This window comes from Mesoplodon densirostris, chromosome 11 (assembly GCF_025265405.1).
Source record: "Mesoplodon densirostris isolate mMesDen1 chromosome 11, mMesDen1 primary haplotype, whole genome shotgun sequence".
NCBI classification, from domain to species: Eukaryota; Metazoa; Chordata; class Mammalia; order Artiodactyla; family Ziphiidae; genus Mesoplodon; species Mesoplodon densirostris.
This window is the reverse complement of record NC_082671.1, coordinates 66690240-66747810: the sequence shown is the minus strand read 5'-3', so window position 1 is coordinate 66747810 and position 57571 is coordinate 66690240. Positions and strand designations below refer to the sequence as shown.

At 52.5% G+C, this 57571-nt stretch overlaps 2 protein-coding genes, 1 long non-coding RNA gene and 1 other non-coding gene across 4 annotated transcripts; 2 read left to right on the top strand and 2 right to left on the bottom strand.

The window, feature by feature from the left end:
• Positions 1-1342: 1342 nt before the first annotated feature.
• On the bottom strand, positions 1343-24247 carry POLDIP3 (DNA polymerase delta interacting protein 3). The gene is made up of 9 exons (XM_060113254.1): positions 24098-24247; positions 13212-13602; positions 12360-12446; positions 11086-11181; positions 9151-9330; positions 8568-8645; positions 6075-6204; positions 4687-4753; positions 1343-3677 (listed from the first exon to the last, which is right to left on the bottom strand). Exons 1-9 carry the CDS (start codon positions 24154-24156, stop codon positions 3500-3502), a joined length of 1266 nt encoding a protein of 421 aa, XP_059969237.1. The 5' UTR covers positions 24157-24247; the 3' UTR covers positions 1343-3499.
• Positions 24248-24544: 297 nt separating this feature from the next.
• Positions 24545-24694, top strand: LOC132499628 (U12 minor spliceosomal RNA). Its single transcript, XR_009533867.1, has one exon. It is a non-coding gene; the product is annotated as a U12 minor spliceosomal RNA (small nuclear RNA).
• Positions 24695-27007: 2313 nt separating this feature from the next.
• On the top strand, positions 27008-36058 carry LOC132498427 (uncharacterized). Its single transcript, XR_009533767.1, has 3 exons — positions 27008-27120; positions 34231-34303; positions 35907-36058. It is a non-coding gene; the product is annotated as an uncharacterized LOC132498427 (long non-coding RNA).
• On the bottom strand, positions 29400-54540 carry LOC132498426 (NADH-cytochrome b5 reductase 3). The gene is made up of 9 exons (XM_060112028.1): positions 54434-54540; positions 45161-45292; positions 41707-41779; positions 41242-41348; positions 38935-39064; positions 38374-38457; positions 38067-38152; positions 34349-34448; positions 29400-30526 (listed from the first exon to the last, which is right to left on the bottom strand). Exons 1-9 carry the CDS (start codon positions 54452-54454, stop codon positions 30354-30356), a joined length of 906 nt encoding a protein of 301 aa, XP_059968011.1. The 5' UTR covers positions 54455-54540; the 3' UTR covers positions 29400-30353.
• Between the last annotated feature and the right edge of the window lie 3031 nt (positions 54541-57571).

Here is a 57571-nt window from a genome sequence, read left to right as displayed (position 1 = left end):
CCCCTGCAGAGATTTGGGGGTGCCCCCAGTACAGCCTAGCAAGGATTGGAAGTCTAGGACCCAACTTGGCATTTACTGGTGAAGGTGGGGCTGCAGTCCCTCCTGTGGTGTTTCACTAGAGTTTTCTTTCCATCTTGTTAAGCTAACCCCTTTCCAGTCCTCACTTGGGTTTTTTGGTTGTTGGTCTGCTTCTCCAGCACCCAGCTTGGCTTAAAAGAAGCAAAAAGAAAACCCAGGGAACTCAATGCCAGCCATTCACTGGGTCCCAAGGTCCCTAGCCAGTCTTTCTTCTCTCCACCTTCCAGTCTTATGTTTGTTTTATATAAAATATCCAGGGTTGTATTTAGTGGAAAGGATAGGGATAAGTACTTCCATCCCATCTTCCCATATAGGAATGTAAAATGGTGCAGCCACTGTGGAAATCAGAATGGTGATTCTTCAAAATATTAAAAATAGAACTGCCACATGATCCAGCATTCCACTTCTAGGTATATATCCAAAGAATTGAAAGCAGGGTCTTGAAGGTTTTGAAGAGATATTTGTACACCCATGTCCATAGTATTATTCACAACAGCTAAAACATGGAAGCAACCCAAGTGTCCAACAGATGAATGGATAAGCAAAATGTGGTATATACATACAGTGGAATATTACTCAACCTTAAAAAGGAAATTCTGACACGTGCTACAACATGGATGAACCTTAAGGACGTTATGCTAAGTGAAATTAGCCAGTCACAAGGCAACAAATACTGTATGACTCCACTTACATGAGTAGTCAAAATCATTAAGACAGAAAATAGAATAGTAGTTGCCAGGGGCAGGGGAGGATCTCAGGAGAGGAATGAGGAGCTGGTGCTTAAGGGAGAGTTTCAGCTCCTACAAGATGAAAAAGCTCTGGAGGTGGATGGTGGTGTTGGCTGTACAGCAATGTGAATGCATTTAATACACTTAAAAATAGTTAAGATGATAAATTTTGTGTGTATAATTTTTTTCTAATGCACAGTTGATCTAAGAAGTAAATTTCACCCGTAAGTGTAACTTCAAGGCAAAGGCTCCCCTGTTCCCTATGAACAGACCTAACTCTATGTTGGAGCTGACCGTGCTTAATACACAGTGAGGCATTTTAGGCCCAGAAGGTACTGAGTTCCTCTGCCAGGTGCTTCCAAGACACTGATGCTCACATTCTCTCAGCTGTGGAGACTGCAATTCAGCAAGTCCTGGGAACAACTGTCACAAGGTCACAGCTGGTGAGCCGTAAAGCAGAGGCAAATCCTCGTTTCCTTGTGCCAAATTCCATGAGGCCTCTTAGCATAATCTTTTAAGAAATGACAGCTCAAAAGTAGGAATAACAAATGTTTATTCAGAAATGGGTAACACACAGTCTCCTCCATCCCTTAATGCCTCTTCCTCTCCTTTTGAACAAAAGAGACACAGATGGGGAATGCAGGGGAGTGGGAGGCGAAGGACACAAGGATTGGCCTACCACTTTCTCGTTTCCCACGATGACATCCTGTAGAACAGGGGGGCAAACAGGCTCTGCCCTGCAATGTACCGTATGGCCAGCCAGAGGACAGGGCCCAGATGGCCAGGCGGCTGCAGGTGGGCTCACTGAAACCCTGTGATAAGCAGAGCAGCCTGGCATGGTACTGGAGGGGAGACAGGAGGATAAAGCCATGCAGTCGGGATACGTACCGTCCCTACCGAAAGCAGAGTCCACGCAGTGATCTGTCTCCAGTACCTGTGAAACCAGGTCCTAGTGTCTTATGGACATTCTCTGGGGCCAAGGAGGGGAAAGTGTAGGAGGCATGTCTTCCAACTGCTAAAGAGAACTAAGTTTGCACCCATTCAAAGGGGGAGAAGGGAACGAAAGCAGCCTTCTTTAAAGTACTGGAAAGTGGAGCACCATCAGGCAGATTCCTTGGACTTCCCAGGCCTGGGCAACCTCAGACCTGGAGGACTGAGCTCGGTTCAAACCCTGGGTCCCCCCTGCTTGACAGATTTAACTCTGTGGAAACATGAGTTTCCAGGTTTTTCTTCACTGGACTGGCCCCAAGTAGGTTATGAGAGATGCTTAGTGTCTCAGGTCCCCTTTATACTTTCTAGGCTTGTGCCTTTCATACCACCTGCTACTGACTTGTAGCCCTGCCAGAATCCCGCTCCTCAAAACACGCCAGTTCTGCTAGGCTGGCTTCCCTTTACAGTCCCAACAGACAGGCAGGAAACTGAGAATGAATGTCCCTGGAGCAATGCTGTGCTGGTATATTCTGGGGCTGCCCCAGGTTCTACAGTTTTGCCCCAAATGCCTGGAACCACACTGAGGGAACAACTCCCGGCTTGCCTGGAAAGGCTGCTTTGCTCTCTCAACTCCCTCCCCACCACCCACTGCTCCCCTACCCCGACTGCCAAGGCGGGAAAATACCATCCAGTCAGGGATGGATGGGTCCCTCACAATAGTGAAGCAGTGCCCCCTGGTGGCTGCTGGATATATGCCGCCTCTCAGCATCCCTAACTATTGTCCTGTTCGTGTACCTGAGGCCAGAAGAAAAAAGTCAACAACTCCTATTCAAATAACCCCCCAGACCCACAGAGTCACAGAACGGGAGGCAGACCCTTTGAAACACCCAACTAGCAGAGAGCTGGCATTTGCACCAAAACCAGGGTGTGACAATGCTGTACTGGGTGAGAAATGGGAGGCTAATGATGCAAACCCCTCCCAGCAGTGACACCCAGAAGGCCGAGAGAGCTGCGGTGGGGCACTCAGCACAACTCAAGGGAAGAGGGGGGTGTGAACTCAAGAATTTACTCTAGGTTGACCGAGACAGTGCAGGTCCCCCAAAGCAAGAGCCAGCGGTGCACTCTTCCTAGTGGAGCAAGTCTCACCCTGCCCTTGCCACAGGGTCCTCTCCAGACCACACTGGTCTGGAGCCAACGGCGGTGAGAGGACAAGGGGCCTGTGACCTGATCCCCACCTAGGCCACCTCCACTGACCAGGAGAGTGAGCGGCAGAGGTCTTGAGCTGACCTGGTTCCTATTAGGATGGCAGGGGCCTCAATTCCCCACTTTGAAAAGCTTAAAAAAGAGAAACGGGAGTCAAACCCTCACCCCTGAAGAAAGAGCAGTGTCCTTCAAACAGCCCCTGCCCTGCATTCCATTGGGCCTCAGGAAGGCCACCCAGAGAATTCACGGCACCATTTCCAGATTAAAAAAAAACAATTTAGGGCTGAGTTTAGGGGGAGACACTCTGAGCAACACAAGCTTACCTTGGTGACGAGGTGGAGAGAGAAGAAACGTACTACAGGAAATGTTAACATAGAGAAGAGCACAGGGTAGAACACAACACAGAAAGGCGGGTACCATCCAGTGAGGAAGCTCTCTACCCCCGGCGACCCTTCCCATGCTCAGGGGCCTCCAGTCCAATGGCCCATAGGTCACAATCTTTGTTTTGGGAACAGAGCCACCCTCCTCTGCCCCCACTTCTGGCTGTCTCGCTCCCCCGCTCAAAGTTTGATTTTGAATTCTGTGGGCTGTGTGGTCACAGAGGCCCCTGAGGACTTGAAAAGTGCCTTCAGGATGGTGTCAGGGTCCACTTCGGCAGGAGGGTTGGATGAGGCGGTAGAATTCACCCTGCGAGGCAGCTCACTCTCCTTTTTCACTGAGGGGCTGTCGCTCAGCCGTCTGTAGAGAGCAAAGTCAAAGTCCCTGTGGGTTTCCCTTAGGTAGAGAGCGGTCCCACCGTTAGCTGAGGATCTCTCAAAAGCTGGGCACCAAACATAATGCTTTCCGTACCCTTTTACTCCATTTCTTATAGCAAACCTATCATTTTTTAAATTTGCTGATGAGAAAAGTGAGATGCAGTCTGCTATGATCTGGGGTTTTAAGTTTAGGAAACACTGCATGTCCCTCAGGGATGGTCAAACACACATCGGCATATTACACATTCTGAGAAGTCTTGTAGATTTAACTGGGTTTAGCCCAGTGGTTCCCAAACTCACTAGGTCATAAAACGCACATTTTTCAGAATACAACTTAATGCTGGAACACAGTTTAAGAAACTTATGTAAGTCACACAACGCAATATCCAGGGTTCAAAGTGCCGTCGTTCGGTATTTCAGAGTCTATTTCAGGCCTGCCCCACACTACCCCTCCCACCTCAGCAAGGCTAACATTCTCCCTGGGTCTGTGTATCCTTGTCTACAATAGGACTTCCTTCTGAATGTCAGTCTAGACATTTTCTGCATCTCAGGCTTCAAAAAGTTCTCAGTCCTGGACCAGGCAATGTATGCCTGGATATGTAACAAAACAAGGGGTAGCATCCAGCACTGTCCCCCAGAGTCAATCATGAGGAGGCAGGGTTTTCCGCTCACCTGGACAATGCACACACAGTTGTGCAAAGAGGGACACAACTGGCCTGCTCGTCACTTTCTTCTCAGGTGTTTCTAAATTATAAGGCTGGGAACGAGGTCTTAATGTTAGCCCCTGTGGGGTCAATCCCCTGCAGAAATGATGTGACAAGCCACTTTGTACAAATTTAAGCTTCCTAATTGGCTGCCTGCTATCAGAGCAGAGGAAATGGAACGGAGCTGTGATACAGGCACTTTACCCCTCAGAACAGAGAGATGATCATGCAGAGTAAGCAAGCGGAAAAGCTCCACTTGGTCCCCAGCACCCCACCTTTGGAACTTACAGCAGGATGGGCTGGTCTGAGGTGATAACATTCCCATTCATGTGGAGGTTGCATTTCATTGGCTGCCCTGAAAAACCAAAAAAGAAAAGGCTCTGCCACGGGACTGCAGCTTCTCACACAAAGGACAGGGACTGCCATGTTCATTACCAGGAGTCAAAGCATACACCACTGGCAGCTCTGGCTGCACAGCTAGAGATGGGGCTGTCAGGTTTCGGCAAAGCCCAGAGACTAAGGAAGCCCCAGGGTTATGAGGTCCATGAAACCTTGCCAATGATGGCACCAAGAAGCCAAGTGGCAACAGAGCTAGCTCCATGCAGGAGGAGATCAGAACCAAAGTAAGGGAAAAAGTGGACTCAGCATGAAGCAAGCCAAACTTGTTTGTGAAGCAAGTAGTAAGGGAAAATGCTTACGGTATAAAATTAAGTGAAAAAAAGGTTCAAAGTGTATGTTCAGATTTCTACTTTGTCCATGAAGGATTAACCTTACAAGTATTGGATTCCCACTTTATATAGCATGTGATAAGTGTAACAATAACAGCACAAAAAAAGGAGAGGAGGGAATACAGCCCTATAGGAGTGATATTTCTAAATCTCACTGCAACTGCGTTAATACTAATCTGAGATAGATTCTGATAACCCACAATGTATACCGTAAACCCTTGAGCAACCATTAAGAAAGTGACTCAAAAAATATAGTGGAGGGCCTCCCTGGTGGCGCAAGTGGTTGAGAGTCCGCCTGCCGATGCAGGGGATGCGGGTTCGTGCCCCGGTCTGGGAGGATCCCATATGCCGCGGAGCGGCTGGGCCCGTGAGCCATGGCCGCTGAGCCTGTGCGTCCGGAGCCTGCGCGTCCGGAGCCTGTGCTCCGCAACGGGGGAGGCCACAACAGTGAGAGGCCCGCATACCGCAAAAAAAAAAAAAAAAAAAAAAAAAAAAAAAAAAAAAAAAAAATATAGTGGAAAAAAAATCACTAAAAGAACTAAAATGCTGCACTAGATTTTCATATAATGCAAAAGAAAGCCACATAAAATGTGAACGGATTAAATAATCCAATAAAAAAGCAGAGGCTGAGATAACCAACAAGGATCTACTGTATAGCACTATACTCAATATTTTGTAATGACCTATATGGGAAAACAATCTGAAAAAGAATGTGTGTGTGTGTGTGTGTATGTATCTATCTCTGGATCACTGTGCTGTACATCTGAAACTAACATTGTAAATGAACTATACTTCAATTAAAAACATAACATCTCTGCTTGCTCTTAGTACACAGGTGGCCCCGGAGGGTCTAATGCACCAGGAGGTCCACCCACCCATCTCAGATGAAGGCCTGCTGTGAGCAGTGAGGAGCAGCAAGGTGACGTAGCTGCTTTCTCCCTGACTTACCATCCAGACACCGGTTGTTATACTTCTTATATGCAGTGATGGCATCGTCCTTCTTCACAAAGACCACCTCTGCTACCCCAGGATGGACCAGCCGAGCTCGCTTCAGGGCTCCACAAACACAAAAAAGCTCCTGTGAAGAACAAGAGGGGTTAGTTAGGGTTGGGGGAGAATTTTGGGCAGTCACCCTCCCAGCCTGCCATTCACACACTCCAGACAGGGCTCTGGGTTGACTGGTGGCCACGCTCTGACTGAACATGCCCAGCAGCTAAGATCTCAGGGAGGCTCCATTTGAGGTGGTCCTGGGACATCCACAGGCCTCAACCTGGGGCCAGATGAGGGGAAAAGCTGTTCTGGCAGTGAGAACTGAGCCTGCGCTTACAAGCCTTGGAGTACCTGTGACTCCAAGTCACCCCCAAAGTCCTCCTGCCTCGGTGCCCACTTCCTCAACAAGGATAATAGTTATGGAATACAGAATTTCTGTCAAGAGTGTCTGTAATGAGAATGGACAGACATATAGGCTCATCAAAGACAGTGGCTAATATATCACCTGGGAATCAGTTAGAAACACAAATTCTGGAGTTCTATGCAGGGCGACCAATCATCCTGGTTTGGCTAGACTGAGGGGTTTCAACTGAGATCATTTTCAAGGCAGTGCTTTGTACACCTATGTCATCATCATCACTTATTCCAACTCCAATCCCTCCTCATTTCACAGACTGAGGCCAGAGAGGGAACCCAATATGGATACAGACTGCAAAGGCCGACTAGCACCCAAGCCATTTCTTCACCTGCAACTGCCTTCACAAGGTGGTTATGGGGACAAAAAGAAGATTTACGAAAAGGTCGCTGAAATGATTTGTTTCTAATGATAAAAGGGAAAATGCTACATATCAAAACCAAGATATGGAACTGAATACTAAGTGTGATTCTAACTCTATTAGTTTTTCTTTTAACATTACCTATTTGGGTAGAAAAGAGGTGAGGATGACTATTATTGGCAGTTCACTATGATTATTGGCAGTTTACTATGAGTAGTAATCATTACAGGTAATTCGTTTTTCATTCCTCTGTAATTTCAAAGATCCTGCATACAAAATGCCTGCCACACAGTAAGTATATAAATACTAATAGCTATAATTAACTCAATAAATAAAAGCTATTATTACTTTTATAATCAGGAAAAAATTTCTTTCTAATTTGTTAAGTCTTAATACAAAGTAGGCAACGATTTCCATTCTCATGTGCACTGTTCACAAAGTGATCACCCAGCACTCATGTTTCACAATTAAAACCATTAACAAACGTGGCAGCCAGTGTGGGCTGTTATAGAACCTGGGACTCAGCTGCAGGGAGAGGGTGGAGTCCAGCTGCATTCATTCTGTGATCTAACAGTTGAGTGAAAAGGGCACCTGGATTCTTTAACAGTCTTATTGGTGCCTGAATGAAAATGAGGTTGAAAAGTCCTGGCTAACTCTGGGCCACCCTTCACTAGGTACCTGAATTGGGTTTTGCCCATGACTGCCAAGGGTGGGACAGGATGGACCAGAAGGGCAATCCAGAGGGGCCAACCACCAGGTAACACCACTCCATCTCATTCCTTTTACTTTGGAGCTATCATGAAAACCCCTGAAGGAGGAAGAAATTCCAAAGACTCAGGAAAATATGAACCACTGGATCTTGCACAGTGGGACTAAATGATCCCATTCTAGCACAATTCTGTGGCCCTGAGATTTAGGTTGGGCACCTGGCTCTGTTTTCTTCGTTTTAGTTTTTTTTTTTTTTGGGGGGGGGCACACTGCATGGCTTACAGGATCTTAGTTCCCCGACCAGGGATTGAACCCAGGCCCCAGCAGTGAAAGTGCCAAGTCCTAACCACTGAACCGCCAGGGAATTCCCCTGGCTCTGGTTTAGAAGCTGTGAGGAAAAGGGTTCACATACCTGGCCTGACTGCCCTCCTTTGGAAGGTCTGCTTCCAAGGCTGGCCCTCGGCTGCCATCTGGGAACTTGGATTCTGGGAGGGCTCCCGTCACCCTAACCGATAGGAGTGGCGCACAGAGCCTAGACTGTTTGTGCCGACAATGTGGTTTATGCTAAACACTTGCTTTCCTTCTGAGTCTGGAACTTTGGTGTTAGGCAGAGGATGCCTACATGACTCGTCCCTGATAAAATCCCTGGGCACTGAGTCTCTAATGAGCTTCCCTGGTTTCACACATGTCATTACAACCAACTGCTGGGGGAATAAAGTGTATCCTGTGTGACTCCAATGGGAGAGGACTCCAGAAGTTTGAGTCTGCTTTCCTCCAGCCTTTGCCCCACGAACATTTTCCCTCTGTTGATTCTGCTTTGTATCCTGTAATGAATCTTAAGCCCTGATACAACTCTGCTAAGTCCTGTGAGTCCTCTTAGAGGATCAGCTAACCGGGGGGTGCTCTTGGGGACCCTTGAAACAGAAGTGGCTTGAGATCTGAAATTCTGGCGGGCCACAGTACTTACAACAATGTCCTCCTCGGTGACTCGAGGGTGCAGATTATTCACGGTCATCTTGGTGCCTTCCAAAGGGCTGAGGACAGGCTGTCACAGACAAAAGAACGTTACCGGAAGTCAGTGAACAGCAGAGCTCACTTCAGGCAAACGACCAGGAAGGCCCAGAGGAAACCCCCATGGAGAGCCTGTCACAACTGGGCCCCTCTAATCATGCCCCCATCACCCTATGCTAGGGAATGGAACCTCTCATCATTTCCCAAATATGCCAGGCCCTTTCAGGCCCGAGCCTCTGCCTGGAATGCCATTCATGTTTCAAGACCCGTCTGGCTCAGAGGGCACTTTCTCTTTAAAGCCTTCCCGTATCTGTCCAGTTGAATTAGATGCTCTTTCCTCAGTGCTCCTGGCAGCCCTCTGTTGTATCACCAGGCACAGTGCTGTCTGCAGCTCTGTTTTCCCTATTTGCCTTTGAGCTCTCTGAGGGCAGGGGCCCAATGAGGACCCAACGGGATGCACGCAGCACACCGCCCCCACCCAGCACAGTCCATAACTCTCAACTAGTGCGGTCACTTCCTCTCCTTCACCTTCACCTCACCTCAGCAGGCGGCAGCTCTTTGGGGGGATCCTCCTTGTTCACTAATGTCCGGGACATGCTGGTCAAGGCTTTTGTTCGAACAGAGGAGGGGAGAGCAGGAGCTGTGTATGCATCATTCTGAACCACTTTGGTGAGAGGAAGGGCCTTGGACATGGAAAGCTTGGAACTGCTCACCCCAGCCTAAACAAAGAGGAAGAGAGGAATCTGAAAAGCTAGGGACCCAGACACCCAGGGGGCTGACAACCCCCAGTATCTCAAGGCCTCCCACCTCCCAGTTCCATTATCGATCTAAAGCCAGAAAGGTGCCAGCTGCCAGGGAAGGGGCAGGAGGAGAGAAAAACGGCCTGCACGTGTGTTCACAGAAGCCACTTTCCAGTGTGGGAAGCCCTTTCCAAGAAGCTTCCACGCAGTCCTGAACAGGAGCCACAGGCTCACCCATACCATTTAGACTTTATAAAAACCCTGCAATTTGTGGAGTTAGAGGCCAAAAGCTTGGGGTCAAGTTCACTCCTAGATACGCTTCTATCACGATGGGCTGGCTGGGAATAGGAACTCACTCTTAAGAAGGCCTGGACTCCCAGCTTTTTGGTCCCTGTTCTGCACAGAGGAACCATGGGTAGCCCCGCCTCCTCAGCTCCCAGACTGTCAGGGACGTGCTGGCAGAGTCAGCATGTGCAAACCAGCAGAAACAGCTCCCTCGCTCCCTCCCCTGTTACCCCTAACTGCACATGTGATCCCTTGGAAATATAAACCAGTGAACTCCCTGGTTTTAATGTGTCTGAGGAAAAAAAATGCATGAGGCAGAAGTGGCAGGTGGCCTTGTCAATTTAGGAAAAAGGAGGAATGCAGCAGCCAGACAGGCAGATGATGGGACAGGGTCAATTCACCAGCTTCTCCCAATCCAGGTGAATCTAGATTCATGCTGCATCCCACATTTCTCAAGCTGTTTTCTGAGTCTCAAGAGCCAGTGAGTGTAGTGGTTAAACACATCGCCTGGGAGCCAGACTGCTCGGGCTTAAGTCCTCGATCCACCACTTACAAGCTGAGCAGATTTCGTTCACCTCTCTGTGCCTGATTCCTCATCCGTGAAATAGGGGTAATAACAGTACCCATCTCACAGGGTGGGGAGGAAATGAAGTCTTAAATAATATAAACACAGGGGTTTTTCCAATTAGGGTTAGCCACTAACTGAGTTAGGAAAGGCCCAGCCCCTTTGTAACAAACTGGCATCATTCAGCTTCACACATCACATTAAGAGTTTCAATGGTAACCAGGAAATTAGTCCACATATTCAGTGCAGTGACCAAAACTGAGTCTCTGGGTCTCTGAAGACCAAACAAAGGCACTTAGCTTGGGCACCCACTTGCCTCCCTATGTGTAATTTGGCCGCATGCACTGAGCTGAGCATGATGTTCAGAGGTCCCTGATATTCCGAGAAACTACTCTCTTTCCTTCTCTGCATCAGCATCCTAGTCCATCAAGCTTTCCCCGCATGCACGCTGCACCTGGTGGAGCCTTCAGGCAAGGCTCAGTTTATTCTTGCTAACACACTAACCAAGGGAATCCAGACTCAAGAATGGAGGCAGAGCTGCTGACCATGGAAGGAAGGGGACCAGGCAGAATGTCCTGCCACAAAGGAAATAAAATGTGATTCTGTCCTGTGGGATCACTCATATTTCCCCTGCAGTGACTCAGACACAGCAATTGGGAGCTGCAGCTCTACACTTCACTATCTGTGGGATCTTGAACAAGTCAGTGGACACGCTGCTGGTCTCAGCATTTATAAAAGCCAGGGGTTGAACTAGTTCTGGTTCTGATAATCTCATGACCCAAATGAAGAAATATTTCTGAATTGAAAGGCCCTACTCTCCACCACCTCTCCTGTGAACCTGATCAGACACACCCAGAGTGTAGGAAGAAAGTAAGATGTCATACCACGTGGTGGAGAAAGCTGCCTGAGGCTGCAAGTTTCATCTGTTTACTAGGAATGGGAGCTGTAACATCATCATCTTCATCCAGGTCATATAAATTCTGAAAATAAAGAAATATAAGCTAACGTGGTATGCAGGCTCTCAACAGACATCTGGAGTAAGGACAACAGGGAGCTGAGGGCTGGAGTAAGTGAGGTGGGGGGAGAAGTGGGTGCAGGGGGGGTGCCTGGGGAAACTGGTCTGGGAGACTGGGGCTCAAGTCCTGGCAGGCTGCCTCCCTGCCCCCAAGGGCCCAATGAAAGTGCTGCAATTCCAGTTACATCAGAAGTACCTTTCTACAAGTGGGTACCTTGTAGATACCTATCAAAGGCCCCTAAAATGTCTGTTTATATCCTTTGGCTTACAAAGTCTGTGCCAGGCAATCTGGCCTATAGAAATAAACCCAAACTCGAGAAAGAGCTTTTTTCCTCCAAGATGTTCATAGAAGGATTTCTAACAGTGAAAATTACAGGAAAATGGTTGAAATAAACTCGAATGTCAACTCAATGGATCAAGCAGTTATTAAAATGTTTACAGTAAATGTGAAGCAGAAAAACGCTTGAGTTATAAAGTGAAAACAAACAACATGAAACTGGATAATAACATAATCACAACTATTACTATGCATTAAATAAATAATAATCACACACACACACACACACACACACACACACACACAACACAGGAAGGAACCAGGGCAGAATTTCAACAGGGGCTGGCTATAGAGAGCCAGAGAGTGAGGACTTTTCCCCCTCCTTAACCTTCCTCTGTTTTGCAAATTTTCTGTATAAGCACATACTATTAAAAAAAAAAAAAAAAAAAAACCTTTCAATTTGCCTCTCTCTCCCTATGCATTGAAGAAATTTCTTTTTAAAACTCATACACTGCAAAAAGTGTCAAATGTAACCAATCCCTCCTCCAACTCTTCAAATTGGAACCTTGGGCCAGGCCTCAGTTAATCCACTTGGAAGGCCACATCAAAACACACAAGTGTGGGGGACTTCCCTGGCGGTCCAGTGGGTAAGACTCCATGCTCCCAATGCAGGGGGCCTGGGTTTGATCCCTGGTCAGAAAGCTAGATCCTGCATTCATGCCGCAACTAAGAAGCCCGCATGCCGCAACTAAGAAGTCCGCATGCCACAACTAAGACCCAGCACAGGCAAAATAAATAAATATTAAAAAATGTAAACAAACAAACAAAACCACACACGTGTGTATACACACACACACACAGTCCACCTGTTTGGCCTGGTGGTTATTGACGACGTTGATCTTCATTCCAGCAGGATGGGCATGAGTTGGTGCCATGGCCTTCTGCTGTGGAACCTAGAAATACCCAGTGGTCAATATTCATCCCACAGGGCCTGCATGTGTTCTCTATATGAGTAGAGGATCACTTAACTTAAAACATGGTGGGCACTCAGTTTTGGTCTGTGGTAAAAGGCCCTACAAGACCGCCTTATGCCCAAAGCAGGAAAGCGACAGGAAGACTCATCATCCCAGAGATCACATGACAACGCATTTGCAGGGCTCAATGAACCTGGCTTAATAAATGTTCACTGCTGCTGCTGTTCCTTTTACCAAAGTTGCTGAGAAGGTGAAATGATATTGTTTCCATTCCCTTTGGGACAGCGGCTGTGCAGGTGGCCAAGACCTTGCGCTAAGAGCCAGATCTGACTGGGCTTCGATCCTGGTCCGCCCTCCCACTGACCGGCTGTGTAACTGTGCACAATTACTCACATCTCTGAGACTTAGATTCTTCTTTTATAAAACTGGGGTAATAATCCATGGTTGCAGTGAGGAATAAATGTTAAGTGCCTGCCACATAGCACAAGCTCAGCCAATGTTTTGTCCTTTCCTCTCACTTCCCTCTATTACTATCTCACTTAGAAAAACACTTAATTTCTCTGGACTACCTCCACCCTTTTCTTTTACAGAAAAGTGAGATGATATCTTGCCTTCCTCATATGGTTACTATACAAACAGCTGGGGGAACTGTCATTTTGCCTAAACACTCCTGGTCCTTGGTCCCTGCCTGAAACTACAGCTGTTACTGGTTTCCAGGAATTTGTGACAGGAGCCACAACCTACCTGGATGGTTTTAGTGAGCTTCAGAGCAGGGGTCACTGTCCCGATGGGTGGGCTCAAGAAGGAAGCAGGGGAATTCCGCTTCAAGCTGATCTTCTCCCGGGCATCAGCCACCTGGTGGGGCTTCTGGGGCACCGTGCTCTGCTGCTTGCGGGAATTCAGCATCTCTCTGGCATCTTGCACTTTCCCTTTGATCCGGAACCGGGCATCTTTCTGCAAAAGCTTTTCCCGGGCATCCTTGACTCCCAGCTTGAGCCGGGCATCTGAGAGGCCAATCTTCTGCCGAGCATCAAATCTCTGCTGGAAGGTGGTTGTGCGTGCTGGCTGACCGAGAAGGCTCTGTTGGATCCCAACACGAGACCGGACACCTCCAACTCCTGGTCTGGCATTGAGCCTGCAAATAAAAACTGCAACATTAAGAGGATCTGGATATCAACAGCAGGCTGTGGAAGTAGAGCCATGGTAATACCGGAAACAAAGGAAGTCCTGGAGAAACCAGAAAGCTGCTCCCTGTCAGAGGAAACAATTAATAGAGACTTCCTTCGTAGTTTTATGACTTTTAACTCTGCATTGTAAACAAAGTTAGGAAGGAGGGCCTGCTGGTTTCTATCACTAGGTAAGACTGTTTTTGCTCCCCACACCAGGTGTTTTTAGACACTATGATAGACACCTCCAAACAATACCACATAAAATATCTCCCAGATATCAAAACCCCACACATCTGAAGAGCAACTTCAGTTTCCAAAGTGCTTCCACATCCTTGCTCTCAATCAGCACTCTCAGCGCCCTGTGAAGCGGGCAGTGTTATGCCCATTTTACAGTAGAAGAAACAGGCTTAGAGAGCTTAAGTGATTAACAAAGGGTGCCCAGCTGGCCTCTGGCAGCCTCCTGCCTCCAGGGCAGACAGATACCCGCACTGGGCTGGGACCAAGAAAGCCAACACATGGGTCTGGCTTGGAGCCAGAGGACTAACAGACTAAGATATAAAGACTTGGTAGAAAGAAAAATAATCACTCTGAACTGTTTCTATTCACAACACTCTGACTCCAAATGTGTAGGTTTTTTTCCTCACGCCAACTAATTCTCTAAGTCTCTAGACACCAACTGGGTGTCTGACAGCTCAATTCTGACACTAACTACCTAGAGTTGGCACAGACTGCACAGGTTAAAGGCTCAGTCTCACAAGACTGCCCTCAAGTCAGAGGTCAATTCCAAATCCCGGGCTTCCTGTTCATCTGATTGATGAGCTATAAACAGAGGGTTCACACGACCCCCCCTCAAGTTACATAATTTGCTAGAATAGCTCATAGGACTGAGGAAAACAGTTTACTTATTATTACCAGTTTATTACAAAGGATACAATTCAAGAACAGCCGAACAGAAGAGATGTGTAAGGCAAAGTACAGGGAAAGGGTATGGCAACACCACCCTCCTGGCACATGGATGTGTTCACCAACCCAAAGTTTCTCCAAACTCAATTGTACAGGGGTTTCTATGGAGGTTCCATTACCGTAATTGATCAAATCACTGGCTACTGATGATAAGCTCAATCTCTAGCCCCTCTTTTCTCCCTGGAGGTCCAGGGTGGGGAGTGGGGTGGAGCTGCAAGTTCCAACAGGCTAATCATGCCTAGATATTTCTGGTGACCAGCCCCTGTCCTGAAGCTCTCTAGGGGCCCACCAAGAGCTGCCTCATTATAACAAAAGATGCTCCTATCACCCTTATCACTCAGGAAATTCCAAGGGTTTTAGAAACTGTGTGCCAGGACAAAGACCAAATATATACTTATCACAGTCTGCAACAATAAAAATGTCAATCCAGAAACTGTTGAAACTGGAAAGGAATGAAACTCCATAAAACAAGTCCCATTCTCTTCTGGGGCTCCTTCGCTGGCTCTTCTAATGGCTTGCAAGGAAACAGAAGACGCTTCTAGTCCAATCCTGGAAGTCCTCTCTGGGATCTGTGGGCTTCTGCCCACCCCACCATAAGGCTTCCAGCCACACAAAGTCCTGCGGCAGGCGCCCTGCCTGGGGACACCAACTCCTACGCCTCCTCTTTGGGAAACCCGCTCTGATTCTCCCAGGACAGCCCTCCTTTGTGTCTATTATCCTTTGTGCTCTTCCTTTCTCTCCCTACCCTGGACTGGGAGGGAAGTGGCGGATGGGGCTCATTCCTGATTCACTGCCCCGTGCTTTGTAAGTGTTGCTGAGCCCTGGCTCAGTATCAGAAACATCTAAGGAGCTTCTTAAAAATATAGATAGCTCTAAAAAAAAGAAAAGAAGACTAACAAACAAAAAAATACAGCTCTCTCAACCCCACCCCAGAGCTACTGAGTCCAAAATCTGGGTGAAGGCCTGGGCATATGCATTTATCACTCAGCAGGTGATCCTGGAGAACAGCAGTGTTGAAAATCTCTGACCTGGAGTTAGAAGGTAAAACTACTGAATAAACAAGTTCCTATACCATGTCCCACATCACTGCGCAGGCCTCCCAGGAGGCATTCTTCATAGTGGGCAAGCCACTGGGTTCTCCTACTGCCTCCTTCTTCCTCAGCCAGCTGGAGTGAGACTGTCCACCAGCTCCTCTGCTAACAGCAGGAGTGCAACCAAAGGTGAGTCTTCCTGGCACCAGTAAAAGAAAACCTGGACCTTCATCTTGTTATTCCGAGCATAGTGGAAAAACACCTGCTGCCACTACTATGCCAGAGCCAGACCTAAGGCAGTGATGCATAATATCATTTTTCTTTGAAAAATGGCAAATTAGGATTTAAGTACTTTCCGGTGGGTTTATACAAAAAACAGTTGGGGGCCTCCCTGGTGGCGCAGTGGTTGAGAGTCCGCCTGCCGATGCAGGGGATACGGGTTCGTGCCCCTGTCTGGGAGGATCCCATATGCCGCGGAGCGGCTGGGCCCGTGAGCCATGGCCGCTGGGCCTGCGCATCCGGAGCCTGTGCTCCGCAACGGGAGAGGCCACAACAGTGAGAGGCCCGCATACCGCAAAAAGAAAAAAAAAAAAAACAGTTGGAAGGGACTTCCCTGGTGGTCCAGTGGTTAAGACTCCGCACTTCCAATGCAGGGGGTCCGGGTTTGATCCCTGGTCAGGGAACTAGAACTCACATGCCACAACTAAAAAAGATCCCACAGGCCACAACTAAAGAAGGATCTCACATGCATCAACGAAGATCCCACACACCACAACTAGGACCTGGAGCAATCAAATAAATAAATAAGTAAATAAGTAAATAAATATTTAAAAACAACAACAACAACAACAAAAACAGGTGGAAGAGAGAGTGGAAGGAGTCATTTACAGAATCAATCAGATTAGGTTTAAGGTGGGTAGGTGGGACTGCTTGTCCATCCCTGATCTATTTTCTCATGCAGAGACTCTGGGAGACTGAGGGGACTTCCCTGGTGGCACAGTGGTTAAGAATCTGCCTGCCAATGCAAGGGACACTGATTCGATCCCTAGTCCGGGAAGATCCCACATGCCATGGAGCAACTAAGCCCGTGCGCCACAACTACTGAGCCTGCGCTCTAGAGCCCACGAGCCACAACTACTGAAGCCCGCGTGCCACAACTACTGAAGCTGCGAGCGTAGAACCTGTGCTCCGCAACAAGAGAAGCCACCGCAATGAGAAGCACGCACATTGCAATGAAGAGTAGCCCCAGCTCGCCGCAACTAGAGAAAGCCCGCATGCAGTAACGAAGAACCAATGCAGCCAAAATAAATAAATTTATATATGTTAAAAAAACCCAAAAACCGAAATTGAGTTATTTGTAGTGAGGTGGATGGACCTAGAGTCGGTCATACAGAGTGAAGTAAGTCAGAAAGAGAAAAACAAATACCGTATGCTAACACATCTATATGGAATCTAAAAAAAAAAAATGGTACTGATGAACCTAGGGGCAGGACAGGAATAAAGACGCAGATGTAGAGAATGGACCTGAGGACACCAGGAGGGGGGAAAGGTAAGCTGGGACAAAGTGAGAGAGTGGCATGGACATATATACACTACCAAATGTAAAATAGATAGTTAGTGGGAGGCAGCCGCAAAGCACAGGGAGATCAGCTCGGTGCTTTGTGACCACCTAGAGGGGTGGGATAGGGAGGGTGGGAGGGAGGGAGACACAAGAGAGAGGGGATATGGGGATAAATGTGTATGTATAGTTTTGTTGTACAGCAGAAACAGAACATTGTAAAGCAATAACACTCCAATAAAGATGTTAAAAACAAAACAAAGTCTGTGGGGCCGTGGGAGGGCTTAGAGGTAGCCCAGGGTTTCTGGAAAGAGTAGTGTCAAAAGGCAGACCAAATGTGGATAGCGCCCCCTACAGCCCACAGCTTGTAGCTTCTCTGCTCTCGCAGAGGGGGAGCGGGGAGCTAAGGAGGCGTTTAAGTTTTCCCCATTTCCCCACCCTCAAGAGCATTCCTTCACTTCTCCCATATAACTTCCACAGCTGAAGGCTCTCTCCTTGGAGCCCTCAAAGCACTGAACAAAGCTTCTATTAAAGCACTTACCACGCAGCATCACGATGATTTGTTTACAAGCCTGCATCACCCACACGATTAAAAGCTTCCCAGGGGGTACATCCTACAGCTCCTCCCCTGTGTCAACACTGCCCCAGGGGAATGACAAAGGCTCAAAGAGCTATGTCAGGGACCTTACAGGGCTACGAACTTACATTCTCCTTTTAGGCTCACAATCTCTGAGGTTACCTGCCATCACTTCCATTTTACAGAGGAGAAACCAAATCAAAGAGCTAGTGGCATGGCTGGGACTGGACCCCAGACTCCAGACTCTTTCCATTATAACAGATTCCAAGCTTCTCTCTTTCCTACTCCAAGCCCCAGGGGAGGTAAGACGGGAGAAGGGGTGGCTGCCCTGGAAGGGCTTCTCCTAGAGAAGACTGCCCCTGCAAGGCCAGTCCTCCACCCAGCCCTCACCAACTGGTCCAGTGCCCTGCTAGGATCCTGGCCACCAATCGCTCTCCCAGCTGAGAGAGGGGCACCCACACAGCCATGGCACAGGGCCACTCTGGCCCTTACTCCAAAAGTGGGACCCACAAGGACCTTGCCGAGCTGCAGGAGCTTCAGGAAAGGCCTCCCGGAAGAGAAAGCAGCTGGTCTCCGACTGAGTGGACATTACAAAGGGAACCAGGCTGCATACACACTGACAGTGGAATACTTCATTGATGACCAGGTCCACCATACAGTGGAGGTCAGACACATCCTAACCCAAACTTATGCCTGGCCTCCTGAATGAAGATTTCCTATCTTCATCTGTCTTCTCCAAATCCCACCTCCTCCCATCACCGGGGTACCCCTACCAAAGGTTCCTGATATTTTTAACTACAGGAGGTGGGATGATCTCATCGTGTGATACACCATGATCTTACAATACCATAAAACTGGGCAAATCTAGACCCAATGGCATAATTATGCTTTCAAAAAGTCAAGTTACCCAATTTCACCAGTCATTCAAGCAATTAAACATTATTGCCAAGAAAAAAAAAAGAAAAGAAGAAAAAGCTACTGAAAGCAACTATTTTGAACAATTAAAGGAACAATGAGATTCTTTTTTAAATGGATGTAGGATTATCAGCTTATCTTTTTTAAAAAAAATTTGTTTTTGACTGCGTTGGGTCCTTGTTGCTGCGCGCGGGCTTCCTCTAGTTGCAGAGCGTGGGCTTCAGTAGTTGTGGCACGTGGGCTCAGTAGTTGTGGCTCACGGGCTCTAGAGTGCAGGCTCAGTAGTTGTGGTGCACGGGCTTAGTTGCTCCACGGCATGTGGGATCTTCCCGGACCAGGGCTCGAACCCGTGGTTCCCTGCATTGGCAGGCGGATTCTTAACCACTGTGCCACCAGGGAAGTCCCAACAACGAGATTCTTGAAAACAAAATTCATATCCTTGAACAGAGAATGAAGAAAGGGGCAGATTCAAAAGTATTCTGGTTCATTCCAATTGGGTCTGAACAGTAAACCTTTGCAGAAGGAGGGGCAGGGGAGATTAGGCTTCTGCAACCTTAATTTATTCATATTCCTCAACAATTTCCCTTCTCTGATAATTTGTAATGGCTGTTTGAAGTGTTGCATTGAGAATTCACAGAAGTCTATGGTTGATAAGCAATGTCTGCCATGGCCACACAAGGGGCAATTGGCTACTAGGGTTTATGAAAGATTTTACAAAGAAGGCACTCTCAACTAACAGTTTTGAGCACTTACTACAGATCCATAAATTTTGACCCACCTCCTTTAACCCTCACAACTCTGAGAATTAGGTTATTACCCACCTTTTACAGATGAGGAAACTGAGATTCAAGGAGAGTAACTATCCCAAATAACAGAGCTGTAACGGTGAAAGCTGGATTTGAACTTCACTATACCTAGTTAAAATACCAATAAATCAAGCATGGGTCAAAAATAAAGAACAGGACTCGAGGAGTTAAGGAAGGGTGAATACTGTTCCCAAGCTATGGAAAAAATTAGGACTCCAGTCACATCCAGGGATATAGCGTACCCTCTAGCGACGAGAGGGTGAGCACACACACTGAGGCTGGCGGGCAGTGTACTCACCAGAGACCCACACACCATACTGCTTGTCTAGCAAGGAAGACCACCAAGATGTCCCGTGCTGGTATTTTTATCTATTTGAACAGCACAAAAGGTATATTTTGGGGAGGGAGGTGATACAGCTGTGGACGTAAGAGCACGAGTAAGCTACTTTCCCTCAATTCCATGTATTCAGTTCCCTGGTTACACCAGTTCTTTCAACTCCTTTCATAAGCAGCTTTAGGGGGTTTCAGTGTTCAGGCTTTTTATAATCATTGCTCCTCTCCCTGCATGAAAAGACAGCCATTCATCCCAGCAGGCAGCAGTACTGCTTATATGGCAGGCATTAGTCATCAGGAATGTTTCAAATAAACACTCCTGCTAGAAGCAGGTCTCTAAAACATAGAACCAGTTATGTTACCCTCCTGCTCCAAGAACTGCTAGGAGTTCCCTAACAAAGCCCAACCCCTCAGTGGAACCATTAGTCTGGCCCCCACTGCCTGCAGCCTCACCTCCCACGGCAGACCACCTGATGTTCCCGAAACACATTCTGCACTTCTGGCCTCAGTAATGTTCGGGAGGGGGAGAGAGGGAGGTTTTGAGCAAGTCTCTTAACTGCCTGGCCCCATCACACCTGAAACAGTGCAACTGTACACTGCTTCCAGACGCTCCCCAGGCACGCCACCAAGTCCTAGGAAGAGTGGTGTGGGCGAGAGGTGCCCTCTGGAGCCTGCGCCCCTCCCCCAGTCCCCTGCTGAAGCCTGGCATACACATGACCAGGGAGGGTCTGTCTGAGGCTAGGAATGCCTCACTCTCTTGGACCTACCTGTGGAGAGCAGAGTGGCAGCTGGCTCTGGACAGATGTCCAGTCCAAAGGATTTGGGCCCACAAGGGGGACCCTGGACTATTCTAAAGTGGATTTTAATCCATGGGGGTCTCTGGGTTAGAACGTGTGTGTTGAGGTCATCTTAGGGAGAAAACACAGTTTAGTTCTAACAATTACTGAGGGTCAATTCTGAACTATGTGCTTTAGAGACACAAGGAAAAACAAGACACGATCCCCTTACCCTCCAAGAGAGTCTTGTGCAGATGTTTCATTTTAAATTTTAATTCTTCCCTTCCAAGCTAATGTAACAACTCATTTCCCTCTTCTTTGTTTTAGATCTAATTTCCCTTATCTTATTTCAATAAGAAAACCAGCAGTGAGTACCAGGACCAGAGCCCTGGCCTGAACTCGAAAGTTCCCTAACCTCCTCTCCCCACGGCTCCAAGGACTCTCACATATGCATCTGGCCCAGAGCTGCTCACCTCCAGCACACTCAAGGCCCAACTTCCCCACTAAGGCTGCCGTGTCACCTTCATCTAACTACATGGAGGGAGTGACAGATAGCTATCCTGTGAGGGGTGAACTGAGCAAACCAAAGACGGGGTGACTTGACTAACCAAATCAGTGATACTCTCACATCTAAAGGAAGAAATGGACAAGAGGGGCAGGCCCATGCTGCAGCTGGTGCCCAGTGCTGCCCTGGAAAGACTCATCTATGGGTCTTGAACAACTGGAGCCACTAGAGATGTGCTGTGCGTGGGGAAGGAGAGCACCTCACCATGGCCTGGATCAAGTACCATAAAACCACTCCCCTCTTTCTCTAATTTCATATTAATCAAGGAACCTTTTGATGATTAACTGGGGGCCAGGTAATAACGATGATAATGACACCTTTCTTGACTTACACGATGCGATGAACACAAAACAGAATGGCTGCTCTGAAGAACAAGCACATTCCACGACCTGTGAAGAACAAGCGCATTCCATGACCTGTGAAAAGGGGTTATCCACACTTCCACGGGCTCAGTCCTTTGCTATTTCCACTAAGAAGAGGAAAGAAGTTTTCTGAGACGGTCATAGGTTCTTTCTTCCTAAATTATTAAGCACAAAGTTCTTCCTGGGACATCCATGCTACATTAAACCAAAGTTTCCAGTAAGGTGATTTCTTCTAGAAAGCATGTAAAATAGCCATTTGTTTACTGTAGGAAATGACATTTGTTCACTGAAATTTGTTCAGACCTTTCAGTTCTTGATGGGGACTCCCTCCCCACCCCATCTAGTTTTTCCCTTTGCTGGCTGTGCAAGCAAACTAAAAATGGAGTTTCCAGCAGGTTTAACCCAAACACAGCATGCAGTCCAGTTTCTTCTACATGGTCTCTTGGTATGCACTTCCCCCAATCCAATCTTCACATAAAAGCAAAGCAATATTCTCACACTGAAGACGGGATGTTACTTCTGTACTTAAAAGCCTTCATTAACGATGATGATAACTAACATCTATTGGGCACTCAGTACCCATCAGATGCTTTTTGATGTACTTTAGATACACTGATTGACTTAGTCCTGACAACACCTAAGGAAGTGAGTATTATCCATGTTTTATAGATAAGGAAAGAGAGGCATGAAGTGGATAAGTAACTTTCATAAGATCATATGGAAAGTGGGAGAAGCAGGGATTGAAACTTGGCAGTTTGACTCTAGGACCCCAATGCTTAGCTATTATGTCCCCTGGGGGAAGGGATTTGGGCTTCTACTCCTTTAAAGTCATTTGCTAAACCCTTACTATCTGGTACAAACTTTAAAATATACATTCTTACATTCTCATTTAATTCTCTCAACGACCTACCAGGAACCATTATTACAAATGAGGAAACTGCCCAGCTCAGAAGTCACCTGGCCAGGGAGGCACAGACCCAACAATGGGCCTTGCCAAGGGACGAGGTCTGCCTGGCTGCACAGTCTTTGCTCTTCCCAGGGGTCCACATATCCTCCCTTCCCTGCATGCCCACCCAATGCCCAACACAAGACTCTGCACACATAAACACCAAAGAAGTACAGACCGCCTGCAGTCAGGAACTGAGGGGAGTGACTGCAGGAAGCGCAGGTCCTGGGAAGCTGGCTCATTCAGCAACTGTCGAGCAAACCTGTGAAACCTGGACGGGCTTAGAAGTGGCCCGAGGACCCAGCACCAATTTCCACACCAGCTACTAGAGGGAAGACCTAGGAGAGAACTACTCACACGTAATGGTAGAGAAAATTAATGCTGGGTGCCTGTCATGAACCAGAAGCCAGATGAAGTGCTGGCTGGTGAATTCCGTGGTGGCGGGCGCAGTGGCAGTGGCTATGTGTGCAGAGGTGAGGCTGGGGGGATACCTTTCAGAGAGTAAAGGAATCCATTTTCTAGGCACAGGCACGCAGGCAGTGTTAATAAATTCACGTCTGCTGAGTGAATGACTATCTGAGAAAACTACATCTACCTTTACAGCCCGGATGTTTACAAGGACATCTGAACTAATTTAACGCGTGCTGGAAAACTACTGGCCGAAGTTCCCACTCTTTCATACAGGTGAACTGGAGCGCATAAAGGCTGGAAATGACTAACAACATTTGAGGGTCCACAGGAAGTCCGGAGCACCTAACTGCGAACCATCCCCGCGACTCCTCACCCAGATACAGAACGGTCTTCTCTGCGAACGATCGAGAAACGGCCGGCCTCCAGCCCCGTCCCACCTGTTTTTCTGCCCAAGCCTGAGGCCAACTCAGCCAGCTCATAAAGTGCACTCGGCACCGATCTCAGCTCTCCGTGGCTTCGGGCAAGTCACTCCGCCTCCAGCTCCTCATCTGGAAAACGGGGAAAACATTAAGAGTGGGCCAACAGGATTGCGAAAAGAGCAAAGACCTCCTGGGCAGCAAAGCGCTTAGAGAACCTGAAATGCCGCACAAAGGAAGTCGAGTGTTAGAGGAGAACCAGGCGCAAGACTTGGAAATTAAAGGTCTGGGTGTAGGTCTCGGCTTCGACACTAACAGACCGGCAGAGTCTGAGCAAGTCACTTGCCCGCGCAACTCCAGTCGTCCTAACTCTGAGGCCGCGCTGAGACCGTGGAGCAGTGCCCGGCTCCTCAGACGAGGGGCTGCGCCGGAGAGACCCTCCGGGCCGCGGACAGCGCGTCCCCTCAGCAACCGCAGCTCCGCCCCCCGCGGGGCGCCCCTCGGGCCGCTCCCACAAGCCCCGCAGTCGGGCCGCCCCCACAAGCCCCGCAGTCCGGCCCCTCCGCCGTCAGCGGTCCCACCGGCCTCCCCCCGGCCCGCCGGAGCGACGGCGCCTGCAGCCAGTGGGCAGCCGGGCGGCCGGGCCCGCGGCGGCGGCGGCGGCCGGGCCAATGGGGAGCGCGGCTGTGGCAGGGGGCGGGCGCAGACGGCCCTCCACGTCGCGCCCAGACCGTTCCCTTCTCCGCCCCGAGCCCCGCTAAGACTCGGGCCGTGAACCCCGAAAGGAGAAAAGGCCGCTTACCGCCCCTTCGCCGCAGCCCCTCGCTTCCGGATGAGCTCGTCCAGGGAGATGTCCGCCATCTTGCACCGCCGCGCCAGCCGCGAGCAGCTTATCGTCCCTCAGCCCTCGAGCCCGCCCCTTCGGCCGCTACGGAGGAACTAGCGGCTTCCGGCGTTCGGCTGACGAAGTCTCGCGACAGATCAAACCGAGCAAGGACCGGAAGAGGCGGGGCTCTCCCCGTGAGCCTTTGCGACGTCCGCTGCTTATCTGCATACGGCGGGTCGTAGCCCTACCGTTCCCTCTTTCTCAAGACGAGCAAATAAAATGAAAAAGCAACAGAAAAGAATTAAATGAGTAAAACAATCTTCAAAGGAAAGAAGTTCTCGGTTCGACGGTCAAGTTTGACACTCACCGTAGGACTAATGAGAATGGGATTCATTACCCAGGAAGTAAACGTTAAAAACGTTTATGCCTTAAACTTATGAGTAAGGAAAATAACGATTCGGGGTGACGCCCGAATCCTCACTGCAAATGTGAGACGAATTTTTGAGCGGGTAAAGGTTGCCCCTACGGTGACCCGCCTACTTTGCGGGATGCCTGGGAGTTGCGATCTGCCCGTACCCCGTGCATCTAAAAAGCAGAATTCAGTGGTCAACGTAACTGAGAAAAGTTAAAAGAGAATCAAGGAATTGCGTATAGTCGCTATTGTCAATTAACGGGGTGGTCAAAACCTTACGTTCCTGTTCGGGACTGTTAACCCGTAGGACGGTTAAGCTTGGGTTTAGAAGATACAATCAGTTATTTTGGGCTTACTAGTTGCGTTGACTGGGGTTGTTACCAGTTGATGGTTCGGGGAAGACAACGTCCAGCACACAGGAGCCTCGTTATGTAGCTTATACTGCGGTGCTTATGTACCACGGCTCACACTTCTGGGCAGTAGAACGCTTACAACCAAGTGTTTTTGCCAGCCTGACCGTTGTCCTCCTGATCTGCACGATGGGGCACATAAAACCTAGGTCGCAAGTGTTCCGATTGTGGGTTTTTGTTTTTTTTTTAATGTAATCTCAGTCTCCAGTACTGATTCTGGTGGGAGGTTCAGTATGTCGAACCAATGAATGAAAAATACAACAGCAGGAAACGGAATTCCCTGGCGGTCCGGTGGTGAGGACGGCGCGGTTCTGCTGCAGCGGGCCCGGGGTTAGATCCTTGATCGTGTAAGTAAGACCTCCGCATGCAGCGCGGTGTGGCCGAAACACCACCAACAGCAGAAAAACAGAAACAGAAAACAAAGACTAAACGTGCAACGCCTTTAGACCAGTGCCGAACACAGATTAAGTGCCCTATGAATCATTGCTGTAAGTACAACGGTTGAGTGGAGTTATGTGCTCTCGACAGATCACATCGCAGATGAAAATCTGGTATCAGAAGGAAGGTCCGTGGAGAGAAGAGCTGGTGAAGATTGGGCACCAGAGGAGAAAAATCCAGGTCCCCGCCTGCCCAGCCGTGATTGGCTGCTGGCTGGCCCTCCTTTTCTCAGCCGTGAAACAGGACCATTAACTCCTCTCTCCGAGAGGTCCCGGGAAGGAAGGCGGAAACCAGGAACCAAACCTTGGCCGGCTGCACAGCGGAGGAGAGGCAGGTGCGCAGGAATAGGAAAGGAGCAGGGCCGCGAGAGTTAAGGCCCTTTCGCGCCTCCACGCGAAAAAAGCGCAGTGTAAAAATAGCGCTTAAATAATTCCTTAAACTACCACAGTAGTGTAGGGTCATTGATGTCATGTAATGCTGTGACTGTTTGCGGGATGGCCCTCCTCCAGAAGCGTTTCGGAACTTCGGGGATCGTCTTTGGGTGTCGGAACGGCAGGGATCCGGTCACGTGGAGGCGGGGACGGGATGGGACGTCCCGCCGGATCTCCCAACGCTCGGGACATTCCCGGCGCGGAGGGGCCGGTTACGATTCTTTGATCCTGGGTTTCGCTCCATTTCTTGTATGAACACGCAGGACTTTTTTCCCGGTGTAAACTAAACAAATATGGAATTGCCAGCAACGCACCTGCGCTGTAGCCAAAGGAACTGGGTCCCGCCTTATTTGGAGACTAACCAACAGTTGTGACCCGCCTGGGAAAACCGCACCCCAGAGCGGGGAAGGCGGGCGGCATTAGGGGGCTGCACCAGTGCAGGGACCCTGCGTCCATGCAGACTCCTGATGCTTCCGTCTACGGGCCTTGGGGCCACCAGCTATTTACATGCTGAAATGTGCATTTTATGTAGTTATTTCCTTTTTTGCTTTTATAATGTAAGTTGGAGTTTTGCGTTTTTGTTTTTAATATTCATTTATTTATTCGGCTGCGTTGCGTCTTAGTTGTGATGTGTAGGCTCTTCGTTGTGGCGCTCAGGGCTTCCTCTCCATTTGTGGAGCGCGGGCTCCAGAGTGCGTGGGGTCAGTAGCACGCAGGCTCTAGAGTACGCAGGGTTAGTTGCCCCGCGGCATGTGCGATTTTAGTTCCCTGACCAGGGATCAAACCTGCGTCCCCTGCATTGGAAGGCAGATTCTTAACCGCTGGACCACCAGGGAAGTCCCCTTTGTGTTGATTTAAAATTCTGTATAGGTAGGTGATATCAGCGCTGACTTCACTTCAGTAGCGTAAAGCGCCTGTTATAAATGTTTTTAAATGGTGTCACGTCTGAGAGGGTGGAGAATCACTGGCCTATTCACTCACCCATTTTACAGGTGGGGAGACAGACTTATAAGAGGGTAGGGACCAGGTCCAATTTATGCCCTTCTTCCCAGCTTCAGCAGACAGCCTCTTGTGGATTCAGGCAGTGTGCAGCAAGTCTCAACCCCCAGGCCTGTTTTCTTATCCTCCAGATGGGGACTGGCACCAGGAGACCTAATGTGTGTCAAGTGCTCACCAGAGTCCTCAGCAGACAGTAGGTGTGGAGAAGAGACATCAGGGCCTGAGAGGCCCAGGCTGAGTCCTTCCCCTGCCCACTGAGGAGTCCCAGCCCTGCTCCAGGATGTTTGAGGGCCAGAGACAGAATGGAAGGTGAGAGATGAGAGGGGAAAGTGGCTCCCCGGCCCCGAGGCCTCCTGTGAACTCCTCCGTCTTCTCCTCTTCCCCACTCCACTCCAGCCACACTGGCCCTTTGTCCCAGGGCCTCTGCACTTGCTGGTCACTCCCGCTGGAGTACCCCTCTAGTCCTGCCTCCCTCTCCAGTCTGTCTCATCCTCACTGTCCCCTCAGCCACCTGCCTTCCTTGATCTGTTTCTGGAAGTTTCTTCCACAAGCTTGTTCTAGCCACAAGGCCTTCACACTTGCTGTTCTGCCTTGAACACCTACCCCAGCTGGGCCAGCTCCTCCCTTCACATTGCAGCACAAAGGTCACCTCCTCAGAGGGGGTTCCTGCTGCCCAACTCTAAGAACAGCCCTCATTCCCACACTGTCCCGTCTTTTTTTTTTTAATTTCATTTTTATTTTTGGTTGCGTTGGGTCTTTGTTGCTGCACAGGGACTTTCTCTAGTTGCGGTGAGCAGGGGCTGCTCTTCATTGCGGTGTGCAGGCTTCTCATTGCGGTGGCTTCTCTTGTGGAGCACAGGCTCTAGGCACGTGGGCTCAGCAGTTGTGGCTTGCAGACTAGAGCGCAGGCTCAGTAGTTGTGGAGCACAGGCTTAGTTGCTCCGAGGCATGTGGGATCTTCCCAGACCAGGCCTTGAACCCGTGTCCCCTGCATTGGCAGGTGGATTTTTTTTTTTTTTTTTTTTTTTTTTTTTGCAGTACAGGGTCCTCTCACTGTTGTGGCCTCTCCCGCTGCAGAACACAGGCTCCAGACGCACAGGCTCAGCAGCCATGGCTCACGGGCCCAGCCGCTCCGTGGCATGTGCTATCTTCCCAGACCGGGGCACGAACCCGCGTCCCCTGCATTGGCAGGCGGACTCTCAACCACTGCGCCACCAGGGAAGCCCTGGCAGGTGGATTCTTAACCAGTGTGCCACCAGGGAAGCCCCACACTGTCCCGTCTTTAACGTCCATCTTGGCATTTCCCATCACCTGTTACTTGTCTAGTATCTTTCTCGCGAACAACCCAGGAGCAGGGAAGGGTGTGTCTGGAGCAGCCTTGGCCCTGGCCCTGGCCCTGGAACAGTGCCTGAATGAATGAAGGCACTTCCTTCCTCACCTGTAGCTTCCCCAGGACAGGGTGACACCTGCCTTGCCTCAGGCCCGACCTCCACCCTGAAAGCCATTCACTGCCCGGAGCCTCAGTCTCTCCATCGGAAATAGGTGCTACTGACTTCTACTTCTCTCAGGGCTCTCCGGAGGACAGAGTAAAAAGGAAAACACCGGGGACACACGGGGTTGTCCAAAGTTGGGACTGGGGACACCTTTTAACACAGCTGAGATGATGTGAATAAAGCTGGGTGTGAGGGGAGGGTTAAAAGTTGGACCCACTGTCCACACTCCATCTATTCCCAGGAATCTACCCTAAAAAAAGTCATAAGAAAGGAGGGTGAAGGACTGCGCTGCTGGCGCAGTGCTTAAGGATCTGCCTGCCAGTGCAGGGGACACAGGTTCGAGCCCTGGTCTGGGAAGAGCCCACATGCCACGGAGCAACTAAGCCCGTGCGCCACGACTACTGAGCCTGCGCCCTAGAGCCCGCGAGCCACAACTACTGAGCCTGCGTGCCTAGAGCCTGTGCTCCACGACGAGAAGCCACCGCAACAAGAAGCCCGTGCACCATGACAAAGAGTAGCCCCCGCTCGCCACTAGAGAAAACCCGCAAGCAGCAACAAAGACCCAACGCAGCCAAAAATAAATAAATTTAAAATAAATTTTTTTAAAAAAGGAGGGTGAACATGGCCACTGTTATTTATAAAATCCGCAAACTGGAAACAGCCTAACTGTCCAACAACAGGGATTTGCTACATAAAAAAATCATGATCCATCTGGGTCTATGGTGAGTTTCTGACCACAGGGGGAAAGCACATCTGACATTAGGGGGAAAGCAGAGGCCACACAGTGGATGATGTGGTTTCATCCAAGTTCTAAGTGTTGGCCTCTAGATTCCGGCATTTTTTTCCCTGTATATACTCTTCTGAACTCTCCCAAGTTTTTTTTTTTTTGGCTGCACCACATTAGCTTGTGGGATCTTAGTTCCCCGCAGAAGCACGGAGTCCTAACCACTGGACTGCCAGGGAAGTCCCCAAATTTTCTACTACAAACACAAACAAACATCAGAAATAAATGCCAGGCCCTACACAGCCCCTTCCTCTCCCCCTCCCTCCCCCACAATGACGCAGGTCACAGAGCCTCCAGGAGCTGCAAAAGTGTTCAGATTAGCAAAGTTTTACTTCAACGTTATGTTTGCTCATAAATGACTCTGAAAAGCCGATATGCAAGAGGATGACACGCTGTGGTCTAAAGGCAACGTTGAGGCCACTGAGAATGTCCCTCAGACAAGAGGCTCTGCTCAAAATCTCCCCCACCCGGGGTGAGGGCAGCAGGAGGGGGTCTGGGACAGAGGGATAAACACATCATCTTAGCTCTCCCATCAGGACTGGCGGCCCGGGACCCCAAGCTGGTCGATCAGAGGTCAACTGCTTGGAACTCCCAAAGCTGCCTGAACGTTTTGGTGTTTTGGGGAAATGCGAAGGCTCCGGGAGGGCCCGTGTGCCGGATGGAAGGGCCCTTGGCCAGCCCCCTCCTAGTCCAGCCCCAAGGGGAACCCAACTCCCTGCTGGCCGGGCCTGCTGTACCCTGGGGTCGGGGCAGCCTCTCACCCCAGCAGCCCCGTCAAGAGGACTTTTTGGTGTTACCTATCATGTAGTGTCAGGTGCCGAGACCTGACTGTGGCCCTGAAGCAGGCAGTGGGTAGGGGCCTGGCACCTGCAGCTATGGGCTGCCCGTATATTTATGTTTATTTCCAGAGTGTGGTATGCTCTGGGGAGGGTGGGCAGCATGGTGCTGGCAGCCTCGGCCCAGTAGTGTGTGTGTTTTGTGGGGCGGGGTTGGGGGGAGAGGGGGACATCTCCAGTGAGGCCCGGACAGAAATCTGCCCTAAAGGTGGCCAATAGCGGCCACCTGTAACAGAGCCCTGCTCCCAAAGGGGCCCCTCGGGGGCCAGCCCAGCGGGGTGACCTCCCAGGCACGGGCAGGCCAGGCTGAACCCGGCTGCAGCAGGAGACGTGGGGGAGAGAGGTGTTAACAAAGGACAGCAGGAGGGGTGGGTACGGACAGGGCGACAGGGTGAGTGCGGGGCGGAGCCAGTGGCCAGGGCCCGCCCATCAGAAGGCGAAGCAGCGCTCCTTGGGGTGGCCCACGCGGTCCAGGTTGGGCAGGCAGGCGTACTGGATCATGGGCGGGGGTCCGCACATCAGCACCAGCGGCTCCTCCTCTGGGGGCGGAAGGTGGTCCCGGATCATCTCCTCGTTCACGAAGCCCTGGCTGTAGTCCCAGGCTGCGGGGTGGGAGACCAGGTGAGCCCGAGGACGGCCGTGTGACCAACTGCCGACTGCCCACCCGCCCAGCACCCTCTCCTCCGTGACAAAGTTCCTGTGCCATGAATTCCTCCCTTCTTTCCGCAAACACTGAAGAATGAAGAGGCTGAGCCAAGTAAACCCTTACCCTGACCCCTGCCCCCAAGCCTGGCTCACCTGTACCACAAAGGAAGCCCATCAACATTCCCCCACCACGCTTCACAGCGTGCAAAGCAGTGCACTTCCACTGGCCTTTCATGTGGCCCTCAGAACCGCCCTGTGGGCGGACAGGGCAGGGGTTACTGATCCCGTTTTACAGATGTGGAAACTGAGGCGAAGAGGACCCAGAGTTGCGTTGTCCCAGGTCACACAAAGAGGCATGGACAGAGCTGGGACGTTAGCCCCAGGTCCCAGAGGTCCCCCAGCCAGCGCCAGGCTGGTCAGGGTGACATTTCCTACCCCACCACCCTCCATGCTACCTACCGGCCCTGTGCCCACTGTCTGACTCTTTCTTCCCTCTACTGCATGTCGGTCCACGAGGAGCTGTGTCTGGTCCACAGCTGTGGTCCCAGTGCCCAGACAGCCCCCCACACAGTAGTTACTCAATAAATAATGAGTAAAGGAATGCGTCCCAAATAAGCAATCGGTGAGCCTGAAAACAGCAAGGCTAGGACCCAGGCTGAAGCTCCAGATGCCGGACGCTCGTGGCAGCAACAGCTCCTCTAGGTCCTGCTGGCCTCCCTGTCTTGCACACGCACATGGGCAGCGTGTCTCCAGGTTTCACCTGAGATCCAGAGCCACCTTTTATTCCTACAAGTCACTGCTGGTGCCCGCGGCGAGAACCTGGTGCCCCGAGGCTGGCAGGGCTCTAGTCCCACCCGGGCCCTCAGGACTGACCTGCCAGCAGGGGCTGCTCAGGGAGGGGAACCAGCCAGTTCCAGGCGCATGGCGGGCCCACGGGGACGGCAGGCTGGCAGGGCTCTGCCAGGAGAATGGGGCTCTGATGACTGGGGCCCGAGGAGAAGGGGAGGAGGCGGCACCCAGCCCGGCTCCGCTCTGGCTCCCATCTATGCCTTGGCTTCCACATCTGCGCTCAGGGCCGTCCTCCCCCATCACGGCAGACAATGCTCTCTGCGTCACATCATGTACACTCCATGGGGGGTCCCTTGCGAGGGGCCAAGCCAGTCCCAGCTGGTCTTGGGATGAGGAAGAGTCTGCTGTGCTGAGCAATGGGGTATTCTTTACCTCATGGACACTGAGCTGAGTAACCGACCCCATCTCCCTTTTCACTTTGGCTGCTGGAAAGCTCAGAGTGATATACATGGCCACCCACAGCAAGTGTGCACCACAGTCCATGCTTCTGTACAAACCTCATTCCCAACTCCATTTCATGGCCCTGCCCTTGTTTTTCTTTCACTCCCACTTTCCATTTATACCACTCTGACTCACTCTATGAGTCTTTGTAAGGTGCCTAAAATCCCTCTGGAACAAGGCGGGACATAGGTAGGTAGATATTTTATTAACAGATCTAAAATTACTTTGAAAAAAACTGCATGGGACTAAACCATATTTGCTAGTGTAATGAATGTACAGGTATGTAAGACACATCTCAATTTCACAAGGACGTTTTTAGACAGTGTATTTTTCTTTACATGTATACTGAAGGTGACTGTAGGGGAAACAGAGTCAGCTGGCCCCTCTCCCCTGTTCTTTTGCTTAGCTCCACAACTGCCTGCTGGCCTGGTACCATTTTCCTTCTCAGCGTCTACCCTTTTCAGCTTATACCTAATGTTATCGCAATACCCTAACTACTCTCGAACTGTGGTCAGGGTAATAATAAACGTAAGTGTAAAATACCGGGAGACTACCCAACTGTATTTCTCCTTGGCCAGTAACTGGTTACTCTTAAAACTGTCCCCAGGAGGCACTTCGGTATAGGCGTTGCCAGGTGTCACCACCAGAGGGCAGTGTCCACCCCTCCTGCGGCCAGGCCCTGTGCAGGCAACAGGGGTAGAGGCCCCTGCAAGGACACGCCCATCGTGGCCAATGAGCCTACCTGACCACACTCTAGAACATGCAACCAGAAGGGAGCTAAACCAGCTTTCATTTCCCCCTTTTGAATGAGACGTGGGTACAAGATAAATATTCCTTTCTTGGGCTTCCCGGGTGGCACAGTGGTTGAGAGTCCGCCTGCCGATGCAGGGGACGCGGGTTCATGCCCCGGTCCGGGAAGATCCCACATGCCACAGAGCGGCTGGGCCCGTGAGCCATGGCCACTGACCCTGTGCGTCCGGAGCCTGTGCTCTGCAACAGGAGAGGCCACAGCAGTGAGAGGCCCGCGTACCACAAAAAAAAAAAAAAAAAAAAAAAAAAAAAATTCCTTTCTTTACTGGAAGCTCAGACTCCCAGAACCATTGCCTCCTGTCCAACCTCCACTCTCTATGACTCTACTTTGTCTTTCCTGGGTCTCACTAATCACCTGCCACTGTACTTTATAATTTACTAATAAACCTGTTTCCTGTTCATCCTCCCCTACTAGAACATCAGCTTGGGCCAGGCTGGTTTCAGGAACACACAGAGTGAGGGGTCCGACCAGGAGGAGACCTGCTGAGACACGGGTGGGCCCAGGACGGCTGGTCCAGCCAGAGGCCCCAGAACAAGACTGTCGGGTCCATGGATCCACCAGGGGGCCCAGGATCTGATTCAGTCAACCCAGGAGGGTGGCTCCTCTCTCAGGGATGGACCCTCTTGAGATGGGTACCCCCAGAGCCTACCTGCCCACTTCTGGAGGAAGCAGAGGGTGGCCTGTTCCCCACACTGTGGTGGTTAAGTCCCAGGGAACCGGGTGGCTGTGTGAGGAGCAGGAGGCAAAGCAAGGGCAGTGTGGCAGCAAGCTGGTGCCCACGTGGGTGCTTTGAAAATGTCCAGTTTCTAATATTTAAAAATTTCCCATGGAAGTGCAGGGCCCCAGCTTCCCCTGAAAAATGGAAAGGCTGGCCTCCAGGGTGGTACTCCTGCACAGCAGGCATGCCTGCAGCTGGGAGGGGGCTGCCCCTCTGCACAGGCAGATGCTCTCCAATTCACCACAGTCCCCACCACTCCCTATAGTCTCCTAACCCTGAAGCCAAACATCACTGGTGTTATCTACCAAGAAGCCTCAGCTGCTGCTCTTCTTACAACAGAGAAGAAGTTAAGATATTTTTTGTAACCACATCTACCTAAGGCAGGAGAATGGAGTACAGTTTAGTTCCCAGAGGGCAACCTTGTTTCAGGTTTTAGGGGCAGCCCTCATTCACCGCCTCCTATGTGACCTTGGCAAACAGCTTAAACACCTGGATAAGTAGAATGAAGGTAACTGTACATCAGCCCAGCCCACACTCCAGGGCTGATGACTAGAGAGAAAATGGGTGTAAAGTGCCTTACAGGGTAGACACTGCAACGTGGGAACACTCACCCTCACCCCCAGCACTGGCCCTGGAGACCCGCCCCACAGTGAGCCCCAGCCCAAGGGGAGAACGCCAGCCTTCTTTGTCCAGCTGAGAGCAGGGCAGGCAGGGGAAGGTGTGGGGCTCTGGAGGCGGCGGGTGTGGATTCAAGCCCTAGCTCTGGGGTTTTCTCACTGTGTGCTGTGGGGCACTCACGTTGCCTCTCTAATCCCTCTTTCCTCATCACCTTCCTCTCACAGGGCCACAGTGAGCACCAAAGGAGACCATGCGAGCAGAAGCCTCCACAACGGCAGAGGGCTCCGCCAGGCGAGGGTGGGCCGGCACCTCCACCCAGCCCACCCGCCTGGGCACTCTCACCTTCAGGGGCTTTGTCCACCGTGTACCAGAGCTTGAAGCGCGCAGAATGTTCGTTCCTCAGTTCCTCCAGCTCGGGCCGCAGCAGGATGTCCTCCTCCGTCTGCGGGGGCACAGGACCCAGCGGTCAGGAGGGACAGTGACAGGGACTGCCTTTGGAGACCCTCGTCATCCTGCCCACCCATGGGCCGCACACTTGGCAAAGCTTCCAGGGAAAGTCCAAGTCTTTCTATGTTCTGGCGTCTCAGCTTGTACATCCACAGCCTAGGAAATACAGATACTACTTCCCCAGATCACACCTGTCCCTCTGCAGCCTTGCCCACGCCAGTCCCTCTGCTTGGCCTGCAGCTCCCCACTTTCCATCCCCACTGATTTCATTTAGCCAGCCCCACGTGGCCCTGTAGAGTTCAGCTTGTCACCTCCTCCAGGAAGCCTTCTCAGACCTCCAGGGAGCATCAGCAATCTGCTCCCGAAACAGCCCCTCTTTCCATTCCTAACCACAGACTTTGCCCTGTATGTTTGCAGGTCACTCACAGACAGACAGGGCTCCTCAGGCCAGTGGGTGGCGTGACTGATCTCATAAGACTGTTGTGAAACTGGGGGCCAAAGAGCTCTGTCGATCAGAAAAGGTCACTGGCTCACAAACCTCTACTGAGCCCCAGGCTGGGTGAGGCAGACGACGGGAAAGGCGTGGAGATCGTTCTGAGCATCCTCTTTTCCTCTTTTTTTTTTTTTTAACATCTTTATTGGAGTATAATTGCTTTACAATGGTGTGTTAGTTTCTGCTGTATAACAAAGTGAATCAGTTATACATATACATATGTTCCCATATCTCTTCCCTCTTGCGTCTCTGAGCTTCCTCTTTATGAACAATGCCTCTCTGACCACCCTCACTGCCCTGTTCCTGAGGATAAACTTGAGGGAGTGGAGTTCAGGGTAGAAAATTCCACATGGTTAGGGCGTTCAACACAAGCAGCTGCTTTACAATCCCCAGGCAGGTTACACCGAGGTGCACACCAGCAGTGTGCCCAGGAGAATCCATCTCCCTATGCCTCTACCAGCACTGGGTAATGATCCTTTAAGCTTTGGCAATCAGATTAATGGAAAGTAAAGCTTATGTTTTATTTTTTATTATTAATAAGTAAGTTTGTCACTGGTCTAGTAATATCTTTTCGTATTAGTTTGTAAAAACTTTTTATATGAAGGATATTAATTTTCATTGGTGATGCATTATACGTCTCATCCCCAGTTACTTATCTTTCTACCTTATTTATAGTTTGTGTTTTTCCCCAGGGGAGCTTTTCATTTTTAAGCAGATGGTTCCATCAATCTTCTCCTTGACGGGCTCTCCCTGGTGTCTTGCTTAGACTGACCATCCTTGTTCACTCATTCATCAATACTTCCTGTAAAAATGCTCACCTTCTACTTTTAAAGCTTCAGTTTTTTACATGTATATTTTTAACCTAAACTTCATTTTTGTATAAGGTAAGGTAGGGATCTACTTCATTTTTTCCAAGTGCATAGCAACTAACTCAACACTCCTTTTCCTTTCTCTTTTCAGGTTTGGTATGCCACCTGCATCAGATACAAAGTCTCACCTACACTTGGGTCTGTTTCTAGACCAGGGCTGTTCAACAGAGTTTTCTACAATGATGGGAATGTTCTACAATAGATCTGTGTTATCCAGCAGGGTAACCACTGGCCACATGTGGCTATGGAACCAATGAAATGTGGCTATTGAGACTGGGAAAGCAAGTTTTTAATTTTGTTCAATCTCAATTAATTTAAGTGTAACTAGCCACATGTTCCAGCATGTCCCAGCACAGTCTAGATTTCCTGTTGTGCTATCCAGAAATGCAGTTATGTCCAGTAAGCCCAGGTCTCACGTGTGGCTCCAGAACCATGCTGTTTTTATCACTGACACTTTTCAGTATGTTTTAATATCCAGTGCGCTAAGTTCTTCCTTGTCACTCTTCTTTTTCAAAACTTTCTTGGCTGTGCATGTGTACTTTGTCTTCCAGGCCATATTGCATAATTTTGTCATATTAAAGGGGAGAAAATATCCCAACTGGGACTTCGAGTATTACTTTATGAAGAACCAACACCTTCAGAATATCAGTCTCCCTGTCCAAGAACCAGGTTGCCCCGCTGTTTATTAACACTCCCTAATGCCCTTCTGAGAAGTCGTACTTCCCTTAGGCTGAGGCTGGGGGCAGAGCCCCGGCCTCCCCTGGACTCAGGATGCCGTCCTCAACCTGCCTCCCCACCAGCCTCCACCCCCATCACTCGGTCACTCCAGGAAGAATGCACATGTCTGCAACGTTAAACTCCTATCCAAGGCCATCTCAGCCCTCACAACCGTCCCAAGAGGTGGGCCCCCCATTACCCTACATTACGGATGGGGAAATGGAGGGGCTGTGGCCCCCGTCCAAGCCGAGCACGGAGGTCACTGAGGATGGGGGAGGGAGGGTCAACGACTCAACTGGAGCAAAGCAGCAGTTCCCACAGTGTGGCCTGCGGACCCCTGGGGTCCCCGAGACCCTTCAGAGGGACCTTGAAGTCAGAACGATTTTCATATGATACTTAGTTGCATTCTTCACTCTCCTCCCTCACCGGTGAGGAGTGGAACTTCAGAGCTACATGACTTGTGACACTGCACTGACTAAAATGCAGAGAGAGATACAGAATCCACTGCCCCTGCTAACGGGCACAAAGATGCCCGTCCAGGCGACAGAGGGCTGACGGTCTCCACAGAGACTGCCCCAGCACTACCAAGCTGGATGCCGCCCACCCTCTCAACCCCACCAGCCAGCTTGGAATTTCTGGCTGTTTCCACCCACCCCTAGTCAAGGCCACCTCAGTTGGCCTCAGAGCAGTTTTCTGCAGCTGTGTGAGACCTCAGCCCGGGGACCTCAGCCCGGCACCCCCGCCTCCAGGCTCGGTGTCCTCACAGATGACATGGGGCAGAGCCTGGGCCAGATGGACCCAGGGGCAAACTGACCTGAACCATATCTGAGAGGCGCAGGGGGCCTGGGCATAGCCCCCACACAGGCGAGGGGTGCCTCGTCTTAGCTTCCCCCAAAAGGGGCATCACTATAAGGTCCAAATATTCAGTCATGAAACACTGAACCTAGAAAGACCCTTGTGATGACCTGGCTTCATCAGCTCATTCCACAGTGAGGGAGCAAAGCCCAGAAAGGGAGAGTGACTTGTCCAAGGCCACAGAGCAGGCCGGGGCGGGCAGGCAGCAGGTGTGGGAAGACATGCATTCAGGAGCCAGGGAGCCCAGGTCCAAACCCTGTCTCAACTCCCCCAGCTCAGCGACCTCGCGCAGAGGGGACCTTGGCACATCATCTGTGAAAACGGCCCTTCAGGCTCCTCCCACTTCACTGGTGGGTTCCAAACTCTGTGTGCAGTGAAGGGAACCCTGAGGTTCCCAGGAAGCAGCCAGAGGAGTGAATCTCGGGGTGTGGGCGCTCCAGGTGCCTCACCCCTCCACCAAAGCAGCCCCACTCGGGTCGGACGCTCTGAGCTCCACACTGAAAAGCCTGACCCTACCAGCCCCCACAAGGGCTGCTGTGCAGAGCGTTCAGAGCACCCCTCACATTTCAGCCTCCCTGAGCATCTCCACAAAGCCATGCAGACCCCTGAGCAGTGCCTGCTGGGCCTCGCCCCCTCTCAGCAGGAGTCGGGTTTGCAGACCTCAGGACCACCCACTGACCTGGTTGGCAAAGAGCAGGTGGCACACGGTCTGATCATCCGGGTCCTTCATGATGGCACGGATCACCTGCAGCATTGGGGTGATGCCTGCAACACAGCCACCCCACACACACCGCATGAGCGCCTGCTGCATATGCACAGGCCCAGTGCCAGGCAGATGCCCAGAGAGCTGTCAGGACAACTGGGTCCAGGTCCCTGACCTTGGGAAGCTCCCAGTCACTTGTAATCTGTGCCACGTCCCACACCCTGGCCCTGAACCACGACATCCGCCCGCTAGGGACTCAGTGAGGGGCTCCAGGTCCACATACCCGTTCCTCCTGCAATCATGCCCACAGACTTCACCGTTGTGATAACAGGGTTGGATTTCTTGTCCGGACGGATGGCAAACTTTCCTGGGGAGAGGAGAAGGGGTGAGGCCCAGCTCTCAGACATGCTGCGCTTGGGGGTCGGAAGGGCTGGAGAAGCTGCCCCCGCCTCAGGGGTTCAGGTGCGGTGGCCACCATAGCCCCCAGCCAGTCAGGGTGAGGGGGATGGGAAGGCGGGATGGGGACCAGCTCAAATGCAAAGAGGGGCACGAGGATGGCTGGGGAGCAGGGAGGCTGGAGAATCAGGGGCGTTCCAGCTCAACCCTCCCCTTTGTTTGTTTTCAGCCAAACAAAGCTGGTCTGTGGGCCGCATGTGGCCCCCAGAGGCAGCTGGTCTGCAACCCCTGTGCTGGCCACCTTAATTCCTAACAGCCAGGAAAACGGAGGCCCCAGAGAGGAGATGGCTTACCCTGCGAGAGTCACCCATCCAGACAGCAGCAGTCGGGACCTGCACCCAGCATCCACCGCCCCCACTGGGTCCTCAGGGAGTCCAACCCGGATCACCTTTGCCCTGGTAGACCAGCAGCCCATTTGGGCCTCGGAACTCAATGGTGTCTCCAATCTTCATGCTTTCCAGGTACTGGGACATCTTCCCTCCAGCGGGAAACTTGGGGTGGGTGTCTTTGAAGTAAATCTGCAAGACACCCCCAGTCCTCAGCTCCCCGTTCCCAGGGCTGCCGGGGTGAGCTCTGGGCCACAGCGGAAAGACACTCTTCTGGGGTCTTCTGCGGCTGTGTGTGGCCTTCTCACACAACGCCCCTTCCACCCATCAAAACTCACCCGTCTGTGTCCTGTCCCCCGTAGTGGTCTGCCCTCCCCATAACATCCCCTTGGAGGGCAAAGCATCAGCCTGGCGTCCAAGGCAGTGACCCGAGGGCCTGCTGCATAATGTTCTGCCAGGAAGCATCTCGTGACCCCCACCCCCAACCCTGGCAGGAGATCCCCATGGCTGCCAGCTCAGCAAAGGCTCTGGGAAGCCGGCTCACCAGGCCCTCCTGGTGAATGTTCAATTCTTTCCACTTTGTGCTGCCATAAAAACATCACTCTTGGAACAATGTCCTTCCCTGTGCCCTTTGGGATTTCAGCTTTGGAAAAAGGGATGTGCTACAACCCTCGTACAGAGAGATAGGCAAACAGAGGAGGAGCTCCAGGGCCGGGATGGCTGCACCAGGGGGCATTTCTGCTGGGCCTTGAAGGGCAAGCAGGAGTGAAGAGCAGAGAAGGGGGAGAGGCAGTGGGGGAGGGACAGCGTGGGCAAAGGCCAGGGGGTCTAATAGGGCTTGGGGCCTCAGGGGTGGGGTGGGGAGAAGAGCTTGCGGCTACAGCACACGGGATGTGTCTGTGTGTCTGGGATGCGGGGCAGGGAGAGTGGAGGGAGCGTGGGCAGAGCCCACTGCGTGCCAGGCTGGGGCCCTGACCTTCAGCCAGGGCCAAGGGGGCCAGTGAGGTCTCCAAGCCAGGAAGGGCCTGGTCCTGGTGAGTATTCCATCTCTACTTGAATCCCCCCAACACCTTCTCCACATCTGGCTCGAGTGACTTCAGCAAGAACAGATGCTTGAACTCTCACCACCTTCCCTTTCCTTCCAGACAAAAGCCCCAGACTACCAGGGCCTCCAAGGATCTGCCTGGCCCTGCTGACCTCTCCCTTTTCGGTCCCTCAAGTCCTCAAGCCTCCTCCTGACCTCAGGGCTTATGCACCTGGAAGGTCCTTTTCCTCCGTCTCCACCTGGTTGCCGCCTCCCCAGCCGCCAGACCCTGCCCCACTGTTGCCTGCTCAGGGGGGCAGCTCTCATCACCCCACCCCTGCCCCAGCTCTGGTGCCCATTCTAGGTGCTCAGTCTCTTGTGCTTGTCCCCTCAACAAACACTGACCTCTGTGTGACCACCTGTTCAGTGTCCACTCTCCAGCCAAAGACAAGATACCGAGGCCGGGTGGGCCTGGGCACCCAGCACGGGGTCTAAATGACACCAAGCGAAGAGGAGATCCAGGCCAGAGCCAGGACTGACAGGCCCAGCTCCCCTCCTGCCCTCACAGACACAGCACCCAGCCCAGGACCCTGTAAGAGCCAGGGCTGAAGCTGAGGCCCAGCGGGGGTCTCTGCTCCTGTCCCCCTGCCCAAGGGCCCAGTGAGGGGGCCCTGGGGCCTGCACAGTGGAGTTGAGAGAGCGAGCCTGGTCCCCGCCGGGTGCTGAGCCAGGGCGGCCGTGGAGGTTTGGGCCTTGACTAGGGAGGGTCTCTAACACCCAGCCCACCAGCCTGGGCTGGTTCACACTTTTGGGTGTGTCATCAGAGAACATGCATCACTGCTGGAAAGTTTGTGTTTCTAATTTTCATAAAAATGTACCGGGCTCTAGTTGTCCTTTCTCCTTCTGTTCAGCATCTTGGTTTTTAAGATCCTTGCTGGTTGTTCTCCGTCTCTCTGGTCTGTTGCTTCTAATGGCTACACCTTCCCACAGCGCACACCCAGCCCCCAACCAGTGACGGACCCCAGAAAGCCCCTCACCCCGGCTCCCGGACACGGTCCCATGAGCTCCTCGTACTGCACCCTTGGCGGGCCCGTGGGACGCTTCCCAGGGGATGAGCAGGCGCCCAGCTCACCGGGGTTTGCCAGTCTGAGCGCAGGAGGGTGAGCCCTCCACAGGCCCCTGCCCTCTGCCGAGACCCCAAAGCTTGGCTTGTGCTAAGAACTATCATCTGCTATTCACTCGGAAACCAGGCACAGCGCGCACAGGGCCCTCAGAGATCAGACTGTGGGGCCTTGGCTGTGAGGTGGTCAGCCCGCCCCAAGCAGCTGTGGCCCTAAGACCTCACCTTGATGACCAGGTCCACAAAGCCCTTGTCGTCATCGCTGGAGACGGGCGTGTAGGGCCGAATGACTAGGTTGCCATCGATCCGAGCCGAGAGGTAGATGTGCTGGCCTGCAGGACAGCAGGGGTGAGTGTGGGCTGACGACCCCTGCAGGGCCCCCTGGGTCTTGCCAGCCCACTTCACTGCACCCCGTCCAGCATTCAAAGCCTAGCCTGACCTCGGCTCCCACTGCTCCCTTCGCCACCCCCAGGGACTCCCATCATGTCCCATCTCTTTGCCTTTGCTCGTGCTCGTGTCACTGCCAGGGACACTGAGGCAATTGGCCTCTTATTCTGACACTCACCCTTGAAGGCCCAGGGTGGCTGTCACCTCCTCCCTGAAGCCTTCCCTGCACTAACTGAAATGCAAAGTCCCCACCTCTCTGTCCCAGCACCAGCTCCACGTGCGCTGGGTTGGGGCCACACTCACCGACGGGGAGGCCCAGGATGTGCTGGGGCGACGGCAGAGCAAAGCGGAACCGGCGGGTATCATGGCTGATGACCTGCAACGAGGCGTGAGCTGCTGGACGGCACCCAGGGCAGAGGCGCCTCCGGACTCAGAGTGCCCACCCCTCCCCAGCACCGGAGTGTCACTGAGAGAAGTGACACTGACATGTGGACATACAACCTGCACACGCGTGTGCAAGGGCACAGAGGTCAGGCACACACTGGGTGCGCCTCTGCTCTCACTGGCCCAGAGAAGGGCAGTGACCCACCCAGGGCCACAGGGCAAGGTGGTCAGAGCAGGGAGTGAGCTCAAGATCCCAAAGGGATGGACTTTCCTGGTGATGCAGTGGTTAAGAATCCGCCTGCCAATGCAGGGGACACAGGTTCGAGCCCTGGTCCGGGAAGATCCCACATGCCGTGGAGCAACTAAGCCTGTGCACCACAACTACTGAGCCTGCGTTCTAGAAACCATGAGCCACAACTACTGAGCCCTCGTGCCACAACTACTGAAGCCTGCGCGCCTAGAGCCTGTGCTTAAAAAAAAAAGATCCCAAAGGGAGGCTGCCAGACAGCCCAGGAAATTCCAGGGACAGGAGGAAAGTATCCACCTCCGCCACAGCTTGAGAAATGTCCTGGGGTGGCAGAAACAGCTCAGGGACTGGGCCAGCAAAGTGGGGCAGAGCTGAGACAAGGCCCCACGTGCCCAGGCCTGGGACTCAAGAGAGGGGCTCTAGGGCTTCCCTGGTGGCGCAATGGTTGAGAGTCCGCCTGCCGATGCAGGGGACACGGGTTCGTGCCCCGGTCCGGGAGGATCCCACATGCCGCGGAGCGGCTGGGCCCGTGAGCCATGGCCACTGAGCCTGCGCGTCCGGAGCCTGTGCTCCGCAACGGGAGAGGCCACAACAGTGAGAGGCCCGCGTATCGCAAAAAAAAAAAAAAAAAAAAAAAAGAGAGGGGCTCTGGAAGCCACTACACTGAAAGCCCCCCCCAAGCCCCCCGCCGAGAAGCGGGACAGCATGATCGTGGCTGGGCTGCAGAGGGCAGGAGGCATGGCAGCCTTGCTGCCCAGGAGGTCACTGGGGCTGGCCATGGCCAAGACAGGGTGTGCACCCAGGGTGTGGTCAATGGGTGAAGGCCATTCCCCCTCCAGGGTGGGGCAGAGGCTGCTTAAGAGCGAGGCTGGGCTGAGGAAGGAGCCCAGTCTTGACTGGGGCCAGGGAGGCGAGCATCCCACAGTGAGCTGTGTCAGAGCTGGGAACCGAACCCAGTGCCCGGACTCCGACCTGGGCTCCGGAAGGCCCCTGTGAGGTCTCCCCTGCACCAAGTGCAGCAGGATGGTGGGTGTCGAGGGGCCGTTCGGAAGGCAGGCAGCTAGCTGTCCAGCACATGTTCATGCCCACACGAGGCAAGGTCCAGTGATGGACAGTATTACCACCTGGAGGGGAGACGCCAGACCTCTCCAAAGGGACAGAGCGTCACTCTGAGCATCACTGAAGCGTGTGAGCCAAGGCAGGTGGCCTGGATCTCAGGAGAGACGGTGTCCAGCCACCACTTAGGATGCAGTGCTTGTTGGCGGCCAGTGGGCCTCTCTGCCCCACAGTGCAGGCCTGAAGCTGCAAACGGAGCCCCAGGGCCTCCTGCAAGTGGATCCCAGGATTATCAACTGGTCGGTCCTGGGGCTCAAGGTCAGAAACCCACATGCCAGATGTTTTTGGAGGCAGAACAGAAATGAGAGAAAGACACTGATGATTACTGGCCCAGCACAGCAAAAGTCATGAGGCTACGGTGTGTGAGGGCTCGGCACGGCGCTGGCCGTGATGACCCAAGCAGTAGACTCTCAGAGCTGCGGGCAACCTTGCTGATCACCTGGTCCAGTCCCGTTCAGAGAGGGGAAGGGCCGACAGCCGGGACCCCTCCCTGGGCCACCTGCTGACCCACCACTAGGCTACAATGGGGGGGGGGTAACCGCTAGCACGCGTGTCTCCTGCTCAATCAAAGGGGCCTGGAGGGTCCACTGTGTGACATCCTTGTGATAAAATACCAGACAGTTGTCAAAAATAATGCATCAACTTTGGGTTAGACGTGTAAAGGTGTCCATATTGTACAGCTGGGTAAAAACTCAGGTTATTAAAAAAGAGAAACTAAGTATACACACACCTGAACCTCCACACATCATGTACACAGGAATGTACTGCCAGAAAGGCTCACGGTGACCCGTGAAGGGGACCCTCTGCAAAGGGGTTATGGGGGAGGGGAACTTTCACACCTCACGAACAGAGCACATATAAACATGTGCTTTTATTTTATAAAAGTAAAATTTTTATAGCGAGCACATATAAATCATACATTACTTTGGGAATTAAAAAACAACAAAGAAAAAGAACTTTATAAAAGAAAAAGCTTCTAAACATTGTTATTTCATTTTAGTAAGAAAAAATTGTGTATAAGATATATTGAGAGGGTTAAGTGTGGTCTCATCTGGGAAGCAGTAATTTTTTTTTCTTTTTCTTTTCGTTTTGCCTCTCTCATAGAAGTTTTCAACTTCTATGAAATCCTGGTACAAGTACAGTCACAGGAGCCCCAGCTCTCATGTGGAGCCCGGGTGCAGACTAGAGCCCAGGACTCAGGCTTCGGGCAAGTGAGTGACTTTCTCTGCCCCATGACTCAGTTTTCCCTGTCACACCCCTCCTGAGGCAGCTGCGGTGGCCAGAAATAGCACATGGGAGGGGCTCTGATGAGAGAGAGTAAGGAGGGAAACAGCTTCACAGGGTGGGCGGCTGGGAAAGGAGGGAGAGGATGGTTTTAAATGACAATCAGAGGTTTGAAAAGGAAAAGCATCAAGTGGGGAGGGCAGGAGCAAGCCTGTGGGAGGAGCAGATGGAGCCGCCCCGCCCATGAGATCACGCGATCACGAAAGGAATCTGACAGATGCAAAAGACTCTAGGGGCCCTGAGTGGGTGACCCTGCGGGCGGGGAAGGAGGAGGGGAGGAAACCTTATCTTTAAGGAAGGGGCACTGGGATGGGAGGCAGCTGGGATGACTACGAGGCCTGGGCCTGAGTCCTGGTCCTGCCCCTAACTCACAGTGTGACCTCAGTTACTCCCCTCTTGTCCTCTGTTTTCACAGCCATTAAATGGTTACTTGGACCCAAGAGTCCTTACGGGGTCCCTCCCACTCTGACCTTCTGGGGAACAGTGAGTGTGGTTCAAAGAACCAGCTCTGTGGGCAAAGACCTGAGTTCAAACCCCTCTGTCGCTTACTGGTAGCCTTAGAAAGGGACCACCTTGCTTTCCCCATCTGTAAAACGGGCAGATAATGGGACCTACTTCACAAGGGGCCGCGCCCTGAGCACATAGTAGATGCCTGTGAAATGCTGTGATGCTGACAAGGACAGAGAGGTGCCCATGCCCCACGACCCCCTCAGGCCCCACACTGACCTCCTTGTCAATCAGCCGCAGCGGGTACTTGATGTCCGGGTTCTCGAGGGTGATGGCTGGGGTGGAGCGCTGGAACAGCTTCATGAGCAGGCTATACAGGAACCAGACTGGGGAGAGGACCACGTGGCCCAACTGAAACGACAGGACACACCCATGAGGTCAGCCTGCCCCCTGCCCTTCCTCCAAACACACCTCCGGGCCTCTCCCCTACCAGGAACACCCTCTCCCCATCATGTTCATCCAGGGAACCCCAGCTCCATTTTGGTGCCAGCTGGGAGAAGTTACAAAAATCAGACTCATGAAACCTATCACTGTGTTACTGAGTGGTTGGGAAAGCTCCATTTTCCCTGAGGAATGGGGACAAAGAAAGCTACATAACTGAGCATGTAGCCCTTTTCACTTTGGCTGCCAGGAAGCTCAGCATAAAGTTCCCAAGTACCTGCGCTTAATCTTGAGCACTGTGTATCTGTGCTCCCTCCCTCCCTCCCTCCCTTTAGTCAATTTCCCTGGCCCTATTAAGTGATGTCAAGTGCTAGCTCTATTTAGACAAACAGACAAACCCCTGAGCTCTGGGGTTCTGCCTTCAGGTGCGAGGGGCAGCCGAGGCACTGAGCCAGACACTAGGAAACTCTGTTCCTTGCTGGCTGTGTGACTCTGGACAAGTCCCTTCCCCTCTCTGAAATGAACTGGACCAGGTGATCTGCAAGGTCCCCTGAAGCTCTGAGAGTCTACTGCTCAGCATCATGCAGAGCCCTGCACAGGGGTTAACCGCATGACAACCCTATGAAGTAGGCACTGTCATCACCACCACTTTACAGATGAGGAAACAGCTCAGAGAGGTGAAGCAGCTCACCCACAGTCACACAGCAGGCAGGTGGGGAGCTGCAACTCAAACCTGAGTCCACCTGCCTCCCCAGTCACACTCTTAAACATCAGGCCTCACCCTCATCATCACTCACCCTCTTGCGCGGCTCTGAGAACCTCTTCCTTGCCAGCCCCCTGCCCCCCATATCGCAGCCTCACAAAGACCCTAGAGGCAGTTTGGATTTTTTAAAAACAGAGAAAACCCAAATCCCATGGCCAAATAAAACTGCTTAGGTTTACCTGGAGAGGACACCCTTGCAAAGAAAGACAACCAGCCTGCTGCTCTTTCTAGCTATTTTTGTCCCTGGGAAAAGCACTTAGCCTCTCTGCCCTGTTTCTCCATCTGTGAAATGGGGGTCATAAGCTACACTCTCTGGCTGTGAAGATGGAGATCAGCCATGGAAAATGGCTAACCCAGGCCGTCCCCCAGCAGGCACTTGACCTCACTGGGTATCTGTGTGCAGCAGCTACCCTTGGCCATCCGGAAGTCAAGTCCTGGGCAGCCTCCACTATCTGGACCACAAGTGAGACTCAGGAAGAAAACAACAACGGCCTTAAGACCCCTCAGACCAACCCTACAGTGGAGAACCTGGCAGACCCCACCCTAACCAGGGAGCAGCACAGGAAAGGGGCCAGCTGACACCGTGCACCTCCTGACACAAAGCAAGAAGGGCCCAGCACGGCTCTGTGCCTTCCTTCAGGAGCACACAACCTGCCTCTAACACAAGGAAACACCAAGGGCCTTTCTCCGCGATAACTGGCACCACTCTTCAAAAATGTCAAAGCCAGGGCTTCCCTGGTGGCGCAGTGGTTGAGAGTCCGCCTGCCGATGCAGGGGACACGGGTTCGAGCCCCAGTCCGGGAAGATCGCACATGCCGCGGAGCGGCTGGGCCCGTGAGCCATGGCCGCTGAGCCTGCGCGTCCGGAGCCTGTGCTCCGCAACGGGAGAGGCCACAATGGTGAGAGGCCCGCGTACAGCAAAAAAAAAAAAAAAAAAAAAAAGTCAAAGCCATGAGAAACGAAGGCCGAGGAACGGGTCCAGATTAAAGGAGGCTCTGGTGGGTTGGAGGGTGCTCCCCTAAAACGCATGTCCACCCAGATCCTGGGGATAGAAAAGGGTTTTTGCACGTGTAATTAAACTAAGGATCTTGAGATGAGATCCTCTTGGATTCCCCCGGTGGGCCCCAGATCCCATGACAAGTGTCCTTCTAAGACAGAGGAGAAGACTCAAGAGGAGAAGGTTGTGTGAAGACAGAGACTGGAGTGATGTGGTGACACGCCAAGGAGGCCAAGGACTGCTGGAAGCCACCAGAAGCAGGACGAGGAGGAAGAACCCTCCCCTAGGCCTCCAGAGAGCATGCCCTGCCACTACCTTGATTTCAGACTTCTGGCCTCCAGACTATGCAAGAATGAATTTCCACTGTTTTATGCTACCTAGTTTGTGGTAATTTATATGCAGCCGTAGGAAACAAATACAGTAAGTCCCCTACATGTGAACGAGTTCTGTTCTGAGAGCACGTTCGTTAAGTCCAATTTGTTCGTTAAGTCCAACAAAGTTAGCCTAGGGACCCGACTAACACAATCAGCTGTACTGTAATAGGTTTATAATAATTTTCACACAAATAATACACAAAAAACAAACAAAAAATAAAGAAAACATTTTAATTCTTGCAGTACAGTACCTTGAAAAGTTCAGTAGTACAGTACAACAGCTAGCATACAGGGGCTGGCATCGAGTGAACAGGCAAGAAGAGCTACTGACTGGAGGAGGGAGATGGTAGAGCTGAGGGATCACCAGCAATAGGAGACGGAGGGCAAGTTGCAATCTCACTCACACCTCACGTTGACGTCTTTCACTCACACGTTCACACCTTTGAAAGTTTGCAACTTGTAGGGGACTTACTGTACAGAGGCCAAAGAGACAGAACAACTGAATACAATGTGTGGTTCTGAATTTGATTCTGGGCCACGGGGGAAAAAAAACAGTTGTAAAACACAATCCTGAGACAAAAGGTAGCATATGCATGAAGGCCCATAGATTAGACAACAGCACTGTATCAGTGTTACATTCCTGATTTGATCATCGTCCTGTGATTACGCAAAAGAATGTCCTCGTTCTTAGGAGATAGATGCTGAAGTATTTAGGGGCAAAGAACCATCATATCTGTTGTTTACTCTCAAATAGTTTAAAATACACACACACACAATAAAGTAAATACAGCAAATGTTAATATCTGGTATATCTTAGTGAAGAGTATATAAGGGCTCTTTATACATTCTTTCAACTTTACTGTAAGTCTGAAATTATTTCAAAATAAAAAGTGAAGAAGGGAGTCCACACTAGTGGTTCACATAGTGGGGTCAACAACCGAAAGTTCTCCCAAAATACTGGTTCTCAAGAAAATTGTTTCACAGCTTGTTCACTCACCCTCCCTAGTGTACCTCCCTGACTAGTTCTCACACCAGATGACCGTGTGTATTCTTCTTATCATAACACTACAAATTCCCCTTTTTGCCTTGGCTGCCAGGAAGCTCAGAGTCAAATTCCTTGCTTGCATGGAGGCCTCTCTGCTTCCTTTGCAGGCCTCTTGAGGTAGCATGTTCTGCGGAGAACAGACCTGGAATGGGCCCCTGCCCTATGGAGGGTCAGGTGAGAAGATTCTCACCTCTCAAGGCCCAGCCTCACTGCTCCCTCCCTTCCCGGAAGCCCTGCCAGAACCCCCTACTCTATCAACTGGGGAGGACACTCTGGCTGAGTACTTGAGGCCTCTCTGAGTCTCGGTATTCTTGGCTATAGAAGGAAGATGAGGGCCACCGCCTGGCCAACAGCCCAGGGGAGCTGGGATATGAGATGAGATGGGGGGCTGAGGTCACCGAAGGGTCTATAACCTGGGGAATGTGGGCACGCACACAGGTTTTTCTACCACCCTCATGGGGACACCATCACCCAGGAGATGGAATACCCAAATGAAGGAAGGGCAGAGGCACCAAGATCCCACACGGGGCCTGGCCCTGCCCCCCAAACCGGCCCAGCTGCTTCAAGATGCCCAGCTGCAGCTTTGGTTACAGGCCTTTTGTTGGGCTCAGAACACCGTGCCTCTCCCGCAGGCAGAGCCTCCAGGCTGGCTGCAGCCACGGTCTCGCCCCACGGGGCCCCTGGTCTGTAACCAATGGGTCTAAACAGAAGGCCTGAGGGAGCTGGCCCCAGCGCACCCCTCTGGCCGGCACAGGGCCACACAAAGGGTCTCTGGCCACCTGCCCACTTAACCAGTACCTACCATGTCCTGGCCACCAAGTGGTATTTCACTCACCCTGGGTTGCATTTAAGGCCCGTTGGCAGCCCTGGACTCTGGGGTCAGGAGACTTGGGTTTGAGACCCAGCTCAGGACTCCAGGAAAGAATCTTCACCTCTCCATGCTCCATCTTCCTCAAGTTCATGAGGACAGTCCCACCTAGGGCTGGGGAGGAATCGAGGCTGCAAAAGGCCATGCATGGAGCAAACTGGGCAGTGTCCCCGAGCTGGCACTGCTCCAAGAATGGGACGTGACTTCTCTGGCATAATCCTCACTTCAATCCTAGGCTATAGGTACTGTGATTGTCATCAAGTTACAGATAAGGAAAGCCAATCCTCAGAGGACTCACACCCATTTCTCAGAGAGGTTAAGTGACTCGCCCATGGCCACGCAACCCAGGCCTGTCTAGCCCCAAGTGTGGCTCTTCCCAAGCCATCTCCCAGGACAGATGCCCTGGAGCCCACAGCCCAAATCCCCTTGCTCCAGCAGTCCAATCTCCTGGCTCCCGCAGTGAGGCCCCAGCTGCCCAGACTAACAGGCTGCTCCGCCACCCCCAAACACCCACCACGGCTCCCCACTGCCAACACCCAAGGTCCCCACTATACAGTCACAAGCCTTTCTTGCCTTAGGCCTTTGCACACTCTCCCTTCTGCCCTGAATGCCCTTTCTCTTCCCTCATCCAACCACTCCTATTCCACTTCCAGAGCCCAGCTCAAACTCTTACCCTCTAGCTAAGCAAGCCCTCAGCAGACTTTCGGAGCCCCCGCCCAACCTCTGCAAACTCCAAGGGGATGAGGGCGACTCTGATGGTCCCTCTTCTCCAGGCCTCTCCCACGTCAATCAGGGAAGCCATATCCATGGAGAACATTGTTTAGGGAAAAAGTTGAGTGAAGTTACATTTGCAGGAAATCACCATTGTTGGGAGTCCTGGAAATAAACTTAAACGACATTAAGAGCCCAGGTGGAGTTATGTTTGGTTATTATGTTCTCTGGAGTTTTATTTCCCCTCCAGCACAGCCGTTTAAGTGCTCAGCCAAGTTTAATAACTAAGACCCCCGGGCCTGTACCTCGCTTCACAGCCTGCAAAGCACCTTCCCTTCCATTTCCTCACCGACCCTCAGCACTGGGAGACAGGCCAACTGCATTCTTCATTTGACAAACGAGGAAACTGTGGCTCAGGGAAGCCCAGGGTGGAGTCTGGGCTTTGGTTCCCAGTGTTCTGTCGCTCACCCCAAATCTCTCACCTGCCCCAAATGCCAGTCCATGGTTACGTGCTGAGCCACGAAAAAGACTCATTTGTCAACAGTTCTGAAGATGAGTCCTCAACACTGGCCTTGGCCCTTACACAGAACTTGCAGATCCCAGGCGCCAGCTTCGTGTTCCCTGGATGCCAGCCCTGGGCTCAAAGGGCTGGGCCAGGTCCCCACGTGAGGTCACAGACAATGCACGACGGCAGACCCAGGGAGGCGGGGGACCTGGTGTCTCACCTCTAGCACTCAGAGCAGAGACACTCAGTAAATATTCGTGGATAAATTCTCGAAGGGACAAGAACAAGCCCCTGCACTGCAGTCTCTCTCTGACTTTTCTTACTGTGTCTGAAAGTTTCAGCAACCAGGACAAGAAACCAGATGCCTCCAGGGGGAGGGTTGGGCTCGGCCCTCCATGGAGCACAGGGCTGAGGGGTTGGATCCTGAATTCCTGGCTGTTTCCACACCTGCTGGGCACACCTACCTCCCAGAGGTGTGGTGGGACTGGAGCCGCTGCTGGAAGGAGCTGTGCCAGTGAGCGGTGGATAATGTGAGCGGCCTTCCTTCCAGTCCCCGTGCCCAGACGCGACACTCTCGTATCTCACACAGTCCTTGAGCCCGGGACGCGGGCGCTATGGCCACTCCACTTCAGTGAGGACACTGAGGCAGGGTGAGAGCTGGCATCCAGCTCGGTCCGTGCACTGAGCCCCAGCCCTGCACGGTCCCTCTGCATCTGCAGACAGTCTGGCCACTGAGAGAGCAAGGGTGCACTTTGTACAAATTCCTCTCTGGGGGGCAGCTGTGAGCCGACCCTCACTGTCAGTCAGTCCTTCAGGTCACAAACCCCAGTGGGCACAGCTGCCAGGGCCCGTGTGGGATGCGGCGGACACAGGTCAGGGGACCCCGTCCCTGGGGAGCTCAAGCCAGTGTGGGAGATGGACGTGGGCAGAGAAAAGGGTGCCGTGGAAAGGCGAAGCTTCGGCTCTGGAAAACTGGAGGCTTTACCAGACTCACAAGGGGTTGCGATGCCCTGTTTCCCGTCCAAGGCACTACTCCCACCCCTGCAAGCAGTGGGCAGAGTAAACAGGAGGCAGGCGGCCAAAGCCAAGGTCCCACCCAGCTCCTCCTCAGCTGTGCTGCTCACACACACACACACACACACACACACACACACACAGAGCACGTCACCCCAGCTCCCCAGGGGAGCTAGGGGACAGCTGCTTCTCCAGGCCTTGACCTGGTGCCACACTGTGCCCACCAGGGAACCCACCACCTGCCTTTCCCCACCTCTGATAACACAGGAAGGGGAGAGGGAAACAGGGTGCCAGAGTCCCAGGATGTCTCCAGGGAGCCCCCAGCTCACCCACCACAGCCGAGGGGCTGGGTAGCCCTACTACCCCCATGTGGCACCCAGCCAGCTGCTCACCCCCTGGAACTCCCCACCGGGACCCTGCCATCCACTCTACCCAGGTCAGGTCTGGGTGGGCAAAGGGAACTGCCAGGACCCCCCAGCTGGCAGGCCCGTTCCTCCCCAGGTGCCAGGCCCCTGTGCTGAGGCTTACCTGCCCGCTGCCTGCCCTCCAGCTGTCCGGCTGGGATCTGCATGTCCACCTCCCTCATGGCCCCCTTCTCGGGAAGTAGGAGCAAGTGGGAGGGAGTGCAGGAAGCTCTGCAGCGAGGGGCTCCTGGCTCAGCGCTTCTGGGAAAGGGAACCCAGGAGGAGGGGCAGGTGGCCAGTGGAGCTGCCCTCCACAGGAGAGACCCAGCCCTGCTTCCCAGGGGCTGGGGGTCTGGACCACGGACTAGGCACAGAGCTGCCAGGGGCAGGGGAAAAGCCTTGGACTCTACCTGTGGTGGCGGCCTGTCAGGGTCCACTGAGCACTCACAACTGTGCTGGGGGAAGGGGAGCCAGAGTCGGGGATGGCAGGCTAAGCCCCCAACATACCCCCAGGTGGCTGGCAGGTTCAAGTGCCAACCCCTCGACGTCCCCCCTTCCGGTGTGTGGGAGGAGGCCTCTCTCAGGGCCTGCACGTCTCAGATAAGACGCCTGGTGCCCAGAGCCCGGGCTGGCCTCCCGCAGATGGTGTGGAGCCGCTGTGCCAGGAGGGCCTGCCTGGGGTCTGCTCCAGGTATTTGGGCTCAAGTGGGGACCCCGGCAGGGCCCACGAGGAAAGGGCAATCCTGCCACCCTTTGGATAGAGGAGGCTTAGGAGTTGGTGAAGGTCTCCTGACGCTCAGACGGGGCTCTGCCCCTCATAGAGGGGCTACAAGGAGTCCTTGGCTACTCGGCAAAAACACTTGAGCAGCCATATCCTGGGGACACAGAGACAAACCTAACCAACAGGGCTAGAAGGTGAGAAGCACTGTGGGAAAACAGCAGGGGCGGGGGTCTGGGTTCCAGTCTGGAGGCTGAGCAGTGAGGGAGGAAGGGGATTTCTGGGAACACAGTCAGGACGTACGCTGAGCTGGGGTGATGCCCCCAGGCTTGCCCTGGGCAAAGCTGCCCCCTGGGCTGAACGTCACCCAGAGTCCTGGGCTGGGCCACACATTCACAAGCCAACACCCAGGCCAAGAGGCCTTCTGCCGAGTCCCCAAGGGGGAGCCCCACAGAGCCAGAGGGAGGAGGTGGAGGAGGACGCCAGGCAAGAGGCTCTGGGCCAAATCCTCCCAGTGGCAGCCCTCCCCAAGTGCCCCCAGCCAGTGCCCAGGCACCCGCGTGTGTGGGTGGGGACCGCCCTCTGGCCACAGCCTCAACGTGGAGCGCAAGCCACGCACCACCACTGTGGCTTCTGAGAAATCCGAAAGGCCCGAGGGCGAGGGAGGGCGGCCCTGGGCCGAACCAAAGTGACAGCATGACAATGGACTTTGCAGCTCCACAAGTTCAGACTCCGCCAGCCCGGCCCGTGGCCAAGTCTGAGTGGCATTTCTTCATCTGTAAAATGGGGCCAACGGCTGGGGCCTCTCAAGTTTGCTGGGTTAAGAGAGACCAGAGCCTAGCTTGCAGCCCACAAGAGGGTTCTGGGGCTGTTGTCGGTAAATACTCTGCGATCCAGCAACACTGCACGTGCGCGCGCACACACACTCACACACTCATTCCCCACGTACACACCCACGCGCACGCACACACACTCACACTCACTCGATGCACACTCACTCCACGCGCACACACTCCACGCGCACACACACAACTCACACACACTCCACACGCACACACACACAACTCACACACACTCCACACGCACACACCCAATCCACACGCACACACTCGCAGATACGGTCACACTCCCGCACACCTGCTCACTCTTTCACTGTCACTCACCCCCATACACACTCCTGCACACGCACACGTCACACCCACACACCCGGTCACACACACGCCCTCACAAACTCACACACACATACGCGCTCCCTCCTTCACACTTCACACGTGTTCAGTCGCACTCACACTAACTCACACGCGGGGTTACCGGCCACGTTCACGCCCGCACTCGCTCAGCACTCGCGCACACATCCGCACTCCTCGGCCGGCCGGGCTGAGGGGGGCGGCGGCGGTGGCGGCGGCGGCGGCGGCGGGCGGGGCGCCCCGAACGCGTGGCCGCCCGCCTCCGGGTGACGCCCCTCGGCCGGGAGGGCTGGGCCCAGGGGCAGAGGCCCGGGCGTGAATCACGGCCGCACGGGGACCACCGGGGCGCAGCGGGCGGGCGGGGTGGGGCGGGGCCGGGTGGGGTCCTGCGCCCCGCGTCCGAGCCCGGCCCCCCCGCCCCTAGCGGCCGGGCGCAGTCGGCGCTGCCCGAGACGGGGGTCCGGCGCCCGCCGGTCCGCAGCGACGCCCCGGGCCCGCGGCAGCCGGCGTCCCCTCCCCGCCTACCGTGCTCAGCTGGGCCCCCATGGTGGCGCCGCTCTGCGCTCGCTCCGCCGCCGCCGCCGAGACCGCCGCGCCCGGAGCCAGCCCCCCGGCCGCGTCACCGAGAAGGAGGGGCGGACCCGAGCGCGGCCCAGTCGGGCCGCGGGGGCGGGAGGCCGAGCTCGAGGCCCGGCTCCGCCCCGCCCCGCCCGCTTCCGTCCGCGGGGAGAGGGTTGAAGGGAGAGGAGCCGTTAGAACGCGAGGCCGGCCGCCGGCGCAGTCGCCCCGGTAGCCTGCGGCGGGGCTCTGACCCGCTGTGTGGCCTCGGGTGGGACGCTGGCGGTCTCTGGGCCTCGTTTGCCATCCTAAAGGGGAGAAGATGGCGCCCCCCGTTGATGGGATCTAAAATAAAATCCGGAAACTCCATCGCGGCCTCCAAGGCCTGCAGGAGGAAGCCCCGCTTGGCCTGACCTCAGCCTGCGCCCCTGAGCACGTTGCTGGGCCTCACAGGCCTTCTTGTTCCTCAAACTGCTCGGCTTGGTCCCACCTCCAGGCCTTTCCCTCTCTCTGGAACACCATCCCCAAATGCCTCAGGGTCAGCCTTGGCTTCTTGCTTGGGCATCAGGAGAGATGTTCCGTCCTCAGCAAGGCCTGCCCTGACTCCCTCTCCAGGCAACCTCTTGTGGTCTTCCTGGCACTTAGTATTGAGCTAAAGTCACCCTTTGTGTTTCTTCAGGGATGGTCTGCCCCCAGCCCCACCCCATCACAGTGGACTGTGGGCTTCCTGAGAGCAGGACTCTGCTTTGAAGTCCCCTGCCTGCCTGGAACCTAGCACAGAACATAGAGTAGCATATAGTAGTTGCTCAATAGATACTTGTTGAATTAGTGAATTCAACAGACAGTGGGCAGGTGCCTGCTCTGTGTAGGCCCATGCTGGCCCGCCAGGGCTCTCTGGCCTTGATTGCAAAGGAAGTAATCAAATAGGAAAGCTTAACTTCAGCATGTGCAACCAGTAAGTTCTCATTGCTAGGTGCTTCCTAGGCCACCCACGGCACAGGTGCCCTCTCCAGAGACACCTTCCACAGAGGCCAGGGGAGCCACAGACCACCCCGAACCTCAGCATTTCCCCCAGTCACTTCTGATTTTCTCCGTGTTCTTTGTTACACCTGGATTGATGATGATTATCACGAATGTGGATGTCTGATGTTGGATTTTCTTCTTGTGAAATTTGGAGGTGACGAAGTTGGCTTTCTCCTTTTAATCATCACCTAAATGGCCTTAAATAAACAAAATTTAAATATTATTTAGAGTAAGGCTATCAGTGCTAGTCGAACAAACAGTCCTAAAAAATCACAATTAGGATGGAATCTATTTTTTCGTCCTGTCATTTAAATGATTACATGCACTTGTAGGACTCAAAAAGGAACTAGCTTTCCTCCTAAACTTATCATGCTGTTGTTGCCTTTGTTAAGATCATATTAACTGTCCATTCTTTTTCTTATTTATCTGTCTGAACCTTTTCATAATTGTTGCAGTATATAAGATTAACATTATAACAATATAAATTATTGAAGCATTTTGCTCTCACTACAGTAAAAGCTGTTGTGTTTACACCGCACCCCACTGAAACACTCCAGTGTGTAAAGCACAAAAGGAGATTTCACTCCTGGTTACATCTGGAAGCATCCCTAGAAAGTATCCCGCCTGCCAGGCTTGGCCTCGCATGAAGGAGTTGTGGTCCAGTTTCTTTGGAGAGGGGCAGGGTGGAGTTCTCCCCAGACTCCGGGAGCTGCTCACCTCCCGTATGACTGCAGGGTGGCCCCAGGGGCAGAGTGTTGGCGGGTGAGGGAGAGTGGGGAGAACCAGAGGTGACATTGGTTAGGTGGCCCATTCCTGCTCTTGGGACTCAGACCAAGTGGGGAGGGTTCAGCTGCCATTCACTGTGTGACCACAGGCCAAGACCATCCCCTCTCTGGGAAAGGGTCAGGGAGCAAGGTCTTTAAGACCCCTTCTACTTCTGATATTTTATTCTGGGTGGGTGTTCCTTCAGACTTTTTATTTGGAAAAATGTCCAATGTACAGAGAAGTTGCAAGAACAATACAATGAACTACCAGATTCACCAGCTGTTATCCTTTGACCTCTTTCTCCCTTCCTCCCTATCTATCTGTTTACTTTGGCTGCACCATGGAGAGTTAGTTGCAGATATGTAGCCCTTCACCTCTACACACTTCACCACACATCTCCCAAGAACAAGGCCATTCTCCTACATACCACTGTGCAAGTATCAAATTCAGGGAATTTAACATTGAAACAAGACAGTTGTCTAATCCCCAGTCCACATTCCACTTGTCCCAGTTGTCCCATAATGTCCTTTCTAGCCATTATTTTTTACGGTCCAGGCTCTAATCCCAGGTCAGCCATGGCCTTTACCTGGCCAGGTGTCTTTAGTCTCCTTTAGTCTGGAGACAGATTGGATCAAAGGGCAGGTGATGGGTCACCTGCCTGTTGGCGCCTGCCTGGTCTCCCTATTGTAAAGGTAACTTTTACTTTGATACCCTGTGAATGTCCTAATTCCCAACAAACTTTCATCCAATGCTTTTAGTTGATGATCATGTCTGAATCAATTATCATTGAGGTAGTTTAACTGGTTTACGAGGTACTTTGGGAAAAAACAAGCAAAAAAGGACCTTTGTCTTAATTATTCCTCAAGGCCCTTTGGTGAGCCAAAGAACAGAAACTCTCACAAGCCTGTTTGCCTTCTGGGTGCATCCGGTCAGCTGAGAATCCCCTACTCTACTCAGGTATTTGATCCTTGGGAGAGGCTGGGACACGGGACAGAGAAACCATGAGTTTCATTTTATAGAGAAGGAAACTAGGCCCAGAGAGAGGAGAGAAGTGGGCAGCAGTGGAATAATTCCTCCCAAGGAGTCTCTGGGCTCCCGCCCCTTCCAGGTACCAGGGCAGAGGTTTGGAAAGGAGGCTTTCAGGCTGACTGCAGGGCAGAGTTTTCAGGGTCCAGGTTGGGGCTGTCCGACCCTTGCCAGTACCCCTGGTCCCTATTACCTATGTAGAACCTAGGTTGCCAGATTTAGCAAATAAAAATTCAGGATGCCCAATTAGATTTGAATTTCAGATAAACAATGAATCAGTTTTTTGGTACA

What these genes read in the sequence shown, in the direction of transcription:
- LOC132498426 (XM_060112028.1), bottom strand. Translation starts at nt 54,454, where the DNA reads ATGGGGGCCCAGCTGAGCACG. An exon ending in TGCGGCTGATTGACAAGGAG is followed by an intron (nt 41,780 to 45,160) that starts GTCAGTGTGGGG and finishes GCCTCGTTGCAG; the next exon opens with GTCATCAGCCATGATACCCG. An exon ending in ACCTGCTCTTTGCCAACCAG is followed by an intron (nt 34,449 to 38,066) that starts GTCAGTGGGTGG and finishes GTGCCCCCGCAG; the next exon opens with ACGGAGGAGGACATCCTGCT.
- POLDIP3 (XM_060113254.1), bottom strand. Translation starts at nt 24,156, where the DNA reads ATGGCGGACATCTCCCTGGACGAGCTCATCCGGAAGCGAGGGGCTGCG. An exon ending in ATAACCACCAGGCCAAACAG is followed by an intron (nt 11,182 to 12,359) that starts GTGGACTGTGTG and finishes CTTTATTTTCAG; the next exon opens with AATTTATATGACCTGGATGA. An exon ending in AAGAGCTGCCGCCTGCTGAG is followed by an intron (nt 8,646 to 9,150) that starts GTGAGGTGAAGG and finishes TGTCTGTGACAG; the next exon opens with CCTGTCCTCAGCCCTTTGGA.